The 72,089-nt window shown below is 40.5% G+C and overlaps 1 protein-coding gene, 1 long non-coding RNA gene and 1 other non-coding gene across 3 annotated transcripts; 2 read left to right on the forward strand and 1 right to left on the reverse strand.

The window, feature by feature from the left end:
- The first annotated feature begins 10,463 nt into the window (after positions 1-10,463).
- Positions 10,464-18,760, forward strand: LOC111839473 (uncharacterized). Its single transcript, XM_023803420.2, has one exon. It carries the CDS (start codon positions 11,752-11,754, stop codon positions 17,674-17,676), a length of 5,925 nt encoding a protein of 1,974 aa, XP_023659188.2. The 5' UTR covers positions 10,464-11,751; the 3' UTR covers positions 17,677-18,760.
- A 28,858-nt stretch (positions 18,761-47,618) lies between these two features.
- On the forward strand, positions 47,619-66,265 carry LOC140578703 (uncharacterized). Its single transcript, XR_011982964.1, has 4 exons — positions 47,619-47,820; positions 49,007-52,098; positions 64,893-64,996; positions 66,155-66,265. It is a non-coding gene; the product is annotated as an uncharacterized lncRNA (long non-coding RNA).
- Positions 55,085-55,248, reverse strand: LOC111845450 (U1 spliceosomal RNA). Its single transcript, XR_002838612.2, has one exon. It is a non-coding gene; the product is annotated as a U1 spliceosomal RNA (small nuclear RNA).
- Positions 66,266-72,089: the final 5,824 nt, after the last annotated feature.

Below are 72,089 nucleotides of genomic sequence, written 5' to 3' on the forward strand. Positions count from 1 at the left end.
CTCGTTGAAAGGAGTGACATCAGACACCATTGGGAGGAGCTGATCCACCACAGCAACAGCTACTCTCTGAGTATGGCAGCCATTAGACCAACCAGACCAAAAATAGGTATACCCACCTACAGAGGTCTGACCACTCCCCTGTCTGCGTACCTCAAAGAGTGCTGCCACCGAAATGCGGAGTTTACAAAGCTCCCCTGACAGCAGAGGAAGATGGTCATCTTGCTGGAGAGACAAGACGTTCCACATGCCTACCCGGATGGGCCCCAACAAAATAGGACCCTAGTGCTGCCATGCAATAGGCAACACCTCAGCACCACACCAGCCCCGATGCCCAACAGGCCTGATCCTATTAGCTATTACCTATCCGACGTCTTTTACTCTTCCAGGGATGAAACTCCGGGATACTTTCCCCCACCCCCTTCAAGATGCATGCAGCCTTCCTGTGGGCAGCTGCAGTTACTCCCACAGAGAGCATAATGGTGTCGTGCCTATTTAGATCGAGTTGTTTCGAGTTGTTTTACGGTAGCTGGAGTGCCAATCCCACTACCAACCCCCATTTTTTTTTCTCTGCAAGTTGGAGGACCGCTTACAAGGCCGGATGCAGTTTAATGTCATACCCAGGACAAGTCTGACCTTCCTGCTAGTCTGACCTTCAAATTAATGGTCCACCATCCACTTATGATAGTCTGCTGTCAAAATGCATAAACATGATCAAATTTAGGTTCTTGTAAAAGCATTTCAATTTTGATGCTCATACTCTGACCAGGATTATTGGTTAGAAAATGGATGCATATTCGGTAATTAACATAGCATTTGGAACTTGCATAGATGAATTTGGCTAAAACTGACTACCCTTATTATTTATTTATGTTTTTATAAATTCTACATTTTATCCTGAGATATGAAGCTGTAGCCTTTTTCTTTAACCTTCAGTTTCAGGTGTTCAAGCTCATAATTGGTTTTCTGAAGAATCAGTCCTTAAATTCTTCATAAAATACAGAAAGGTGAGGTGCTGACATCTAAGTTGGCAGTCTGTATTCCCAGATCTGATAATACTCCTGCTATCGAACTGTTTCTGACGCAGTTAATGCAGGTAATGAGGGCGGGGAAAGTGTACCCACACGATGAAAATTATAAGAGCTTTAGAACCAGCATGAAAAGCAACAATACTTTGGCATACCAAAGTAGCCATGTATCAATCACATGCAAATGAACACGTGAAGTCGTATACCGATCCAAAAAAGTCCAGAACCACCACTCAAAATGTGCCGACTTGCATGGAAAAAATTCGAGGTGGGCCGATCCACATCTCTTCACTTCTGATCTGATTCCAATACAAGACTGCCAATACCAATACAGATTCCAGTACAAGAGCTCATATTACTTTAATGTTTATATATATATATATATATATATATATATATATATTAGGGCTGTCAAAATTAACGGGTTAACGCGGATTAATCCATCATCATGATTAATCTGATTAGAATTTTTAACGGAGCAGCACAGAGGATCTCGACTCCGAGTTCAGAATCCAAGATGGCTGCGCCTTTTATCAACAGAAGGGAAAGTTTTATCCTGTTTAAGCAGTACTTCTCATTTGTGGCTCATTAAATCGGTCGCACACACTATACCGTCCAACTTATCTGTGGACATGTCGCTACGGAGTTTTATACGTAAAGCACCACGCGTAATGTGTTATCAACTGATATTGCTAACAATGGCAATTAACCGGGCTAGAATTGGATTTCATGATTAGTCGGATTATTTGTCGGATTTATGGTAATTTAGGCTAAAGCGAACGAAGATAAAGACCATTTAAACTGAGGTACCTTAAATCCGACAAGTTGTCCAGCTGAGCAAAAAATCTTGCTTTTTGATATCGGTCCATGGTATTGCACTACTGTGGCAGATGGAATGCATCCGACTCGTGTTCAAGATGTCCAATAAACATGTTAAGTGCATATATATATTCCCTTTTTTCTTGAGTTTGTTTGCTCATGCAAAATGAAATGTGATTAATATAGATTAAAAAAGAATGATATTTAATCGTGATTAATCAAAATTAATCCACAGCAACCCTGTGATTAATCTGATTTAAAAATTTAATCGTTTGACAGCATTAATATATACATAATATATATATATATATATATACAGTATATATACACATCTTTATATATTATTCATATTTTTAAGCAAGTAAATATAGATGAAAAAATCATGGCAAAAAATCTTTAATTAGACAACTAGAAACATACCTACGTAACATACAGTTCCACCTCGTTTGCACATCTTGGTTAAAGCGTTTTTGAGGCATCTTCAGTTCAATGTGAATACCTTCCCAGCGAGGATACACAAGTGGCGAATGCTTAAAATGCCTCACAATTTTTCTCCCACTAGCAACAGCGGCACTGCATTGCGATAGCAGCCACCCCTGTATAACAAACTATAGCGAGCTTGCTAAACAGCCCAAGCTAGCGACTCCCAAATCATACATTGCTTTTAATTTCTCGCACAATTGTGTGCACTTTGTTTAGTGTAATTTTATACTAAACGCTAGTCCCACCTCTCAAACCTTTGCTTTTACAGAGATTGCATATCGTTGTGCTACAAGTTGCTGTTAAAGTGTAAAATACTCCCAGGTCGTCACCCTCTTATCTGATGTTCCTCATACTGCGAAGGGTATACGCATGACGTCACAGAAGGCGGAAGTCACTGCGCTCACACCCACTGAGTAGCAAAAAACTGAGAGGCGGTGTTCTGTCGATATATGCTGCCTTGTCGAAAAATGCTACTGTAGCCCTAAACCCCTAAAACCCTTACCTTAGCCCTAACCCTAACCCCAACCCCTAAAACCTAACCCTAATCCCAAGACGGTGGAACTGCACATGCGCAGAAAGGCTCGATAGCACGTCTCGATAGGTAGTATTTTATGACAGAACAGCGGCACTAGCGATCAGCTTGAATGCAGCAAAAAAAAAAAAACAAAACATCTAAATTGGGAAAGACCTGTTGTGGGATTTACTGTACGAATTCATTTAACATGAAATAGTGGTTATCTTTTTAGAGACTGCCAAAAACGAAATAAGTATCGGACGTAGAACGGTCACATATGGCCGATACCCGATCTGTCAAATAGGTCTGGATCGGCGCATCTCTAGAAAAAAAATCATATATATGCAGCATTTCAGTCTGAGTAGCTGTTTGGAAAATGTGCATGACGTAGCTGAAGGTCTAAGACACACTTGAGGGATAATTGAAAACAAACCAATTGACTTTAGCTCCAGGGTCATAGATGATAACACAAACTTGAGCTGCCATTTGAAATCTTAATTACTTTTTTCCCCATCACCTATATTTTTGGAGGTGATAAGGGTGTTAGTGGGCAAAACTAATTAAAATACAACTGATACATTTCCAGTATTTTCTATTCTTTAGAAGGACCAGGTCGACTCGTCTCCCCCTGTGTCCCTTGGTCATACTGATGATACGCACATTACAGAATTAAGCATTTTATTCTTTTTAAGTTTTTAGAATGTTGTTGCTGGATTGTTGCAACTCAATGGCAGTTGATACAAAATAAAGCATACCCTCCATTTTAATGCATCATTAATGCACTGAGATGACCCTGGATGCTCTGCCCAACCACAGGGTGGAATTTCATAACATGCTTTTCTCGTCATCTGAATATAACGCCAAAGGGCATTTCGTATTGATCTCAAGAGGCTATGTGTAAATGTCGTGATATAAATGATCTCTGGAAAGTCAGATAACTCCTCAGCCAAAAAAATGAATGATTGAAAGTAGTTCATAAGTCATTATGGTCTACGCAAGTACTACAACTATTGCCATAATATTTATTTAAAAGGCCATTATGAAGGTTTTTTGTTGTTGAATACTTTGTTGGTAAATGTATTTATGTTAGTGATCTATGATGCAATAATGAATATTAATTAGAATTTTCAAAACCTGATACTGAAGGGTTAGTTCATGGCCAGCTTGCAGTATAAACAGCATACAGTATGTAAAATGTGCTTTGGGCTGTTACTATGTTTCTGTTTGACTCGTTTACTTGAAAATGTCACATGTTGGGAAAACCACAGAGCCTCTTTTCAATGTTTTGTCAGAAAAATGACCTTAAGAGAGATCTCCTGGGGCTTGCTGTGATCTATTTGTTTATTGTTGCCTGTTCATTTTTGCCTGTTGTATCTATTTATATATCACTTGTTTATTTCACTATAATAATGATTCATTGATATAGGCCTCTTCCACCACTGAAAATATGACAGGTTATACAAAACATTTCTCAGAGTAATCAATAAAGGAGAAGCTGATTCCCATATTAATCTGTGATCGCTCCATGCAGCCTCTACAGCCAGGCACTGCCAGTATATTTTCCAGGATTTTTCCAGGAAATGACTATTCATATTTTCACACAGAAACACCAAGTGGGATCTGTTTACTTCCTACCTTGACCACTAATGGAAGCATCATTTCAAGGGCTTGGAGCAGTAATGCAATCTTTACCAATATAAATATGGTGATAATTGTTTTGTGTGCTAAAAAAGATCAATAGTTAAAAAAAAGATCACCTGAAATTATGATCTCTGTTCATGTTCCAAGATACAAGACTTTGCTAAATTGAAACTAAAATGTACTGCTCTGATTATTCTGGTGGGGGAAAAAAACCACAGCATATATCACACTGGACTGGATTGTACTGCGGGTGGAGAAGGGATGGGACAGGTAAAATGTATTCACCAGATGTCTTAATTTGCATAATATCATAACATGGCACAAGGTATGCATTAATAAATCACTACCTGCATTTTAATCTAAGGGCTTAATGCCATAGAACAAATGGTACCACTAAAGTATGTCATCATTACAATCCTCAGGTGTATCCTACTGTCAGGTTTACCTTGGGAACATAACTGCTGCTCACTTCAGCGACACGGTGCCAAATGTCGCAAGAGGGAACACTCAGCCAACGCGAGGAAATTCGGCGTCTTATTACTCTGTCATAAGCTCAGTGTACGGTTGAAATAAAAACAAGCTGTTTCTCCTGTTATCTCCTGTGAAGTGCTTTTTAAACCAGTCCCGTTAAAAAATATGAAGTCAATTATTTGGAGCGTGTAATTATTTTCATATACTTATTAGCAGGGACATATAAGCGGGGACATTACTGGTACGCAAGTACGCATTTATCTTTAAAAGCGATACGTCAGGCAATTGATTGTTGTAAGCGTAGGCTACTTATTTTATCTGCATTTGCGCCGATATGACGTACAAGAAATGATCGTGTATTTTAACCTCTATAAGTAAAAATGCACAATATTTTCTTGTCATATCGGCGCAAATGCACATAAAATAAGTACGCATTTACACTGTTACCACAATCGATTGCCGCACGTATCGCTTTTAAAGGTCAATTCGTACTTGCGTACCAGTTATGTCAATCCCTGCTTATAACGATGCTTTTGTTTCCCACATTTCTTATTGGCCAGAATGCAGTCCCAGCTTGTACAGGGGTGTCAAAAATGCTCACAAAAATGCCATGTGAGCTAGGATGAGTCATTCTGTAAACACATGGCATGTTGCTTAAGGCCAGGCAAAAGTATCAACCAAACATCATGACGTTTTGTGATACAAAACATATATCACATTCACACAGATTATTCAATAGGCAAATTTTTGCTCTTGTTTTTATTTTTCTGACCAATTTCATTTTTCCTAAGTCCTGCATTTTGTGATTTTCATCCATGCAGTTTCTGTTATTTGAAAGCACACATGTTGGACTTTAATTAACATTTACACATTCAGCGAGGTATGGCAGGCGACACTCAGCTCAGACCTCAGGGGTTTGCATCTTCTCGCTGTGTTCGGTTGTAAAGTCCCCACAGTGCGTCTATGCATGTCCGTCCTCTAAGAGGCTGGCCTTATGCTTTCAGTGATAGATGCTGGTCCACTGTCGTTCACAGTTACAGTACATGATATCTGAGATGCCAAGTGTGAGTACGCTGTCAATTTAATCTTAATTAATCTTTAAGAAGTATGTATATATATTAAAAAAACTATACGGTAATTGATTGTGATGGCAAGAATATTCTATAAATGAACATTATATAAACCAAAGATACTGGTTATGTGTTGAGATTGGATTTGTCTGTATGCTGCAATGAATAAGGGGAGGTAGGACATATGATTCAAAGCACAGGATACACACAGCAATCTGGGCTCCAGGGGTCCGTTTCATTTGTTATGATATTTATGGAAATGGCTGGATTATGAGGATTCAATGCACAGACATGAAAATCAGTATTTGGAAAAAAAAACACAGACACACATCACATATAAATGTGTACCTTTGCTACAGGCAACATTATATACGCAAGCAAAGGCTTTTCCGTATGATAACATAATAACAAGCTACATTGGAATGAAGTAATATAAAGTACTTGCACATTTATCCCTGGCAGGGACTGCATCTGACACACACAATAAACTGCCACTGTTATGAGTTTGTGGTGCAGCCTTTTCTTTCTTGGAGGTAAATCGAAGAACATCCATTAGCTTGTCCTTCAGGATAATCTGCCTGTTCCATCATTAGCTGACAGTCACCTTTACTTAGCAGATATATCATGAATGAGTAATGAGGTTTCTGCTATGATATAAGCCATCTAGTTCTCCAGAAGAGTACTAAGTGCCCCCAGTATGTAATGGTCTTCCTTTTGGCGGTACAGTCATGTATTGCAGTATCCGGTACACATTTTTTTTTTCCTTGGGGGGGAGGAGGGAGCCAATCCTGGACAGCATAGGGCACAGTGCGGGGGTAAACCCTGGGATGGATGTTAGCCCATCACAGGGAACACGCACGCAAAATCACACATTGCAGGGAGTTTAATGACACCAATTAGCCTCACTGCATGTGTTTGGACTGTGGGAGGAAACTGGAATACCCAGAAGGATACTGTGTGACAACTGAAGAACATGAGCATACACACACACACACGCACACACACAGGCATGTAATTATATTAGTGGGGACTCTCCATTCATTTCTATGGGGAAAACTCATTTTTAGTGTTTTGATTGCATTCACAGATCTTTGTGGGGACGTAAAAAATGGTCCCCACTTCAAAATAACAGGTTTATTATTATTATTATTATTATTATTAGTAGTAGTAGTAGTAGCAGTAGTAGTAGTAGTAGTAATAGTATTAATACTACTACTACCACTGTACAATTTTCTGGTTAGGCACTGTGATGCCCCTCTGATAAGTAAAATATCTGATCTAACACGGTCAAATTCTTACTGACAAGATGAGTTAAGAATTTATCTAGATCAATTACCAAGCGATTGCATTTCACACCTGTGAAAATGCAGATTATGTTACTTTGTACTGAAGCTCTGCAAATGAGTGCTGGGACACACCGAAATGCCCAGACTCCTCTGAGGGACTGACTGACGGGCCTTAGCACTGTGGCTAGCGTTTGTGAGCACTCTATCCATTAAAATGACAAAATTCGCAGATTAGTACTTCACCCAAGGACAATCCCTGTCCCAGTTAATTAAATGACAACAAACTAATTATAGATTCTGTAACAGGCAGTGTCCTTCACAAAAACAGGCTTTATCATCGAACTGTCAAGTCACTTACCCTCCAAAACATTGCAATGATCAATTCAATTAGCATAATTCTAAGAAATACAAAGCGCTCACTTGTATATTTAATTGTGTTCTCCTTATCGTATTTTAGTAGCCATTCAGGATTTTATTACTGCAACATATATCACCTACTTGACCCGAAGATCAAGAGAAGAACTTGACTCCTGATGACCATGAATGTGCCTCTTCATTAAACAGAAAGAAAACTGATAACCTCATTCAAGCATCATTCAAACATGCTGAAATGGACGCAAGTATATACCTGTGTGGCCAAGACTGAGCTTAATGATTGTAAAACAGAATAAGGATTTAAAATTTAAAAATTAAAAAAATTCCAAGTGAGAGGTGGCACGTTGCCACAATAGTTAATACTGTTGCCTCACACCTTCAAGTCTCCAGCCTGGTTTTATGCGTGTGCTGTTACTATGTTCACCCCGTGTTATCGTCAGGTTCCCCCACCATCCAAAAACATGCTAAGGTGAAATGAAGTTGCCAAATTGTCCACATGTGGCTCTGTGATGGGTTGGCAGTCTGTTCTGAACGATCCCCTGCCTTGTTCCCGTTGCTTCTGGGATAGACTCCAGAGCCCCATGACTCTACGTAGGACAAGTGGGTATGGATTGATTTATAAATGATTTACATATTTTCTGTTTTACTAGGGTATTCCTCCCTGCAGATGTAACACCAAGGGCTGTACCTTTACATTAATGTCATTTTATGCTAGGACGACACTTACATAACCATTAACAATTCTTTATTTCCCACACATATATTCCTTTCAGCTCTGTCTTAGATTATCTCCTTTTACAACACTGTCTGTAGGTATAACAGCTTAATGGTGCCTCACTGAGTGCATCGGTTGAGTTGTGATGGTTTTGATATACTTGCCATTGATGTCTCTGGACCGTTTCATTGGTTATTCTAAAAGCTTCATATTAATTCCCAGTGTCATGGCAGATTATACAGTACGTATCTATCACTGTTTTCTTTGTTTAATCACCCCCCCCTTCCTCCATGCACCCACTTATATGGCTCTCCTGGAGCTCTGCATGACAAAAACAACAATTGCTCCCAAACAGACAGAGAAAAAATATATACAAATAAAGTTATTAGTTTGAAATTAGCAAGAGGCCCTGTAATCCATCCAAAATGACCAGATCTGAAAGAAGAAAAATGGGATAAATGAAGCTGTGTGAAGGAATTAACAGGGAAAGAAAAGGATCGTATTGAAGCAAACTTGAGTTCATTCATTCATTCATTTACTGATGCAGATGTTCTTTATGATTCATTCATGCATTTGCTAATGCAGTTCTTATCATTAATTAATTAATTCATTCATTCATTCATTCAAGTTATCATACTTGTGATTAGTGTTTTGGAAAAGAATATCTCCCAAAAAAACGTTATAAAGGTTCTGTTTGGAAAACAGCTCACCAGAAACCAAACAATAAGGTTATTTGACGTCAGCTTCCTGTGAGAGCTTGCTTGTGTTTAGGGAAGGGGGTGGTCATATCAGTCAACTTTTTTCTTTTTTAATAAAATCATTACAAAGTACAGCAGTTGTCTCTACTTTGGTCTCCAGCCCCAGGGCGTTTTCTATGTATTCCACACCTCAGTGAGTACAAATAACACTACAGGGGAAGCTTCAATATACACAAAATAAACAAGCAATAAATCACAGGCAACACATACATATAGGGCTACATGCACATATTTCAGAAGAATGAAGTCATTCAATATGTCCCCACATTGATGTTTGTAGTATATGAGACATGAAAGGGGTTTATAAACAAGTTCATAAAGAGTAAATGCAACATTTGATCATAAAACGGTCTATTTCCTAAAATAAACCAATACCTACAGGACTAGGTGAACAATAATTACGCTAAATAAAAACAAATGGGCAGTCTACTGCACTTAAAATCTGAAAACAATTTTGATGTTTTGGAAATAGTGGACTTTGTAGTCAATAATGACATGAAGACATTTTGTTTTATGTTTTGGAAAAGACTGGGTATGACACTTATATGGATGAATAACACATGGTTCATGAAATTAAATTGATTAGTTATTTTTCTCACCATATCACTGTACCTAAAATGGACACTCTTATGTTCTGCTGTTGCATTGAATAAAACCTCAGACCAGAACCTATTAGACAAGGGGTAGGGAACCTTATCTGCAAAGGGCCAGTGTATATGCAGAGTTCAGATTTTTGGAATAACCTGTAGGTCAGCTGTTCAAACCCAGGGGTGAGGACTCTTCAGCCAATCAGTCCTGTAATTAGTAATCTAATTAAGGAGTAACAGTGAAAACTCGAATACACAGCAGCCCTTTCTGGGTAAGCCTGGCCACCCCTGTGTTAGACCAAAACATCCACACTGCAAGCCTCCTTGGTGTGTGAATTTTTTTGCTCTGCTGAAAGAGAAATTCGCATGTCGTCTTTTCAGACTTTTGTTACTTAATTTCCACTGAGTCCCTATTCACTTATGAATGTGGTTTTTCCCACTGACCTATTTGAATGATACAATTAAATTGTCTGCATGAGTTATTACGATAATAAAATGAATTCAAGATAGTTTTACTATACAAAATACATGTTAAAATTATACTAATTTTTGAAATATGCAGATTTTGTAGGTGTGATTTCCTCAATGCAGGTACTGCTGAGTATGTAAGTGGAATATATGCAGTTCCAGAGTGTCTGCACCATGATCACTCAACCAAAAACTCTGCTTAAGACTGGCTTTCCATTTTCTCAAGTTTATTAAAGACAAGTGTAGCAGGGTTAAAATATTTTGTTTATTTCATGTTTCATTTGTTTTTATGACTAGGTGACAGAGGTGTGTTGCTGTGCACAGTATTGCTGCTGTTCTTTTGTTTTGATGTACATAAGGGTTATATCGGGCCATTCACTGTAATGTATATTGGGTTGAAGGGGACTTAGGGGAAAGTGGTTTACCTGGAGACCGTTAGGTAAGAGGGCAGGGATTGGGCTGGTAATCTTTGATTTATTGTGATTGGACAAAACTTCCGGGAGAGTTGCGCGCTCTTTGGAGGAGGGAAAAAAAAGAAGAAGAGGGAGAGAGAGTCGTGTTTTTGGGGAACACCTAAAAAAGTGAAAGATTGTTCATCTATCTCCAGCCTAAGGGAATAGATAGAGTTTAAGGTGTCGGCTAGACATTTAAACGAGTTAACTCGAGTAAACGTAAATGGGCAGTCAATAGTGGTGAGGTCGTGCTAGACAGAAAGCATTCGGCCGAGCTGAAGACTAATGTCCTGCAGTTAGCCACGGGCTAAGGTGAGGACATTGCTGTGGTACTTTACTCGGCGTAGAAGAACCATCATCCACCTACAGGAGGGGGACGTGGAAATCTCCGTTGGGACCGACGACTCCTGGAACTGAGGGGAAAGAAGCTGTGTGGGCGCAACACGCTGCCGGACACCGCCCGCCCCTCGCTTTCCTTCTAACGCGACGAGGTATTGAAGTTTTATTCTTTTATGGGCTCAACAGAGCGAAGCGGCTGTGTTAATTTGTGGCCTCCACGATCACGAGCAACGAACAGGCCTGCAACGTAGAACTCTGGTTACTGGGTCGAACTCAATATCACATTTATGGTGAATGTGCAATTTTGTGAAATCTATTTTGGTAATTTGGTTTAAATAGGTGTATAAGCTAGGTACTTAATTTTAAGTTAACGGGCAAATGCGAAGAAGTCCAGGGTATTTTGTTTAACTATCTTTTTATTTCCAGTTAGTAACAATTGCTTAAGTAAAGAGTGGTTGAATTTATTATATGCTCATGTGTCGTGGCGGTTTGTTCTGAGTGCCTTCGTTTGTAATATGTGTATGAGTATACATATAACTAATCCCCGACGGCTATAGTTAGTAAATTTAGGTAAAAGAACTCAGGGGGCACCCCTTTCTAGGTTTGTGTGTAACCTAGCCCACACGGTGTGGAAGAGGGGCGCTACATAAAATGGAGGCACCGCTGGGATCAGTCTTGGGGTATTAGTGAAGCGCTTAGTGCTAAAGCCGTGTTTTCTTTTTGAATAGTATATGTCCATTTGTTGAAAATGAGTGTTCGAACCAAGTTAGCTTTAGAGTTGAGGGGTTGGTGTCGGGGTTTGGAAATCAACGAAGCCCACTCGTTATTGGTTGTTATCCCTGATAGTGAGAGCGTCCCTGCGGATGAACAGATTGAAGAAATTGTACAATCAATTAAATGCTTAGGTCGTGTTCGTGTCAGAGGACAGGCATTCAGTTCTGAGCTTAATAGTGCCCTAGTCGTATGTGAGTGTAAGGAGCGTGTACAAAAAGACCGGGTTCCTTCGGAAATCGTTCCTGTTGTTGGGGGTGATCAGTGGCTTATAATATTAGCAGATCTTACTCCATCGCCCGATGCCCCACCTTCGTTGTCTGATTTCGGTGATAAACTGAAGGCTTTGTTACGGACAGAAGGCAGAACTGTGGAGGACATACATTCCTTGTTCCCTCCCGCACGCTCTTCGGCAGGTACCACTGAATCGGTATTGAGTGCCGTGGGAGAATTTTTGGAGAGATCCAGAAAGCCCTTTACAGAGGGGGGCAGCTATAAGCGTTTGAGAGTTTTCTCAGGTGTGTTGCCTACACCGGGTGGCGAAGACTCGTTCGAACAATGGAAGGAGCAGGCACTACTCTTTATCGAAGAGTCTGACTGTTCCGAGAGAGAGAAAAGAAGGCGGTTGGTTGAAAGTCTCAGGGGTCCAGCTTTTGAGATAGTTAAGGCAGCCCGTACTGCAAAGGCGGATATTACTCCCGCAGAGTGCGTTGCGTCCCTGGATGATGCGTTTGGATCTGCAGAATCAGGCGAGGACCTGTATTTTGCATTCAGACTACTTCAGCAGCAAGCAGATGAGAAATTGTCTGGGTTTTTAAGGCGCCTTGAACAGTCCTTGCTAAGAGTAGTGGAAAGAGGAGGCGTGGCCCCGGCTTGGGCCGCTACCGCACGTATAGAGCAGTTACTAAGGGGGGCCAAGTACTCTGAGTTAATGTTAGTTAACCTCCGTTTGAGAGAACGGAAAGGGAACCCACCGACCTTTTTGCAGCTCTTAAAAGAGATACGTACAGAGGAGGAATATGAAGTTTCAAGAACCAAGATTGGGACCTCTGTTAGTTATGGGAGCGTGCAAATGAGTAGGGAGTCACCACAGTCAGCGATCCAGAGTTTAAAGCTAGAGGTTAAAGAGCTGAAAAGCTTGGTTTCGGCCGCAGCGGTTAGGACTGTGCCTAGTCAGACAGAGGGCGCAGGGGCGGGTGTGACCCGAACCGGTGTAGTGGACCTTCGGCAAGAGTCGGAAATAGCGGCGTTAAAGAAACAAGTTAAGCGACTGCAGGACAAGTTGAATAATAAAATGACTGATAACAGGTCGTCAGTCCCAATTTCGGCTGTTGAAGCACCTAAACGAGCCTCTAATTCCTCCCGTAGCCCTACCGATGATGAGCGGTTTTGCTATAGATGTGGAGAAAATGGGCACTTTGCAGCTAAATGTCAGAACTTGGGAGATCAAGCTAAAGTTATAAAGAGACTTGTTCAGGCTTTGAGAATCAGTAAAGGCAAGGAAGGTAAAGGTACCATAGTGAGTGAAGTTAACTGTGATGCAATGAAAGGGGCGGCCACTACACCGAAGGTGGCGCAAGTCCCTGATGGTTTGATTGGTCCGCCTAGCCTTGTGCCTTTAAAAGTTAACGGCATCCCGTGTAAAGCGTTGTTGGACAGTGGCTCACAGGTCACTATCATATTTGAGTCCTGGTACAGGGAGCATCTAACCAGTATTCCCATTCAACCAGTGGCAGGTTTGAACTTGTGGGGTCTGAGTGATTCTCAGGTAAGCTATCCATATAGGGGCTATGTGGTAGTGGATGTTGAGTACCCAGCAGAAATCATTGGATCTTGCAAGACGGTTTCAATTCCTGCCCTCATATGCCCAAATCCTAAAACTTCTGATCAGGTTTCGGTCATTGTTGGGACAAATGCCAGTCATGTTAGGCGGCTGGTGCAGCAGTGTAGGGAAAGAGGAATTGATGTCGCTCATGCGTTTGGCATACAGACCGGTAATGCCGACGTAAAGTGTTCATCGAACACTAGCCAACCTACAGTAGAATTAGATTATGAGGTTGGGTGTGTGAAATGGCAGGGGCCAGGCACATTGATGCTGGGTCCAGGTCAGGAGGCGAATGTAATCTGTAAAGCCGAAGTAAAGCCCGATGTTAGTAGAGAAATATTGATGGTCGATGCTTCACCTATTGCTCCGCTTCCGGCAGGGGTCTTCCTTCAGCCGATGGTGGTGCCAGGCAGTGCAGTGGAGGCCGTCAGTTTTAGAGTCTTGGTGAGAAATGAGTCATCCAGACAGACTGTTATACCAGTGGGTACTGTCATTGGTAGGTTGCAGCTTACTGATTCGGTGACCACAATGGCGTCCGAAAGAACGAAAGTAGATAAGTTGAATGCTGATTTGATTAATTTTGGGGACTCGCCCGTTCCTGAAGAATGGAAAGTCAGGTTGTGCAAAAAGCTGTCTCTGAGATCCCATGTATTCTCCCTACATGAATGGGATGTGGGTGTGGCCAAGGGAGTGGAGCATAAGATCAGATTAGCTGATCCTAGTCCGTTCCGCTTGCGCTCGCGATGTATTCCACCCGCAGACATGGAGGATGTGAGGAAGCACCTCCAGGAGTTGCTTCGGGCAGGCATCATTAGAGAATCTCGCAGTCCTTATGCCTCACCAATAGTAGTGGTTAGGAAGAAAAGTGGTGCAGTGCGAATGTGCATAGACTATAGGCTGCTGAATGGCAGGACAATTCCAGATCAATATACCACACCTTGTATTGATGAAGTATTGAATGTGCTGTGCGGGAGTAAATGGTTCTCGGTCCTGGATCTTAGAAGTGGTTACTATCAAATAGCGATGAATGAAGAAGACAAGGAGAAGACAGCATTTATATGCCCTTTAGGTTTTTATGAGTTTGAAAGAATGCCGCAGGGGATATCGGGGGCCCCAGCAACTTTTCAGCGCTTAATGGAGAGGGCCGTAGGGGATATGAACTTGCTGCAAGTGATTGTGTACTTAGATGATCTCATTGTGTTCGGCAGGTCTCTTGAAGAGCACGAGGAGAGATTGCTGAAGGTTTTGGATCGTCTTGGGGAGGTGGGGCTGAAATTGTCTTTAGATAAGTGCCAGATATGTATGTCAAAGGTTAAGTATCTGGGACACATTGTTTCAGCCCAGGGTGTGTCCCCGGACCCCACAAAGATTGAGGCAGTCACTAGCTGGCCTAAGCCTGTTAATTTGAAAACCTTGCAGTCATTCCTTGGATTCTGCGGTTACTATCGTAGGTTCATTGAGAATTATGCTGCCATTGTGAAACCGTTGACCGATCTGACAAAAGGCTATGAGCCTAAACAGAAGAGATTAAAGCAAGCCATTAAAGCAGTCGATTCTTATCCGAAAGAGTCGAGTCCTTTTGGCTCAAGATGGACTGATGACTGTGATAGAGCTTTCCATGACGTTATAGATTGCCTAACACATGCTCCAGTGTTGGCTTTTGCTGACCCAAAGAAGCCATATGTCTTACATGTAGATGCCAGTTTGAAGGGTCTGGGAGCAGTTCTTTATCAGGAATATCCTGAGGGCCTGAGGCCGGTGGCCTTTGCCAGCCGTAAGCTAAAGCCGTCAGAGAAGAACTACCCTATTCACCAACTAGAGTTTCTATCTTTGAAGTGGGCTGTAGTGGACAAGCTGCACGATTATTTGTATGGCGCAAATTTCACTGTTCGTACAGATAATAATCCCCTTACATATATCCTCACCTCAGCTAAGCTTAGTGCGGTTGGACATAGGTGGTTAGCTGCGCTGTCCACTTACACTTTCGATGTGAAATATCGCCCTGGTCGTCATAACATAGATGCGGACTTGTTGTCACGAAATATGTCAGATGAGAAGGCAGAGGAGTGGGTGACTATACCTCAAACTGGAGTTAAGTCCATCTGTCAGTGTCTCAAGGTTCAAATGTCGGAGAGTGAGCCTGTCCGATGTGTTGATCAGTTAGGTGCTCATCCTAATGGTGTGCCAGCAGCCTATTGTTGTCCCACGCAATTGGGGTTGACCGCGTTGGAACAAGTGTCCAGCAAGGAACTAAGAGATGCGCAAGAAGCAGACGACCTCATAGGACCCGTAATGCAGGCTATGAGGAGTGGAAGGTGGCCTGTGGGTGTGAAACCTAGTCGTGAGCTGTCTAATATGAGACGGGAGCTAGGGAAGATGATTATAAGAGATGGACTCCTCTATCGACGGAGCCAAAGAGGTTCCAGAGACGAGAAGGTTCAGCTAGTTTTGCCAAAGCGGTTCCAGGAGACTGTGTTAAGGTCTCTGCACGATGACCAAGGACATTTAGGGGTTGAAAAGACGTTTGAGCTCGCTCGGAGTCGATTTTTCTGGCCTAAGATGGTCGGAGAGATTGAGCGATACATAAAAAGCTGTGGGCAATGTGTTGCATTTAAGTCGCCATGCCAAAGGTTTGCCCCTTTGCAACAGATCAATAGTAGTGGGCCTATGGACTTGGTCTGTATAGACTTTCTTTCGATGGAGCCTGATTCTAAGGGACTAGGCAATGTTTTAGTGGTAACCGATCACTTCACACGCTATGCGCAGGCTTTCTCTACAAAAAGCCAGAAGGCTAGTGTGGTAGCTAAAGTGCTACTTGAAAAGTATTTTGTGCATTATGGGCTTCCAGCCCGTATTCATTCCGACCAAGGCAGAGACTTTGAAAGTCGCCTAATTCGGGAAATGTTGGCAATCCTGGGGATTCGAAAATCGAGGACTACGCCATATCACCCCCAGGGTGACCCGCAGCCGGAAAGATTTAATAGAACACTCATTTCCATGCTGGGTACTCTGAGTCGGGAAAAGAAGCGAAGCTGGAGCCAATACGTGAGTTGCTTGGTGCACGCTTATAATTGTACCAAGTGTGATAGTACTGGTTATTCGCCGTACTATTTGATGTTTGGTCGTGAAGCAAGGCTCCCTGTGGATCTTTGTTTTGATACTCGGTTGGGGATGGTCGAGGCTGTTTGTCACTCCCGATATGTCGAGAGATTGAAGGAGGATCTAAAAGAGGCCTTCCGATTTGCATCTGAGGCCGCGAATCAAAGGCATTTAAGGAATAAGCGCCTCTATGACAAGAAAGTGGGTTTTCAGTCCTTAAAGGCGGGAGACAAAGTGTTGTTCCGAAATCTAGGTCTCAGAGGAAAGCATAAGCTGGAGAGCAGGTGGAATCCATGTCCGTACCTTGTGGTGGGGAAACTGCCTAATCTGCCTGTGTTTAAAATAGAGCCAGCTGATGGCAAAGGTGGAGTTAAGACTGTCCATAGAGATCATTTACTCCTCATTGATGCTCAGGTTAGAATTCCTAAAGTCGACCTGGAGGATGGGATGCCTAGAAAACCGCGAACTAGAGCAGATGAACACAAAAGGCGAGTAGACAACATTGAGCCTGAGAATGTTACTGAGGTCCAACAGCAGTTGTCGGAATCCTGTTCTGATTCTGAGTATGATGTGCCTGAGAGATATCGCTATTCTGATGATGATTTGTTGACGGGTAGTAGAACTTCATTGGGGATAGTGTCCTCTCAAGGGGAGGAAGAACAGAATTTAGCCGATGACGGTGTGGCATTGGAAGAACTAACTGATTATGAGTCAGGAACAGCAATTAGAGCTGGTAGTGAAAACACGCCGGGGAGAGATGTTGAGGGAACTGATGCATCTGATTTGGTCAAAGTGACAGGGATCAGAGAGCCAGAGGGTACGATTGTGTCTGAGTCTCGGGGTGATAGCTCTAGAAATGATAGGCCTAAAAGAAAGGTAAAACCGGTGGTTAAGTTAACATACGACCAACCAGGGGTTTCTAGAGATCATGCGATTACCATACTGCATGGAGGGATTACAATAAAAATAGAAGCTTAATTCGTGTTGCACTCTTAGTGCTATAGGGGTCTGATGAGGACACAGACACTTTAAGAGGGGGAGGGTGTAGCAGGGTTAAAATATTTTGTTTATTTCATGTTTCATTTGTTTTTATGACTAGGTGACAGAGGTGTGTTGCTGTGCACAGTATTGCTGCTGTTCTTTTGTTTTGATGTACATAAGGGTTATATCGGGCCATTCACTGTAATGTATATTGGGTTGAAGGGGACTTAGGGGAAAGTGGTTTACCTGGAGACCGTTAGGTAAGAGGGCAGGGATTGGGCTGGTAATCTTTGATTTATTGTGATTGGACAAAACTTCCGGGAGAGTTGCGCGCTCTTTGGAGGAGGGAAAAAAAAGAAGAAGAGGGAGAGAGAGTCGTGTTTTTGGGGAACACCTAAAAAAGTGAAAGATTGTTCATCTATCTCCAGCCTAAGGGAATAGATAGAGTTTAAGGTGTCGGCTAGACATTTAAACGAGTTAACTCGAGTAAACGTAAATGGGCAGTCAATAGTGGTGAGGTCGTGCTAGACAGAAAGCATTCGGCCGAGCTGAAGACTAATGTCCTGCAGTTAGCCACGGGCTAAGGTGAGGACATTGCTGTGGTACTTTACTCGGCGTAGAAGAACCATCATCCACCTACAGGAGGGGGACGTGGAAATCTCCGTTGGGACCGACGACTCCTGGAACTGAGGGGAAAGAAGCTGTGTGGGCGCAACACGCTGCCGGACACCGCCCGCCCCTCGCTTTCCTTCTAACGCGACGAGGTATTGAAGTTTTATTCTTTTATGGGCTCAACAGAGCGAAGCGGCTGTGTTAATTTGTGGCCTCCACGATCACGAGCAACGAACAGGCCTGCAACGTAGAACTCTGGTTACTGGGTCGAACTCAATATCACATTTATGGTGAATGTGCAATTTTGTGAAATCTATTTTGGTAATTTGGTTTAAATAGGTGTATAAGCTAGGTACTTAATTTTAAGTTAACGGGCAAATGCGAAGAAGTCCAGGGTATTTTGTTTAACTATCTTTTTATTTCCAGTTAGTAACAATTGCTTAAGTAAAGAGTGGTTGAATTTATTATATGCTCATGTGTCGTGTCGGTTTGTTCTGAGTGCCTTCGTTTGTAATATGTGTATGAGTATACATATAACTAATCCCCGACGGCTATAGTTAGTAAATTTAGGTAAAAGAACTCAGGGGGCACCCCTTTCTAGGTTTGTGTGTAACCTAGCCCACACGGTGTGGAAGAGGGGCGCTACACAAGAAAAATGTTCTTTAGAGAAGCACTATTTTCCATGACTTTACAGGGCTGAAATGAACTTTGACCAAACGACCACTTTGAACTGAGTATATCTTTCCAGTCAAAGATCTGCTAAGATGTGCTAAGACCCTCTGGTCCAGTAAACTCTCAAGACAGTATAAGGTAATTTTTCAAAATATATCTAAAACTGTAAAATTAATTTTAATCAGTCTTCATATTCCCTGTGTATTGATCCTGTCCTGTAATTTTTGCTTCTTATTGACCTTCCCTGACATTGTGATTGTCATTGTTTGTTTCATGGCACCAGGGGATAACAGCCAGCTCTCACTATACAGCCGTGGCCAAAAGTTTTGAGAGTGACACAAATATTAATTTTCACAAAGTTTGCTGCCTCAGTTTTTATGATGCCAATTTGCATATTCTCCAGATGTTATGAAGAGTCCCTCTTTGCCATAAAAATGAACTTAATCCCAAAAAACCCATTTCCACTGCATTTCAGCCCTGCTACAAAAAGGCCTGCTGACATCATTTCAGTGATTCTGTCATTAACGCAGGTGAGAGTGTTGATGAGGACAAGGATGGAGATCACTCTGTCATGCTGATTGAGTTAGAATAGCAGACTGGATGCTCTAAAAGGAGGGTGGTGCTTGAAATCATTGTTCTTCCTCTGTTAACCATGGTTACCTGCAAGGAAACACATGCAGTCATCATTGCTTTGCACAAAAAGGGCGTCACAGGCAAGGATATTGCTGCTAGTAAGATGGCACATAAATCAACCATTGATTGGATCATCAAGAACTTCAAGGAGAGAATTTCAATTGTTGTGAAGAAGGCTTCAGGGCGCCCAAGAGAGTGCACCAGGACCGTCTCCTGAACTTGATTTAGCTGCGCAATTGGGGCACCACCAGTGCAGAGTTTGCTCAGGAATGGCAGCAGGCATGGGTGAGTGCAGACTTTTGGAGGATGGCCTGATGTCAAGAAGAGCAGCAAAGAAGCCACTTCGCTCCAAGAAAAACATCAGGGACAGACTAATATTCTGCAAAAGGTACAGAGATTGGACTGCTGAGGACTGGGGTAAAGCCATATTCTCTGATGAATCTTTTTTGCGATTGTTTGGGGCATCTGGAAGAAAGATTGTCCGGAGAAAAAAAGGTGAGCACTGCCATCAGTCCTGTGTCATGCCAACAGTAAAGCATCCTGAGACCATTCATGTGTGAGGATGCTTCTCAACCAAGGGAGTGGAATCACTCACAATTTTGCCTAAGAGCACAGCCATGAATAAAGAATGGTACCAAAACATCCTCCGAGAGCAACTTCTCCCAACCATCCAAGAACAGTTTGGTGACGAGCAATACCTTTTCCATCATGATGGAGCACCGTGCCATAAGGCAAAAGTGATAACCAAGTGGCTCAGGGAACAAAACCGACATTTTGGGTCCATGTCCAGGAAACTCCACAGACCTTAATCTCATTGAGAACTTGCGGTCAAACCTAAAGAGGCGGGTGGACAAACAAAAACCCACAATTCTGATAAACTCTAAGCATTGATTATGCAAGAATGGGCTGCCATCAGTCAGCATTTGGCCTAGAAGTTGATTGACAGCATACCAGGGCGAACTGCAGAAGGACCAACACTGCAAATACTGACTCTTTTGATAAACTTAATGTAATTGTCAATAAAAGCCTTTGACACTTATGAAATGCTTGTAATTATACCTCAGTATACCATAGAAACATCTGACTAAATGATCTACAAACACTGAAGCAGCAAACTTTGTGAAAACCAATACTTGTGTCATTCTAAAAACTTTTGGCCATGACTGTACATCTTTATACGTCTTTTTTTCAGTCAATAATCTTCGAAAAGCAGCACTTGTGACAGAACAGTCATTTTTAGTTTTTAAAAATACACCAGATCCTAAGCTTCTTTTTACATTAATTCCTTATTGAAATTTTACTGCTACTGTACCTTGTACAAAGTGAGAAGTGGAAGGCAATTATTTTTGATGATGGCATATGCCTTGTGAGCAATTTATCTGTTAGCAAACTGTTCCCTTTGCCGTGTTTTCCTGAGTATACCACGTTTTGTGCAAATTCACTGTTGTTTGTACCCTATTTTCTCAGTTTCGTTCTCATGAACTTTTCTATTTTTTGGTAGATTTTCAATACACTGGAAATGTTCCATCAACTTTGTGACATATGGTGTCTTTACGAGCTGTGCATGCGCTGCAAGATAGCTGAGAAGCCCAAACTCATGTGAAACACCACCCAAAGGCTTCTACTTACAGTACATAAATGATTATATCGCATCCTGCTTTCGTGTGTCCAAGCATCACGCAATCACTATATTTGTGTCATATTGCCTATCATTCTGAATATATTCTGAATTATATATATATATACACACACACACACATATACATACATGGAGTATATGCTGAACACACTATTACAAGCGATGATGGCTTTTACTCAGGCAAAAGTGAACTCGCACTACTTGAGGCAGAAATGGAGGTTCTTCGTGGTTTACGTATATAATTACGTAATTACGTGTTATGTATATAATACAGAACATTAAATTAAATTAGCCACCATTACTTAATGTGGGTGCTTGTTTACTCAGTACCCAGTGAATATAATAGGCTTCTGCTACTACTCATAGCCCAGAATCAGGGGCTCTCTTACGCAGGAACACTTTTAGACTAGTATTAAATAATGTTTCTCAGTTGAAAATTCAAAAGTGAGGTATGCGCAGACCCAGCCTGGGGCTGAATTGCCGCAACTCCAGGTTAACACAGAATTTTTGGAGTCCTTCCGAGATATAAAGTATTGTAAAACACGATACTAAACCTGTGTAAAACTGAGCCAGCGTGAAGTGAGAAATATGTGTGGCCCTTATCATCCAATCAGGTGTCTTTGCTTATTAATGCAGTGATGAAATACTCTTCCTTTAGGTGCACGTATATGTAGTAGTTTTTAAAGTATTACCAATTTTCTTTGATCTTGTTAAAGTTGTGAGAAGAAAATGAGTGAGCAGAAGTGAGAAGGAAATTCTTTTCTTAAACTACTTTTTACAAATTGCTAGGGTGACAATATATTTGACCAAAACTGTACATGTATACAACCACAAAAAACAACACATTAACATCAGTTAAGGTGTGTGCTGTGGCTATACTGCAAACTTTTTATAAATTGCATACAAACGTGAAAAGTAAAAACTAAGAGTATGAGATTCCATCATCATAAGTAGCACACAGTATTTCAGCTAGATGACTAGAATACCGGAAGCTAGATAACATGTTTTAAGAAAGACAATGAATTCAGCATGGTACCCAGATTTCCTAAGGAGGTCCCAGTAAGTTTCACAATGAGCTCCTCTCTGATTATCGGCAGCCAACCCATACACGTATTAATAGTAACACTATTGTCTACTAAAGCAAGAGGGCAATAGGTATGAGACCATTAGCTAGGAAGCTTTAAGTGCCCCTTTAACTTTCATATTAACCACTGCCCTCGCCCACCGGAGCAACTTTTTTCAGCAACCAGGAACTTCTATCACCCTGAGTGTGGGGACATCACACTAACTCCATAGCCAGGTGATAATGCAAGAGCTCAAAAAAGACACCCAGCAAAAAATAAAAGTTACAGAAAAGAATACCTTCAGTTACAGTTCTTTGATTAGCCCAATTATCACCTGCTTAAAATTTCACCCACACATGTATTTTGCCACTAACCAGTGTTGTTTAATCCCCATTGGATGAAGCCCATTTAACACTTGACATTTTAATCAAATGTGCTCATCAGCAAGTGCTCATCAGCCATAGAAGGAAAAAGGTACATAATGATCATGATCATTATCATTATCATCATCAAGATAAAGCAAATAAAACTTTCCTGTGTTAAGAGTCAAACATGCCTAACGAGTGACTAAAGTTGCATCATATAATCCAAAGGGCATTATGTTAAACCGCAAAATGGCCAAATTGGCCGGGGAGGGGGGGGGGGGGTGGTCGCAGAAGCAAGATGTACATCCGTCAGCCTTAACATTAAAACCACTGACAGGTGAAGTGAATAACACTGATTATCTTGTTACAATGGCACTGATCAAGGGTGCCATTATACAGTATATTAGGCAAGTTAACATTCAGTTCTTGAAGTTGATGTTTTGGAAGCAAGAACAATGCATAAGTGTAAGGATCTGAGTGACAAGGACCAAACTGTGATAGCTGGATGACTGTGTCAAGGCATCTCCACAACGGCAGGTCTTGTGGGGTGTTCCCAGTATGCAGTGGTCAGTACCTATCAAAATTGGTCCAAGGAAGGCCAATTGGTAAACCAGCAATGACGTCATGGCTGCCTAAGGCTCAACGAAGCATGTGGTGAGCAAAGGCCAGCTATGGTCCAATCCCACAGGAGAGCCATAGCATTAGTGAAAAAGTTAATGCTGGCTTTGGCAGAAAGGTATCAGAACACACAGGCCTCACGGCTTGCTGTGTGTGGGGCTGTGTAGCTGCAGGCTGGTCAGATTGCCCATGCTGACCCCTGTCTGCCGCCAAAAGCACCTACAATGAGCATGTGAGCAATGGATGAAGGCAGCCTGGTCTGATGAGTCACGTTTTCTGTTACTTCACGTGGACAGCAGGGGGCGTGTGCCTTGTTTACCCAGGGAAGAGATGGCTCCAGGACACATTATAAGAAGGCAAGCCGGCAGAGGCAGTGTGATGCTCTGAACATGGTCTGACTGGACTCGTTGGCTCCTGGCATTCCTGTGGTTGTTACTTTGACATGTACTGCCCACCTAAACATTGTTTCAGATCAAGTACACACCTTAATGAGAACAGTATCTCCCGATGACAATGGCCTCTTTCAACAGGATAATTTATGACCCCCCTCTTAATCAGAAGGGGTTAATTAGCTGAACATTACCTAACAAAGGGAGCTTTGCACAGTGACCCTCATGCTGAAAAACCAGACTTGGTATAACTTTTTAGCATATGCTATAACTTAGATGTCCAAAAGTATAATTACTAGATGGACAGACACCTCTGTATTTCATCTGACAGGTGACTCTGTGTGTTCTGTGTGATTCTGTACAGGCTGTTTGCTAAATGGTATTATGTTGCATTTCCTATTATAAGGTTCTTATTCGAAACAAACAACATTTTCACCAAAAGAAGCGGATGTTCTGCAGAGGGCAGGGTAAATGGTAGCCATTCAGATTTGGAAGCATTATGGACATACTCATTATATTTGCTTACATTATGCTTTCACAAAAACATTAATGCAGCATGCCGTTTTCACAGCAGGATGTTTTGCTAAATTATTTACATTATGATTCTTTCTGAGAAGCAGGTATAAAACCTTTTGTCTTAAATGGACTGAATCAGTTGTTAACTGCCTGTTGCTTTTTTGGCAGACTAGTTATGAAAGACAACAAACAAAGCTATCAAAACTCTGGTTAATCTAGCAATGTTTTTTTCCTGATTTTCAGTTTTCTTCTAGTGTGTAAATTGAATGAATGCAGAATTTTTATGGCTGTAAATAAAGGTGAGATTGGTTACAGGCTATCCTTGCTTTTCAGATAATTGAATCTGGTAAGCAAATGCATATGGAGATGTAAATTAAGTGAGATTAAGCTGACCAAGTATGACTTCAATAAAGTGGGAAAAGGTAATGGAAAAACGATGGATTTTTGAATACCTGTGTAGCTTCTGTAGTTTGATAAGCACAATACCTACTGTATTAACCACTCTAAGATACGCTATACTGCCAAAACACACATGAACATTAATGACATCCCATTCTTAATACATAGGCTTTAATATGGAGTTTGCAGCTATAACAGCTTCAACTATTCTGGAAAGGCTGTCCACAAGGTTTTACGATTGTCTTTATGGGAATTTTTGACCATTCTTCCAGGAGAGCATTTGTGAGGTCGGAAACTGATGTTGGACGAGAAGGCCAACCCCTGAAAAACAACCCCACAGCATAATCCCCCCTCCAGCAAACTTTACACTTGGCACAATGCAGCCAGGCAAGTTCTGTTCTCCTGGCAACCGCCAAACTCGGACTCGTCCATCGGATTATCAGACAGAGATAATAGAGTCCAGTGGCGGCGTGCTTTACACCACTGCATCCGACACTTTGCATTGCACTTGGTGATGTACATAGCCTACCATTTCCTGGTAGTTGCTGTTGTTCCAAATTGCTTCCACTTTGTTTTAATACCACTAACAGTTGACCATGGAATATTTAGTAGTGAGGAAATTTTATGAATGGACTTATTGCAGATAAGCAGTTAGCCATTTTGTTTTAGGTCACTGTTCGCTTTTCCCAATCTTTGTTGATGATTAAGAAGTAACATTTTAAATTGCCCAAAAATGCACAAATTGTGATGGATAAAAACTAAACAAGCTGAGTGAAAAGAGCAGATGTGAAGGACTGAGAATTTCATGATGCCTGAACGGGAAGCGTTTGACAGCATTAGAATCTTCGACATCCCATGTCCCGCTACTAAACTATGTTCTTGACATCTCATCTGGAGCTCCATGGTTTATAATTCAACGCCCTTGCTAATTTGATTAAGTATGACATACATCATCAGAGTAGGACTGTTGTGTCCAGGGTCCCACTGACTAGCTGGCTAGTAAAGTCAAAAGATCATAGCTAGCTAGCTAGTAAACAGAACACGCTGCTTCAGCATCTCCGAAATAAGGAACATGTTAATTGTGTATATAGTGTAGTGACCAAAGCTTGTGGATTATGCCAAATACACAGTGTGAGTGGTGGTAAACACTGTGTATCATCTAGCTTTGAAAAGTAAACCTGCTAATGTTATTCATTTTCAAAGTATCAGTAGCAAAAGCAAGATAACATGCCTTAAATCTATATTGCAATTAATATATATTCCTGCCCCCAAATGTATGGCGTTTGCATGTGTTTCCCATGTTGATTGCAGGGTTTCATTTGGGGACTCTGGCAGGTACTTAACTAAAGCAGGTACGTAGCTAAAGCAGGTACTTAATTAAAGCAGGTACGTAGCTAAAGCAGGTACTTAACTAAAGCAGGTACGTAGCTAAAGCAGGTACGTAGCTAAAGCAGGTACTTAATTAAAGCAGGTACGTAGCTAAAGCAGGTACGTAGCTAAAGCAGGTACTTAACTAAAGCAGGTACGTAGCTAAAGCAGGTACGTAGCTAAAGCAGGTGCCACTGAATGGCCTGTCCAGTGTGAATGTATGTGCCCAGTTATGGACTGACAGTGTGTCCCCTGCTGTGTCCCTGCTTAGGCTCCAGGGTCACAGTGCCTTTGTACTGAAAAAGAAGTTATGAAAAATGGGTTGATTTGTGCATGAATATTTGTATTTTTATAACTTTCTTTATAGCAAAGACACATTGAAACAGAAACTGCTATGGGTATTTGTTATATAAAAAAATCACTAAAACTTTAGCTTTAGATTTGATAGTTTCATGATGATTTATTTGATACTAACCAAAATAAATCCAAGATTTTTGAAATGAAGTTTTTATTTCGAGTTACTGAGCTCCCTGATTAATATCAGTTCTCGTTGGTTAGTGCAGATAATTTACTTTATTTTTGATCTGCAAAGTCATGCCTCAGTCCCAGCATGAAATGCAGGGAGAGGAGAGTGGTATTTTGGGGGGGGGCAGCTTTGCATCTTAGAAAGTCGGTTTGTTAAAGGCAGGGAGGGAAATTTTTGGGTTTTACTCGGTTTGCTGTCCAAGGAATTTCCAGAAGGTCCCCAAGAAAATGAAACCAATTCCATCCCCTATTCACTTATCTGCTGTATCTGAAGAATCAGGTTTTTCATGCCCCTTTTCTGTGGTATTCATAAAATGATACAAAATAGTTGAAGAGAAGCCCATCCTTTTAATACTTAAACATTTTTTTATGTTATTAGGGTAAATTTGATTCTTCAATGATTTCTTTTTATAGGTTTAAGGATTTAAATGATTTTTTTGTAGGACCCCCCAATATGGATTAGGGCAATACTTCTTCCCCAAGCACTTTACACCCAGCTGTGTGATGTGTTTCCACGATTTAATAACATCTGCCTCACAGTTCCATATTCCAGACTCCCCTTGTGTATCGTCCTGACAGTGACAAGCCAGGCTGCTTCCTCCTTGCACAAAAACATACCAGGCAAAGTGGAAACTTGGGAAGGCAACAATTTTTGAGACTTGTATTGTTTTACAAGTCATTTTCACTTGGTTGTTACAGTATATGGCTGTGTAATGCTGAACTTCAATTTAATTAATTTTTATATAGCGCCTCTCCCAATGCATTTCCCCCAAGCCACTTAACAAGAGTGTGGAGCACTTAGTACACAAATACTAAATTGTTCAGGATACAGAATACTTGTGTCTCTATGTATGTAGTCCATCAGTACTATGAAGAGATTGGTAATAGTCACATAATGTCAGGATTGGTGCCCGTTTCACCTTGTCCCATGTGTTTTCTCCCTATTTGGCCAGCAGTTCCCTCAACTAGTTCTTTATTATTTACCATTTATCTTGTGTTTTATTGGGTCACGTGTTTGTGTATTTCAGTTACAGTCCCTTGTCCTTGCCGTTTGGACCTCTCCATGCCTGTTGATTGTAAATGTAGCCCACCTATTCCTTGTTGCCCCGAGTCCTTCGTGATTGGTTAATTGGTTACGGTTCTCACCTGTCATTCACCTAGTAGTACTACCAGTGTATTTAAGTGCCTGCCTTTGTTCTGTTCCCCAGTTGGTTGTTCCAGTTGTCCCTGCATCCTCAGTAACCCTGCGTCCTTGCTCGGTCCCCACTTTCTGCTTGTAATTTTAGTTAGTTCCTGTTTTACCTGCTTGTGTCTTTGACCTATGCTGGTCCCTTTATTTTTCTGGTTGTCCCCGTGTGTTGGGTTTTGTGTAATAAAACCTTGTTTGTTTGAGAGCCGGTACTTGGATCTTCCTTCCCTTCATCCTGCCCCGCCATAACGTAATATATGGAGAGATAACAGGTTCAAAATACAGCATCAGGCAACTGGGCATTCAAGGATTAAACTAGCAATGTTTATTCCTGATCACCAGTGAGGAGCCAGTCTCTGAGGCCTCTGCTACTAAAGAGCTACTCTGAGGCCAAGAGCAGCAATCAAGGAAATCAATTAGAAGGCAGACACTGGTTTCAGTAACTTAAAAAATTGCAGTTCTTTCTTACTGCCAATATCCACCCCTAGATGAAAATACACATTTATCTGCCCGTATTGTTAGTTATCTCCCTTCTCAAAACAATTTAAGCGCAGCTTGCAAATAACAACAATTGAGGGTCAAGTCCTTTACTGGAAATAGCAATGGGGCTGTTATGTTTGTTTACATTTATTTGAAATCTTACTGTAATAGCTTACTTAATGAGTGGTACGGAGCAAGTAATCTCAGCAGGGTGCCACAGCAATGGCGTGTGTTGAAAAGCATAAACAGAAGAATAGAGCGACTAAATGGTACAATTAAGTGTATTTGGTTTTATTTAAGAAATACTAAAAAATAGTTGTCTTCGGGCTGCTGCTGTTGTTGTCAGTGCGTGATTTGGGAAGCTAAACAGGAACAGGTATTTTGATTACCAGGGCCAGGGGGAGGGAGGGGGGCATTGTTAGAACCTTTGACCGTTATTTGAAGAATCTACTTCTTCCGAGGCTAATTTAACTCTTTAAAGAGTCTGTCCATGCACAACCTTGAAGCCTCATTAGTGCAGCAGTTCCACTCCAATTAAAACAGATTGGAAAATGAATGTTAGTTGCTTTGGCAGGAGAATTACCAAAATCTCACCACATTTAGATGAATTAATTTTGACTGGTTTCTGTCCTGGAAAATGTGATGCTGATCATCATTGTTGATTACTGTTGTTTAAATATTTGGACACTATAATACAAAGCAACTGACATAGCACATAATCCAATCTGCGGGACTGCATAACTGGGACCCAGCTGAGCTATCCCCGTAGATAATCTGTCCTCTTTAGCTTCCCAGGGGGTGTGCAGGAGACAACAGAACGTGTTTTGAAAAGAACTGTTGCTAATGCAGCACACTGCTACAACACTCATGATGATAATAATAATATTTATTTTAGATGAATGGTAGTGATGTGGCCATCCATCTTTATCCCCACTGTGACACTGACCAGGATGGATAAATGGATGTTCATATAAAGATGTATGTCCATAGCCAGCGTGGTAGGAGTCCTGCACAGCCATGTTTCCCAACCCGGTCCCTGGGGACCCACAGACGGTCCACGTTTTTGCTCCCTCCCAGCTCCCTGCCAGGCATTCCACATGTTTGCTCCTTTCCAGATCCTGCTTGGTAGCAAAAAGGTGGACTGTCTGTGGGTCCCCGTGAACCAGTTTGAGAAACACTGCTCTACACAAGGGCGTGGTTGTGGTTTCAACATTGGTAGGGACCAGATCCGCCCAAACCCCCACCCCTCTAAATTCACACGGTGCTCTTACAACACTGGTAGGGTACCATCCATACCCAAAACTATGTCTTGGTTCTACAGTGCAATCAGGATACAGTTAGAGGTTCATGGTTAAAGTTTGGAAAAGATGCCTCTTCATTCTGTTGGAAGCTGACAGATTAATATTTAATTGCTGAAGTGAAGAAGATGACATATTTAGAGTACAGCGATATGAAGACATGAGTTGCTAGAATGGAGTTAAACAGAAACAATGCGGCTACTCCAGACAGCAAAAGCCAGGGGTGACTGTGTTCTCCTCATTTATCACTAGAGGGCGATGGAGAATAAATAATCATGTTAATTTTTAAATTCGGAATAATTATTTTGCCTCTCTGCATTTGTGCAATTAATGTTACTACACATTTAAGTAGATATTTCAGTAACAATCCCGACATAAGACTATTATTACACATTTAAAGATTGCAATATGAATTATGACCCACATTTTTACATTGGATGATTGGAATGTAGAAGGGGATTCAAATCAGATTTTCACACAAGGTCATCACTTTCTGATGGGGGGAAATATCCCTCTAAAAATAACATGTGGTTATTGGGGCTGCCATGTGTCAATTATCCTCTCATGAAACACATAATGGAACCAAAGGAAAATGGGTTAAAGCAGTGGCTGAAGAAATCCCACCATGTAATGTATCCAAGCACAGAACTGATGTATAATAAGTGAAAGTGCAGGACAAATGCTCTATTGGGGTACAGGAGTGTATGGAAAATTAAATATAATCATACTTAAACTTAAAAATAAATGAACCATTTCATACAACGCAGGAGTTCACTGCTGGCATAATGTACATGCTTAGTAATTCACACACGTATATTGCGTAACATATTAACATTATACTGTACATGAATAGCATTATCATAATAAGGCAGGAGGTACTAAACATTATCACTCACAGAATAAGGTATGTTTACAGTACCTACATTATTTACCGAAATTATTATTTTTTTTTTGCATTTAAGAATATTGATATAATCCTAAAAATGCAAAAGCAATTTACCTTGGAAAGGAATTGACTCAGGTACAATCAGGAATATTAATAGCAGTAAAGTAAATGAATGGATGAATATGTGATATATATGAAAGGAAAACAAAGAACGTGGAGGTACATTTCTTTTATGTTTCAAACACTCTTCGAAAATAAAAATGGACTTTTATGTAAAACCAGGCAGGCAATGCTGGTTCAGATGGCTTGATTAATTTTGAGAAGGGTCCCACTCAAATGTGGAGATGAGATGCACGTGCACGCAGACTCAACGGGAGACCAAAAATAAGCCTCCCACAGCTTTGTAATCACCTCCCAAGCACTCTATCTGGATTTTGATAAGGTGACTGGAGGACTGGACATGCCTTCAGCATAATGTCATCACTTAACATAATTACTGGCTATCCATAAATAAACGAAGACACAAAATAAAACAGCTAAACAAATTCTTTTTGTATATGCTTTTGTATCTTTTGTATATACTCAACATTGCAGCTCAACCAAACTGCAAGATATGTCTATAACTTTATTAGAATAATACAGCGAACCATGTGGTTTGATGAACATTTTGTCTCATGTAATCTTTGTCTTTTTTTGCCGACATCTCAGTCAGCTAAGAACATTCACAACCAGCTAGCAGCTCTCGGATGCCTGTTGGTCTTGGAATTTCTTTGGTGGAATTTATTCTCTCTGCTCCTCAAATAAAGCACACGTTCTTACACACCAGATCCAGGTCATTTTTATATCTGAACCACAACTTTGCTAATTTACTTTACCGATGTGATTAGACTCCCCATGACAACATCGCTAATGCCCAGCAACTGCTTGAACACAGTAGTAATTGTCTTTAACGTCATTTTAAGATACAGCTCGCTACCCCTGTGTAATGCTACAGTACGTAAGAGTCACTGACAGGGAGCTGCACTTTAATGTGAGAAGGCTTCACTGTATGTTGGTATGTTAAGCCATGGATGGTGAAATGTAGTTACAGACATTGTACAATAAATGTTTTTAAAAAGTATACTACAATTTCAATAACTATAACTCTTTGCATGCTCATTCCTTAAGCAATGCCAAAACTGACTGATATCCATCCATCCATCTATCCTCGGTACCTGCTTGTCATATTCGGGGTCACGGGGGTTCGGAGCCTTTCCCAGAAGCGACGGGTGCAAGGCAGGGAACAGCCCAGGATGGAGCGCCAACCCATCGCAGGGTGCACATACACACATACACACCCCTACGGGCAGTTTGGTAACTCCAATTTACCTCAGTATGTTTTTGGACTGTGGGGGGGGAAAGCACAGTATCTGGAGAAAAACCCTGGACGACACGGGTGGGAACATGCAAACTCCACACACATGGACTAAGAGTGGAGACTCAAACAGCAGCCCTAAAGGTGGGAAGTGACTGCACCCCCACACCACCCCAACAGACACTCCCTGTGTATGTCATAGAAACATTTCTATTTATTAAATGCTTATATATTATCTTAAATCTAAGTCTAATCTTCCTATAACAATTTAAATTGATAATTGACTAACTGCTACAGGAATGTTTGTTTGCTACTTACAGATCATATATAAGGTAAAAGCACCAGGACCAGCTCAACCAAAGCAGACTTGCCTGAGTTTTGTGGCAGATGATGAATCTGTGGAATAGACACCACTTACAGTAAATGATATTAATAAAGTAAATTGATGCTAGCAGGTCTACTGATATAATTAAAACTCTCCTCATAAATTTGGATTTTTGTTCAGCCTACATAAGCACAGACCTGGAGATACAACCTGGTTTATTTGTGACCTAAATTGTGTACACTGTTTATTAATAGGCAGATATATTAAGTGAAGGCATGTCCGTTTAATCCTACCCACTCATTTATGGCAATTTCAAATTCTCACTTCTTTCAGGGGGCACCCAAAATATAGCATGAGGAGTCAAGATTATACAATCCTGTAATGGGTAAGTGGCTGAAAAATGGACGGATGGAGCCAAGATATACATGAATCCTGGAGGGGAAAAAAAGATGCCAGTTCTAACCCACAGAAGGATTTTATTTGCCAAGAACACATAATGCGTACTAATTGCATTTTTATGACTGTGTTCTAGTAGTATTTTTAAATTTTAGTTAATCAGAATTTTGTAAATACTCTTTTTGTTGGATATATAAGAAACTCAGACTTATCAGTTTTCTTTTTACCAATGAAAATGTTTTCGTCCACATCCCTCCTGTGAGGAATGACCCCCCTACGCACACTGTGCACCTTTATTACCCACTTGTGACACTAGGTGTTCATTGTATTACATCTGATGGAGAATGAAGACTGTCTGGGTCATTATGTAGATTAAGTTTTATGCCGCACATTCTTCCCTGAACAACCCCAATTTCACTGGAGTGGTGTAATTGAAACGAAGCTTTATTTGCCGTTTGTACAAGTATGAGAGCATGTGCATCGGAATACCTTTGTTTTCAGATATCCCATCATGCTCTCCTTTTTAAAGGCATACACACATATACAGGTGAGGGCGAACTTGGTGTCAGACTGCAGCTGCAGATTCATCCAGCAGCCTCTGGAGCATATTTCAGAGGTGCTCAAGAACCCAACAAAGATGTGGCTATAGTATGCTATGATACATGGCTATAGCCCAACCATGGGATCACAGGCCCTGAGCCACAAACCACCCCATAGGAAGGGATGTCATTCTCTCTTTTGACACGGCATCAGCATTCGGTGTCAGTGAAGTGCCGGTTTCATACAAACAAGAGGCTCAGATTCTGTCCACATTGAAGAAAATGTGATTAATCTGCCTTTCACATGAAGTACATGTTAACACATGTGATATGGGGAACTGCAAAACATAGCGACAATGGTGATGACAGATAACTAGTTTGCACATCTCCTTTAATGTGACAGATGGCATGAAAAATATACAGGATCCAACAGTCTATCCCAGGGCCATGACTGTCTGAATCAGAGAAGGGTGCACATCACTTTATGGAGCGACACAAAAGAGGCATGATGTCCCTAATGCTGAATAATGTAAATCGTCAGGATGAAGATTAATATTTTAGATATTCCAGCGAAATAATCTCGGATTCCCAGCATTAACCTTCCTTCCCTTTCGAGAAACTTTTCGATTAAGCGCCCCCAGGACTGCCCCTTATATTCTTCATGTTCTTTATTTTGCAATTGTAACCAGCCCCCATTATCAAAATGGAGATAAGCAGAGGGGTTCTGATTTTTAATATTCTTATTCTTTATGTTTTCCCTTACAAGGATTTTGCAGTTTTAAATCGTGTTCTTTTTATCTATAAGCAAATCTTTCTGCCTGTGATCGGCATTTAAATTGACTTTATTGAAGAAATACAATAATGTAAAATTATATATCCTTCTTTTACATTTCCATTATAATTTTAAGGAAAATGCAGAAAGAAAGTTTGCTTAATTTTGGATTATAGACTCTACAATTTGTGTTTTAATTTAACTGTATATTGCAGTTATTGTCCTTGTAAGAGAATTAGACGAGGCTGTTTATAATCATACACTGATCAATTACTGGTCCTCCCCATTTTATCCTATGACAGAAATGTGTCCTTTTCATGCTCCTTGTATGGTAAGTACTTTACAACTTGTGTAATTGTGATTAAGCATGTAAAAGTGCTGTTAAACTAGAGAGTTGCATGGAACTACTTTTTTCAGGCTTTCCCTAATTATCCCTCCTGTGTTAAAGGTTACTGCCTGCAAGAGGGTACAAGCTAAGGAGTAAATTAACTATGGGGGAAATTACCATGATCCAAATTATGCCACCACTGCTTTAGTTCGCAATTTGAGTCAAAGCTTTAATTGCCTTTGTGGTAGTTAATTCGCCATGTTTCTGTAGGTCACTTATTCAAGTCACACTACCTATAATTACCTGCTTCTGAAATATTAACCTGTTGATCTCTGTCAATTAAGCCAATATTGCAGGGAACATAGGTGACATTAAGATTAGGACATTTTGATGCTATGATTGAAGTGAAATTCAGTCTGATATATTTAACATCCGAATTATGTGAGTACTTGTCATTTATTTTACATGTAAGGACTTGATTGATGACTTGATATTTTATTGATCCCTGTAGGGAAATTCTCTTTCCATCTATCCCATCTTGCTTTCCATGAGGCAAAGACATACATGTAGGTGAGAGCTAGCTTGGCAGCGAAGGGCAGTCACCCGCAGCGGCACCCATGGAGCTGGGGGTTAAAGGCCTCGCACAATGGCCCCCAGTCATGACTATATTGCCAAGGTCGGGCTTGAACTGCTGACCTTCCAATCACAGGCAGAGGCTTTTAAACCTTATTTAAAAATGTATATATGTTTTTCCTTTTGACTGTCATGATACTGGGATACATGTTTTACATAATATAAAGTCCATCTATCTTCCGACCCCTTACTCTGATCAGGGTGGTGGGGCCTGGAGCCTATTTCAGGCTGCACAAGGTTCCAAGCCGGGACAGTCACAGGACAGATTATGGATAAAAGAACATCAACAGAATACATGATGCAGTTACTGGAAACCTAGAATTTTTTATCGTATCTTTTAAATACAGCCTCATGGTCAAATAAAGCTAGTCTAATAAAAGTTCGAAATGTCATTCTGTTTTCTATTTATTTAAAAAATACAGCCACAAATTGCTGGAGAGCCAACACATTTGTGCGACTGTGCTTTGCATTCTGTCCTTGGGAGAGCTCGTCTTTACAGAAAACACTGAGGCTAACCCATTCTTCCATTCTTCCATTTCTGCGGGCGACGGTCCCATCATGTGCACGGTCATCAAGTCTGTCTCTTTCAGCTCAGCCAGGCAGGCGGTGATGCAGTCCCAATGTGCGCGTTTTGATTTGTTTCTGATAGCAGCAGTAACAGGCTGCAGCTTCACATGCGCTTTTCTTCATTTACGACTTTATTAGCGACTCTTCTCACACTTGGAGAGATCAGTGCAGGCATTTCTGCTGACAGCCAATCACCACCTCATTACCAGGACTCACTGCCTGTCCCACCACTCAATAAACAAATTTCTAATAGATAAATAATACATTTTAAATACATATTGATGAATAACGCAAGACCACTGAATTGAGAATTTAAAAAATCAGCTGATCTCAATGCAAACAAATGCTAAATATCTTCACAGGTGAAATCATCTCCACCCTTCCATGTTCTAACCGTTTACCCTGGTCAGGGTGATGGGGGAGTGGAAGCCTGAGGTATGAGGCTGTGGGGTTCACCGTGGACAGGACAGCAGTTCATCACATGCATGCATGCACACACACACACACACACACACGCACACACACACACACACAGTCTGTGCAATTTTAGAGGCATCGATTAGCCAAACTGCATTTCTTTGGACTGGAATACCGAGAGGAAACTCACACAATGGCAATGGCAAGTTTATTTATACCGCACTTTACACACAACATGAATTCAAGCCCCTCAACCCAGGTGGAGATGGGTATCTCTGTCATCCACCAGGCCAGTAGTTTCCCCTTTGTAGATTTCAACAACCGGGGAAGGAGGAGACCCAACTAGAGTGCAGAAGTGAATTTTGAGGGGGGTTCAAATTCATGATTTTCGTTACTGACTGCGTGTTTGATCGGTAGCAAACAAATTTAGAAGGGTGGGGGTGTTAAGCCTGTAATTTTACCACGTAGTTATATGCCCTGCTACCCACTGAGCCCCAGTGGTAATAACCTACAATCTTCATTTATTTATTTTGTTGGCATGTACATGGAATTATCTACTGACGCTCAAAGTACAGGCATATCTGTCCACTGAGTTTTTAATTGAGCCACATGTCATTAGAAAGGCAAGTGACAGTGTCATTAAAAAATTACATTTGACACATTTATTTCAGAGCTATCGTGGTGTAATGACAGTGGCTGAATATACACTATGGGTTGAAAAATAAGACAGATATACTATCATCCTGCGACACTTCTGTGCTACTGTAATCCTAAATTATAGCGTGAAATATTTGGCAAGATTTAAAGTGAATCATTCCCATATGCAGGATTTAAGTAATGTAATGATGTGGGTTTGGATTTGAATGTTTTGCTTCAGTCTGCTTGAGTCGGCTCACACAGGGGAGGTCAGTAGCTTTTCTGTATAAAACTAATAACAGTTGCCTGGACAGGTGCTTCAAACACTTGCAGTGTTTAATAAATTTTTAATGAGGCCACACAATGCAAGGCTGTAAGATGATGAAGTTTACCGCAGCTCTCTGGTATGTGTTTTTCAGTCGTCGAGTAAAACGTGAAAAGCTGCGATGAATCCTGCAGTACGAAAGCACTACCAGTTAAAAGTTTTTGTACTGAGATTTTCTATGTTTGCATGCTACTCACTTAAAATTGATCAAAATACACTCAATATTCTTTGCTAACAAATAAATTTACAGTATTTTCACCATTTGAGTACCTTTATTAGCAAGAAAATGTCATACCTTTGTTTCATCAAAGCCTCCTGTAGCAGTTATAACAGCAGAGAAAATTCAAGGCATACTTTCCACAAAGGACATTAAATCCTGCTGTTTCATGGGAGGAAACAGTTAACTAGTGCATTTAAAGATATATTTGACTATGCCATGACCACACAACCCGTTAACAGGATGTCAGACATGCACTGTTACATACTCTTTCCATGTTATAAAGGAAACTTGTTTTATCTGACATATTTTCAGTTCAGTTGTTCACTCAACTGAACGATTGCAATTTTGTCTGCCACAATTCGCAATAAGACAATGGGTGCAGTGATCTTACTCTTAAAACTTACTTTCGAAATAAGGCTCAGTATATATCTGCAATTATTGGTGACTATGTTGTATTTGTATAGAGTGGAAGCCAAAACAATTGAAACACTTTAATAAAGTCACCCAGGCAGCATAAAGTAAAAGCACGCGAGAGCCGGCACCTTCTGAAATTGAAATTGACGGTAGAGTGTCTCGCGCAGCTGCCAGTCGCAGGCATTTACCTGGGAGCCACCTGAGTAGCGCGCGACTCACGCTCAGCAGCGCGCTCCGTTCGTCGGCGCGCCACTTGACTCACTTTCCTGCGGTTACGCGTGCGCGGAACTTCCCGGGAGCGCGAGACCGTGACACCAAGGCAAATAGCTGTCAGTGGTGATGCTGCTTTTTAAGGAAAACAGTCAGAAAGCAAGCAATGCAAACAAACCTGGACTTTTATTTTTAGATGTGCAGAATCCAAGTTAGATGTGGCAAGCTACCAAAATGCACACTTTTAAGCCATGGCTGTGCAGAAATGTTGTGATTGGAGCGTAGAGAGGAAAATGCAGTTGACAGCATAGCAAACAGAATATGCTATAACTTTGTTTAACACCTTCTAGTGAACTTTACTTTTAAATATACCCTGAGACTTATATCTTATTAAATCTGCATCTCTTCATGTTATGGGAGATTCATCCATCTGTGTATGTATGTATGTATGTATGTATGTATGTATGTATGTATGTATCTATCTATCTATCTATCTATCTATCTATTTATCTATCTATCTATCTAGTCTGTATTTCTGTCTGTTTGTTTTTGTTTGTATATCTGTTTGTTTATAAATTTATTTTTATTGGCATACATGTACAATAACATAAGGATGCATATGTGACAAAGTACTTATTCCATGTGTATTTCAGAATTGGATGCAGCTGAAAGATTTGATAAAATGACACCAGACATCATATGATTATACAGTAATGTAGAAGTTGTGAAAAGAGATCCCAGAGATATGGACGCATGTGCTTTGGCTTTCAGTTCAAAACTAATTTATCTCTTACGCTTGTGTAAGCTATAGAGCGAGCTGTCATACATCGAGGTTAGCATCGCAGTCGGGAGTTCTTAAGCTCCACTGGTTCCAGAATCACTAAGTGCACTATTATATCTCCTGTGAAAATAATACATGATTAATCACACGCCGTGTCCGAGCTGAACATTGCAATCATCACCTCACCAGGGCTTCGAGTTGAGTCCTGGATAATATTGGAGAGGGCTTTGTGGAAACAGGGATTCATTCTTGGATTAAGTCACATCTCTTGACTTTTGATGACTCTTGAGTTAATTGTGGATTAAATGTGCATATTTGTACTATGAATACTTCAGTTATTGGGAATATATTATCAATGGGACTCTTGTGGGCATTGGAGGAAATGTTATGGTACTTGTACTTAAGATTAATAGGGATATCGCAGATTGAGTATGTGGGCCATGAGACCAGATGGTTAGGAAATCTGTATTTAATGACTCAAATTTTCACCCTGGTACACCTTCAAATGATGAATGAGTCTTAATGGCTTAGGACATTCTCTTGTAGCAATGACAGGTACCACATGTGTCTCTGCAGATTTCATTTCCAAAGACAGTTCTGTGTCTATTAGTAGTCCTTTTAAATGGTCTGATACTTTCAACATGGGTGGAGCATTCTTTAAAAGAATCTAAAAAGAATCTCATTACTGTCAAGCCAGTGTAACTCTTGCCATTTTCAAAAATGCGATGCTTCCTCAAAACGAACTATTGCAAAGATTAATAATACATTTTCAGCAGGTGTTCCGAAGGTTAGTTTTAAGGCATACAATAGAGTAGCCATCTATTGGTGTGAGTAGTGCCTTTTATTGAATTGTGAACCTTATTCCTTGTACAATGATGTTTGTCAGAGTTTATGTGTTTTTATTGTTTACTTGTTTGTTTTGAAACATTTAAAGCAAAGCATTTATGGCAAGTACTGTAAAGATACATGAATTAAATGATTTTAAAAATAATTATTTCATGATCATTACCAAGAAACCTCAGAAAAGCAAATGAGAACTCATACTGCACTTGGTGCACTTCCTTTTAAGTTCTATCACCTTAGCACAATACTTAAGTGTGACCTGTCAAGTTTTGATGATATGTTTTAATATTTTTAATAAGGAGTGAACAAATTAATTAGGACATTCCAGCCATTTAATTGCATGTCGGACTAATCCAAAGACTCAACTTCGAATAAAATGTTATTTATTTTCATTGGTATAGATATATCTTTGGTATAGTGAAAATATAGTTTAAAGTGTAATCATATACAGTACTTTTGTTTTGTGTATTCTAGTTTTGTTTTTGGGTACATCAAAAACGTGAATATTAAATCTATAAAAGCTGGTCGGTGTTCTGAAAACAATCAGTCAGACACATATATGTGTCTTATACTGCTGGGTCGGGACTAATCCTTTGGTTACTAAATTTCATTATTGCAATAATATGTTATTCTCCCAATCTATAAAATAATTGGCATTTCCTTTCCTTAATGACATATTCACTTTTTTATTGAAAGTTACACCCTTGTCATTGTTGGTTAGCTATGTAGGTACACAGTTTCATTTGGTATCACGAAACACCTGCTTACCTGGAAATAAAATGTTTGATTTTGCTCATCTAATGCAGATAAAATTATTACACTGTGGCTGTAGAATATTCATCTACATGTCGAAGCTACATATTACAGTCCATATCCGCCTATTCCCTGAATGTGGAGGGGGGGGGGGGTGATGTATTTGCCTTTTTAGTCTCAGACAATGGGGCATGTCTGTGAGTGATTATGTTTGATGGAGAAGGCAAAAAATGCTAACATCTCAATGGGATATAAGTGATTTTCACTTAAAACCCCTTTATCACAGTAACATTTCTCTTCTCGACACGCTCCCTCATCAGAACCCCACTGTTTTCACAAATTCAAGCCTCTTGGCAATTGGTCAGATGTATTTCCATTTCTTCCTAAAAGGCTTTCAGTAGTAGAATAGAAGGTTATTGCCATGTGCATTATCGGTCTTCAATGTTATAATTTCAGTGAGGATTGTGTCAGGATAAAAAAAAGAAAATAATTAAGGACATAGAGACACTTACAAAGAGGCAAGCAAAAATAGATTCAAAGTATTTCTTTACTGCTCCTGAGACTATTCTAAACAGGGTCACAAATCCTTTATCCTCATTAACAGGTTCATTGTTTTTGGCAATATTTATGAACTGAAATGCCAAATAAGTTAATGTTCTATATGTAACATTTGTAATGTTAGAAAATTTATGCAAAACACATTCTTATTAGTTCATGTTACGGTACTCATTGACTCATTGGACGTGCAAGTCTAGAAGATGTACAGTATAGAAAGTATGTATTATATTCTGCAGAAGCTCCAGCTTAAATTGCTTCAAATCATTTCATCAGCTGCTAAATGGTTGAGGCTCAGGTACAAAATCTAGGTTAACAACATCTATGTTTACATTGTGTTTTGGGATAGTTACCCTCTACTTTAAATCAGCTTTATTTATTTATAAAAAGCATCATAAGCAGAGGCTAAAGGAAGGTGTTGCCATGTTTATCGTAACATTTCTTACTTTCCTCATGCTAATAGCTAGTTTGCAGGCTAGCAGCATATGTAACAGTGCTGCATTATGTAATAACGCAACAGAATGTCAGAAGTTTATTATTATTATTATTATTATTATTAATAATAATAACAGGGTGATGTTGCAGTATAAAATTACAATATAGTCTATAAATTTCTTACATTTTACAAGTCATTACATAATGTAACATTATTACATAATGCGTTGTTGCCTGTATCAGTACATTTCTATTGTATAACCGTTGGCTGAAGGCTGCTATGAGTCTATCTGTGGTCTCTCTCTCGCCGCTCACCGTAGGAGAAGCCCCCCCCCCCCCCCCCCTTCCCTGGGACGATCCCTTGCTTTCACCTCTCCGCAGTCAAGAGGCCATCTGCTGCAAACCACACGTTCAATTACCGCAGAGGGAGTCTCTCTCCATTACTCACTGGGCCGACTGGAGGGCAGTGGGAGCCTCTATGATGGTTTTAAAAGCAGACGGTGTGATCAATACGCCATCAGACTCTGTGATTTAACAAAAATGCCACCTGCCTACATATTGCAAATTATACACATACAGTAATGTGTTTATTTGGGATTCATTTTAGTTTGACACTTTTCACATCATAGGCTTTAGAAGCCAAGAGCAGTCAGATTCAGTAGCATTCGAGGTCCATCCACGAGTTTGTGAGATCAAGATGATGCTGCCAGTTCTCTTCGTACCTTAGCTGTGCTTGTCTGGTAATATAAGGCAATTTGGAAATATGACTAATGTCAGGTTCTAGCAAACAACCTTGTATCTATCAGGAAAGCCTTGTTCCTATTTTCAGCCATTCATGAGATACATGTAGCCAGTAGCAAAACATAGATTTCATTTCTGAGCTGAATTTGAGTTATATCTCCCTCTTTTTACACACTGAGGGACATTTAGGGTTCCTTTATATGCTATTTATACTCTAAATGTTTGTTCAGTGCAAGACATGGAGTCAATGTAATTGTTAAAATCAAATATATGAGTCTTGTATATGCTGTGCCACTCTATGAAAAGGAGGGGATTTATGTCATTTTGACAATAAAGGGAATGTCCTTTGTGATGAACAGGTAGCATGACGAATAAAACAGAATCAATTAACAGATGCTTTTGACTGAATGGCTTAAAGTTCACAACATTTTTAAAGAAAAGGTTTGAGAGAGGGAAAAAAAAAGTTTAAAAAACAAAATTTCCAGCACTGTAGAATTCGTTTTTTTTTTTCCATTTCGGCAGAAATAAAATGTATTATTTTAATGATTGAAATACTAATGCAATTTTGTTCTGCACAAGTAGGGCAACACATTTACATGAAGATGTCAAAATGAGTTTATACCTTTAATAAGAGTGAAGGTGAACCTGAGAGAGAGAGAGAGAGAGAGACATTCTGCTCATATCTGAAGCATAGAAATTAATTCCAAGGTTTGTGCAGAGAATCCCCAGTCACCTAGTCTCTGACCTGAGAATATGTGATACCTCCAGGCTAAATAACACACCTTTGCAATGATGCGTCCCGCTGCTTTAAATATTCCCAGGGTCACCCTGGTCTGCTCATTGCCCCTGACCAGCCATATGCAGGGGGAGCAGCAGTGATTAAATTTGCGAATGATGCAAATGCACACACCTAAATGTGTATGTGACAAATCTTGTTTTAAAATGTGCTTCTTTTTTTTAGTAGAATTTCCTTAAATTTGCTTACTTTAAAAAAAAAAAAGTGAATATATGTAAATATGTAAGCACTTTCATTTATCAAGTTGCATAACATATGGTCTGTGTTTTTAGTTTTGTTTTGATTCAGGAGCTGCTATGCAGAATGCAGCTACTGAATGCTATGCAGAATGCAGCTACTGAATGCTATGCAGAATGCAGCTACTGAATGCTATGCAGAATGCAGCTACTGAATGCTATGCAGAATGCAGCTACTGAATGCTATGCAGAATGCAGCTACTGAATGCTATGCAGAATGCAGCTACTGAATGCTATGCAGAATACAGCTACTGAATGCTATGCAGAATGCAGCTACTGAATGCTATGCAGAATGCAGCTACTGAATGCTATGCAGAATGCAGCTACTGAATGCTATGCAGAATGCAGCTACTGAATGCTATGCAGAATGCAGCTACTGAATGCTATGCAGAATGACAACACAGCTTTTGATACTGGAATCCTGGAGAGAATGTTTGTTATTATTCATGAGATTTAATACATATACACAAGTGCTATATAAAGAACAGGGTGTGGTACAGTATGTGGCTCAGTGGGTTAGGGTTAGGAAGGTCACTACTTTGGCAGAGTTTTTCCTTAAGTAAGGCCCTTAATGCCCTGAAAAATGCTCCGGGGGGGTGGATGGACTGCTGGCCCTGTGCTCAGACCACAAGCTTCACCATCACCTGTATATGTCTGTCTTTAAAAGGAGAGCATGATGGGATATCTGACATCTAACGTATTTTAATGTACTTGTACCAAATGGAAAATAAAGCTTTGTTTTTTTTCCCCCCGTTTTTTTTTTTTTTTTTTTAAAAGCATGTGCTTTAATGAAGCACCTGCAGGATGGGTGAGCCCCCTCCCCCCCGCTCTGATCTCGGCTTCGGGTGACTCACCCAGAAAGGTTCTGCAGTCTTCACGGACAATTAGGAGGTTCTAATTACACAGAGGAGCTTCAGTCGCTTGGATAGGTGTGATGAAGTCAAAGTGCACTACTCAAGGCAGACCTACTCAGGCGAGACCAGGAACTTTCTCCAACATTTCAATGACTATCGTCACGGTGCCTGGGAATCTTCATGAATATGTATCACTCAAGACATGAACCTCATGTTAAAAGTATATGCTGATACAAACACACACAATATAGCTGTTTAATCCTTATAAAGCATTTCAAATTTAGACTATTCATTTATCAATCAAATGGAACAATGTGAACTATATTTTTAAATCATGGTCAGATTCCTGTTTATTCAGAATTATTTGTTAGTTGCAATTAAAATCAACTCAAGAAGCTCCTGGATTCCAATAGCACACTGCGCTCATGCTATGGAAAAACATCAATGAATTAATTAACTAACTAAATTATTAATACAGTGCATGAGTACGGCGATAGCACTCATGTGATTTTGCATTTCTTTTTTTGCCTTATATTGAGGAACAGGGCAGGAGAACAGCCATCATGCAGCATGTGTAAACACTCACGTCTTCTGCGTAAAGTGGCCGTGGATCGCAGGCTTTCAGACAGCGAGAATCAGGAGCCAGAGCTCGCCTTTAAAATGTCTGGAAAATACACTTGTGAGCACTGAGGTGGGAAAATGAACCTTTAACAGAGAGCACAGGGACCATTATTGCCGAGAAAGCTCACCTAGAGCCATCAGAAAGCGAAGCACCGGTAGCAAACGAGGCGCTGCCTGGCAGCCTAGTGTCACAGCTTTAATGAGCATCCTATACTGACACTGTGGACCGCTATTTATATGTACCTTATGAGTAACATTCCACATTTAGTGCTTCAGTAATATAAAAAATGCCTGTATTGGTATGCAATCCATCAGAATCAAATAGGAAAGGCATTGTCTCCATTACAAAGTCAAATTAATGTGGAGACATTTAAAAAAAAAAACAGCATTAAGGAAAATGTAAGACCTTTTTGTACCGTAATAATGAGTAAATGATGCTCTGGAAGAACTATGCCTTCTACTGTACTAGATAGAGGTATTTTGTAATTTTGAATAAACTTTTGAGTTTTTTTTGTAAAAATTCTCATAATGACTCTGCTTTTGCTCACTCTCACCAGCTTCTTACTTGTCATATCTTTGCAAAATGATGAAATATTTTAACTATAGCATATACTAACTATAAGATGCTGGTTACAAGATGTAATATAGATAGTTTTACTGCAATTTTGCAGTAAGGTTTATTCATGCATTTGCTGGTACATTAAAATGCATATGTACATCTGCATTTTGCTGTCAAAACAGGAATTCTTTTATGGTGTATCTTTTAATACAGACTCCATAAGCAAATGTACATCAACAAGGTTTGTAATACAAAAGCTACAAATACAGCCATTAAGTCCTCTGATGAAAGTCCTCTTATCTACAAAGAAATTTGGAGAAGCCATTAAATGTACTGGTTTGAATCATACTCATAAACACTTTAAACATAATCTAGCAGAACTCATGTTCCGCTTAGAGCAAGATCAGTGTTTCTGACTTGACAGTACTTCAAACAGAATATTAACTATTTATATGAATCAGAGTGAGTCACATATGGAAAAGAACATATGTCACTTTATTATGATTAATTGTATTTATTATAAAAACAATTAGGCAATAGGCAAATTAATTTCATTATTATTTAATTTCTTAGCAAATGCTTGTTTTCCAGCAAAGTTCATTTAAAAAAAAAAAATTCTAAGCATTTTCATTAAGATTGCCAGAAATGGTACCTGAGACTAATTAAAAAATTTGTATAGCTATCTTAGGGTGCTACATAATCAACTTGTGTCAGTGTCCCCAATAGTGTCCCTGTCACAGGGGGTGGTTTGCTAAAAGCACTGGTGTGGTATCGTCTACACAGCGGAGGAGCAGAGCTGTCTTCACTTGGCATGTTTGTCACTGTCAGTATAAGGGCAATGTTCACCTCTAGCTGAGCAACACATGTGTTTTTACACAGCTGCGGCTGCCTTTTTTGGGAGGAAGTGTGAGGAATCGGCTGCCAGCTCCCATTCGATTACAGCAGCTGTTTGTACATGAATGTGTGGCTGAGCTTTTCCTTGGGCTGAGAGATGACCTCTAGTTGTCAAGGCTAATTTCACCCAATTATATTGCTCTCAGCCATAGGTTGGCTTGGGTCACATAGGATCCTCTAGGCCAAACAATGTCACTATCATTTTGTGCTACACTTAACTGTAGGAGGACTATATTGTGGGAATCTCTAGAACTTCTTCTGCACTGAGTTCTCCTGGTATTTTAGGAGATAAGGTAATAGCTAACGTAGTAACAGCTAACGTAGTAATAGCTAACACAGTAATAGCTAACGTATTTGTTAGATACTAAGATTTACTTACACACTTTCTTCATTCTGAAATTGCAGCCAAAGACAAAAGCGTATTTGTTTGTGAAGTCAGCACAGTGAGTAATGTAGCATGTGATAAGGGACAAAGTCATGCCTTTCAAAATTAATTAAAACCACTCAAACATGTTACCTGTTAATGACTTTTTTCTCAAGCTTGCGACTGCGTCAATGTCAATTAACGTGTGTGTTTAGAATAAAATAAAGCCATTAAATAAACTCATCAGAAACTGTATGGGTAAAATGTTTTCTTTTCTGCTGAAATTATAGTTTGGTGTGAATTGAAGTTTTTTTTTTTTTTAAATTGATAGTGTACATGTAGTCTGTACGTGTAGGATTCCAAAATAATATTAATAAATATTGCATAAAAAAGAAATGTGGGTATTATTGGAAAATAATAATAATACAAATTATGAAAGGGCAGTCCTACAGATAATTCACAATTATACATTGTAATAACTTAAAAATGGCATTCTCTTTATATTCATGCAGATTTTCTCTACTTACTCCAGTTTCCTTCCACACTCCAAAACATACGTTTAGGTCAACAGTTACTTGTATATGTGGCCAAGGTGAGTGACAGTATGTGTGACTGTTTGGTCTACAGTCATGTGGCAGCCATTTTGTTTCTTATTCACCATGCTGCTTGACTTGCAGAACTTCATTAGATAGGCCACTCTTGCTTTGGACCTTGATAATGCGAGGGTGGTGTTGGGGGTGCTCAGTTTTTATTTCATCCCAATGACCTTCCTTAATAGCCTCACTTAGCTTACAGCGGTTTGCAGTATGTGCCACTAAGTAGCTTCAATAATCACATATAATTCATACTCTAGCTGGAAAAAAGAGCAAAGGACTGTTTTAATGTTTAAAATTAAGTCAGATTGCTCTTACCTGCCTCATGGTTGAGCATATTCAAACATTCAGACCTAGTCAAGTCAAGTAAAGCTTTATTGTCATCTCAGCCATGTACAGTAACAAAATACAGTAACATTTCTCCTGAGCCCATAGTGCAGCATTCATGACAGGACCGATATTACAGTGCCAAAGACATACTTTCTGGAATATTTTACTAAGTGCAAAAAGATTCTATACAAGTATTAATAATTTAAGGGGAGGGGAGACAGGGGGAAGACAACTGTAGGTCTAGCTAACATAAAATATCATGACATGAGATGACAATACAACATGACATAACATACATTTCACATTAGACAAACAATGAATAGGCACACTACATAACACTGGGGAATTAGTCTTAAGTTTAACAAAAGATGACATTCCAGAGCCTTCTGAGCCAAGAGAAGAGAGGGGGTGACCTGAAAGAGAGATCACTGCATCTGACTTTACTTCTCATTCTGCACTGAATATGGGAGCAGAGCAATATAAAGCAGGTAAATGGCATATTAGACAATCCAGTGCTTGACCTCGGGGGCAGTGCGCAGTCGAGAGGCCCAGGCTATAGGCTGCATTAGACCCAGGAATGTGACTGACAGCGTTTATGTCTGCATGTCCACCCCAGGGCTTGGCTGAGAAGCTGATTGCGTACTAACGTCTGGCATTCCAGAGAAGCCCTCTGCTGATTGGAGGTCACCTCTCATCTCGGCAAAGTAACCAATGTGGTGCCACCGGATCCGTGTGCACCTACCCCCCCCCCTCCCCCCCCACCCCCATGAGCACGGCTTGTTTATGCACACCGCCCTGTGGGTAGAGTACACTCTGGTTGGCACCGTGCTACATTTCTGGACAGTTTCTGCAGTGCCTGTCAGGTGTCGCTGCACAGGTATGACAGTCTCCTATATAGACCCTGGCGGTCCAGAAACAGCTCCACGTGGTCTCCATGATGGCCCAGAGTCTAGCCAAGATTGAGGGAGAAAAAGAGGTTGGTCACTGAAGAACAGAGGTCAGTTCACCTTGGACTGGGGTGTTGGGGGTGGGGGGGAGGTCTGGTGCCTTTGTGCTTCAAAAGCTATTCTTTTGTTTGATATTGAATGTGACAAAGCTTTGTTTTATCTGACCAAAAATCAGCAATGCTATCAGTGGTTAAAGCTTCCCTTATGTTCCTGTATTACACCAGTTTGCTTCAGATTGAGCAAAGATTGGAAGAAAAAGGCATTCTGAAAGGTGTAAGGGCACAATCACCCCGGTGCTGCTTTGCCGAATGAGTTTCCAACAAAGGATCTATTTTGGTGTTTGAAGTTTTGATGTAAGAATTCAACAAAGCTTAGTTTAAAGCTTGAGCAGAAAATTTTACTCAACAATTCTGAATACACACACACAGGTTTGTAATTATATCTTCGTGGGGACTCTCCATTCATTTATATGGGGAAAACTCTAATTCGGTCCCCTACCCAGTCCTAACCTTACCCATAAGGAACGAAACAAAATACTGAGATTTCTGGCATTTTTAGTTTTTTGATTGCATTCACAGATCTTTGTGGGGACCTGAAAAATGGTCCCCACATCAAAATAACAGGTTTTTATTACATTGTGTTACATTGCATACAATACAATGCACTACATTTATTACAATGTAATATAAAAATAATCCGAATACACACACACATATATATATACACACATACACATACATATTGGTTATCTAGGTTGATGTAAAATCTGGATGTAGGTTTAAAGTAGATGTGTGGTTATGTTTTCTACATCACGTACTACAATGCTAATAAATTTAAATGTGTTGTCTGAGTAGTGCTCTGAAATGTTTTTTTTATTTTTTTATCTTATTTTGTATTCTACTTTAATAGTGGTTTCCCATACTTGTATTTTTGGACAGCTTAACAAGAGAGCGGAGCTTGTGATTGCATCATAGTTACTTATTCCATATGCATTTTTAGTTGGTTTTGTGCTTCAGAGGAACGGCAGAGTGATGTGGGCCCTTGTAGCTGTCTGAGCTTTTAAGCGTTTGGAAAGAACACCTGTCTTCTGGGGGAACCACATCCGACACAATGCAGCATTAGTGTCAGAACATATAACTTATCTGTAGTACATTTAGCTGAGTTCTAAGCTTCTAGAAAATTATGTCGTTGTTTATCTTCTGCTAACTCTGTTCGATGCTGATAACGTTTTTGCAGCTTTTATAGGTGCATGTGAGGCTCTTTGGGGGTGTGAAGAGGCATCGACTGTGGATTCACCTGGAATCATCTCCTGACGTCTCATCTCATTCTCACAGTAATACGCTGAGGGCTCCACAAGCTCTCCTCCTGCACGCCGACGTTTCCACACGGCCAGTTCAACAGACCCTCTTTAGCTCTCCAAGCTTATACCTGCAAACACACTTTTCATTCCTAGCACCTTCGGAAGTCATATTCAATATACATTAATGGCAACAAAGAAAATGGAGATTAAGCAAATTTGTTACATTCCCCCAAGGTGATTATGTAAATGTATTTGCAGTGTTCATTGATGCACTGTGGGCCAATCAGCATCACTCACATGAATTACACATGACGGTTGCTAAGGGAACCCCTTTAATGCATCTGGGACTTAATTCAAACACCAAAATGGGGGAACTGTGAAACCCACAGGACTACTATGCCACTTGTGGAATGTGTTGCAATTTATAATGATACTCATACTATCTGTGCCAGAGTAGCTATGGACAGTGCCTGTCCACCCATTAGATGACATAAGCGGCCTCCGAGGGCGCCATCTTGTGTGTGTGTGTGTGTGTGTGTGGGGGGGGGGGGGTGCTGTTTTCGCTTTGCCTCAGACTTGTGGCAGAAGCTTGCCTGTGCTTTGACTGGTTCTGGCTATGGCTGACAAGTACTCCTGATAATGCATTACCAATATAGGATATACGTGAAGAGATTAATATGTTGCATTCAATTTATTTAGCAGGTGCTTTTGTCCATAGCAACATACAGGTGAGGTAAATATCACAAAATTAAATACAGACGCTTGCCGGGATATGTTTGTCCATGTTACGATATTTTGACTTAATGATGGGTATGATTATTTAATAAATTACAGGAAATATTCAACACTTTATTATAAAATAGGCTTTGTGTTAATCGTTTTGCCCAACTGTAGGCTAATGTAAGTGTTCTAAGCATGTTTAAGGTAGACAAGGCTAGGCTATGATGTTTGTTAGGTTAGGTGTACTTATTAAAATGCATTTTCACCTTACGATGGGCATTAGTGCAGCTAGACTGAGCTTCCAACGAACGCCCGGTTACATGTGTAAGTAGTATAGGAGCAAAAGCTACTCATCTTCCCAAACAAATCAAAACAATTCATTGACCAGGAGTACAATATGTTCTATTTGACATTTTGTCACGATGCTATAAGCTGTTTAGCTACTTTACTTATAGCCACGATTTCTATGACAAGGGCAGTTTAAGGAGAATTTCAGGGCTCAGTCTTGGGAACCAGCTGAACAATGCCAAATTTAACATTCACATTTCTTGTCATCCCTCACTCTGACCCGGGGGGCTCACAGAGGTAAACTTTCCCCTTCTCATTCAGGAAGGAACGTCATTTATTTCCCAGGTTGACAAAAACTGGTAAGGGATGCTCACCAGGGCCTCTGGCAAGGGGAAAGCAGGCTTCCAGCATGGAGGAGGTGCGGCAAACTGACACTTAATTTGTCCAAATAGAAAGCGGATGGCTCTTTTGCCCACTCCTACGGGCTCTCTTGGTAAAGAACACTGCAGCTGGCTGTGAGACAGATAATTAAAAACCCCTTACAGTACCATGATCAATGTGCTATTTCTTAGGGGAGAACAATATGCAGAAAGTGGGACCTGAAAGGAACGAGCAGCAATCAGGACCAGCCATTATTTTTACCTGGAGACAAAAGGACAAGGCTGCAACATGAGCTAATGCTGTATGGTGCGATGCCAATACATAGCCAAGTTTTTCTTTTTGCATGTCATGAGCTAAAGCTTGAAAATTTCCAACTTGAAAATTTCCAATTTACATTTTTTTTAAACATTTTTTAAATGGTAATATAGTTCCTCAATTTTGACAAGAAATTTATATGGAGATTTATTGAATTAATCTTAAGGTCCATGGGCTGCAAACATTTCTCAAATATAGCTCTTCTGAAGGGCTCATTATTTATTTATTTTCTGCTGTTGAAAATAAATATGACTGGAAATCTGAAGTGTAAGAATACACACTGTGTTATATAGAGAACAAAAAATTACTTTTTTAAAAAATGAAAAGTAAATTTAAATTATTGCTTGATTTTGCACTCTTTTTTCAGCTCCAAAGTCAAAGCAGTTTTGTGAAATGAAACTTTATTTGCTATAGATATATATATAAGTGCATTGGGGCAAATTCCATCTTGCTCTCGTATTTTGAGACACACACATAGGTGAAAGCGAAGGTTGGGGTTTGACTTCAGGTTCTGCCATTTATTTAGCATTTGGCGGGGTTAAGAACCAGGCTCAAGGGTCCAACAGAGATGTGGCTACTCTATGGAACAGAGGATTCAAACCAGCAACCTTCTGGTTATGGGCAAAAAGACCTAGCATGCTGTGCCACGCACTGTGATACCATAGGACCTTCGCAGCTGCTCTGCAGTCATCACCCCACCAGGCACCATGGACACGGGGCCCCCTTCCCCAGATGAGCCTCTTCTCCTGACCAATGCGAGAGACTTGTGAGGCGTCAAGGCGCCATGCGGACGCCCGGTGTGGCTGCTCCAGTTCGCGTTTACAGCTCCAAATAAAAAGATATACTGACCCGGCAGTTTGCTCACTTTGCACAATTCATCTACGACCATAAATACCCCTGTTCTGGTGGCAGAATGATATCTAAACTCCATAAATCCAACATCCCACGGGACCATTCAGCTCATTTCGCTCCTGTATCCTAAACAAACTGCAGTTTTAGTATTGTTATTATTTATCCAGTTTGTCTATTTTTTTATTTTTTAAATTCTCCTTAATAAAGGCTTGTGCTGTATTTCCAAAAGTTCACTGCACTGCCTGTCTCCTGTTTGCCAACACTTCATTGAAACAGCACTGCGTAAGTCAGCAGAATCATACACCCTAAAAGGCAGTCGTAATTTGACACCGTGTAACATTTTTTTTTTCCCTCCCCCAATCATAAAACCTTTTGCTGCAGTGAAGTGTTATGACGTCCATGTGATTGAGAGGAAGTCTGCCCAGACCGGCGCCATTTGTCTTTCCTGTGCTGGGATAACGCCCAGCTCTCGGTAAATCTGCCGCCCTTAGAGCATACCTTACCCTGTCAGTAATATCCAGTCTGAGCCCCTGTGTGAGGTGCCCCATAAACCCTGTTTTATAGGCATCTAAACCCACTGGAGGTGCATCATGATGCTGATGTAAGTTGGATGTAATGCCTGTTCTTAAATATATCATTTGCCTTTTATGGGCCATGGACATAATCTTAATAGTGCAGAAATTGTAATGACATTTAAATATAATTACACACACACACATGCGCACTTGCACGCATGTCGGGTAAACATTTCTTTATGGGGACCACTCATTCATTTATATGGGAAAAATGCTAATGCTAACTATGACAACCCTAACCCCTACCCAGCCCTAACCATAACCATAAGTAACCAGGCAAAATACAAGAGTTTTTGCATTTTTAGTTTTTTCATTGCCGTCACAGATTTTTATTAAATTGAGTTTTCCCTTATGGGGACCAGTTTCCTGCTCTCTCTCTCTCTCACACACACACACAATTTTATAGTATTATTCGTAAGGTACATATTGTAAATAAAATCCATATTTCCAGAAAAATAGATGTGCACAAATTTTGTATGCAGGGAAATTTGGGATTCTCTTTGCATTACGCTGGCTTGTACATGTATATATATGCTTGGTTGCAGATCTTGCTTATGTAAAGTAAAGTATTTGCTTTGTACAGAAGCACAAATGTTTGACCTTGTGCCCCCCGCCCCAGGCCCCCGAAATATCCCCTCACAGCGTGGTGACTCGGCCTCACAATGCAAAAACCTAACCTGGCCAATAACAGTGTGCTGGAGTGTGAACTGAGTTATGTAAAAAAGCAATTCTCACTCAGCAGCGTGAGTTTCCACCTGGCATCTTGTAGGATTTAGGGCTTGTTTGCTGTGGTCTTGTTCATTTCAAGCCTGAATATAAAGTGCAATATGCAATGCAAAGACAGGAAAGTGCCTCTGTGTGTGTGTGTGTGTGTGTGTGTGTGTGTGTGTGTGTGTGTGTGTGTGTGTGTGTGTGTATATATATATATATATATATATATATACAGTGGTACCTTGGTTCTCAAACTTAATCCGTTCCGGACTCCAGATCGAATCCTACAAAGTTCGAGTTCTGATCGAATTTTTCCCATAAGAAGTAATGGAAAACCAATTAATTGGTTCCCGGCCCCCCAAAATTACACCTAAATATGTTTTTATTTTTATTTTATTTTATTTAGCATTTAAACACAAAATGAACAGGATAAAACAAGAAGAGCATTTTTTTTCTTAAAGGCTTCCAAAACGATAAAGATCTTATCCCTGTCCTGCCCCGATCGCCCGCTCCTTCCGTGTGCCACGCCCCCTCGTTAACCTCGTGTGGGATCCCCATGTGATCAGCTGTTTCTGGTTGTTGTCATTAGTCCTCTGTATTAATTCCGCGTTTCAGTTTGTTTCCCCATTCCGGTCATTGGGTGCATTCGACTTGCTTACAGCGTTGGTTTAAAGCAACGCATTCTGATCCTGACGCAATGATTTACGGTTAGATACATTGCGACCTCTCACCCGGCTGCACAAACTGAAACCGCCTCCGTGACGACACACCTTTGCCCTTATTGGCTGAAGAGTTTAGTTACACGCATGACGTTTGTATCCCAGGCAGTTTCAATGCGTAATGTGCAATTTCTCGCGAATATCACGTAAAGCAGTGAGAACTGGTTTTCAGTTAATTTACCTGGTAAAATAAAGTTTAAATAAATGGCATAAATGCTCTAATAGTACACGTAAGTTAGTGGTTTATTTATTGTTGGTTACTGTAATGTTGCGCTGCTTTATTTGGTTAATTGTCCAGTCTGTGAAGAAGGCATTCAAGTAAGAATTGCATTGTAGTATGACTCATTTCCTGGCGCGTACAATTTATATTAGGTCAGCATTCACGGTTCGACTTCTGATATTCAGATCGAGTTCTAGGTCGAACTGGTTTGTTTATTCGAGTTCTAGTGAGTTCGAGAACCGAGGTACCACTGTATATGTATGCTCACATGCATACACACAAACAATATTTCTCCTTTTGTTATAGACTAGAACAAACACTTTGTTTGTGGTGTTGTGTTTATATGTAAAAGAGAATGATCGTTCCATCCCAGTATTTTTCATTATTATAAAATATCTAGACATAAAGTAATATCACTCTGTTGGCACACAGATTGACAGATGCTGTATATACTGTAGACTGAATAAATAATTATGAGCTTAACTGCAGTAAAATAAATACTAGCACGATTCAAAGATGTGTGGTTAAGCAAATTAGTGTTTCTGAATTGCCCTTAGTGCATGTAACTCATTATTCTCATTCAAATCTTCTTCTTCAAAGAGCAGTTCTATTCACTTCTATATACCCTTCTGACCTTGTCTGTGTCTAGAGGTGTTGACCAGTATAACCAAGGGAGAGGTGACAAACCACAACCTTGGAAAACTATTTTACGCATATGGAAGTAATTAAATCCAAGACCAATGATGCTACTCCACATGTATTCAGGTAATCCCCCAGTAAATGCTGTGGTGCATAGCCATACACCTCCCCAAAGCCCATTAAAAACACATGGCTTACTGTTCCCGTGTACCCATAATTCCATTCACATTTTGCAAAAATGGGAATCTACTATTTTACAATGTTCCACAGAGGAAAGTGAAGCTATAGAAGAAATAATAGTCAGTGATGAGGAACAGATTCCTAATCATACTGAAGTGTTGGGGAAAATGCTCACTGGTGTTGGTAGATACCTCTAGGTACAGAATTTAAAATTGTTATCACAACACAACAACAAAATGAAATGTGTTCTCCGCATTTAACCCATATGTGATGTCATGACATAGCAGGGGGCAGCTAATTCAGCGCCCAGGGAGCAGTGCTTGGGGGTGGTACCTTGCTGGTCAGGGATTTGAACCTGCAATCTTTCAATTACAAGTGTGCTTCCATAACCATTAAGCCACCACTGCCCCAAAAAGAAAGAGAGCGCAAACACAGTCCCCCACTACCAGAAATTATGCAGTGGAGATTCCCACATTTGGGGAATTCGCAGGGGTCAGCACAGCCGCAGGGCAATGGTTGGGCCTCACCCGGGGTGAACCACCTTGGTGATCATGGTATCTCCCCTGCCATGTAAGTATGTACAGTTATGAACCTTCATGGGTCACACATGTGGACCATCAGCGTTGCCACGGTAATAAGAACTCTGGAGCAGAGCCTTGGCTGTAGACTTTGCACTGCCACCATAATGAGGGAGAGACACATCCTCATTGAACTGGTGACCATTATGACAGGCGCAACTCCCTAAACTGTAAGCAGAGTAACTGATCATCTCCCCTCCATATCTGAGATCCATTAGTCTGGCTGCAACTGGCAAATGATGCACAAAAATGACATGCACTTCTTGAAGGTCTGTGTTAAAAGTATAGCAAGTACACAACAAAAAAAATAAAATATGGATTTCTACTCCAGAGAATGTTTCTATGTAATAATTCCATTTCTAATGATGCGGAAATAATAGTCAATTGCTTAAAACCATACATAGCACACAGAAGGTCTACATTAGACAAAAAACATTTCAAAACACATATGTTCAAGCACAAGATGCATAACAGCACAAAGGATGGGGCTTGGTCTGCATCATTGCTCACATTTCTATATCAGTTGTTCTCCAAATCAGTGTAGACAAATGCCTCACACCATGAAAGCCAGATAACCCTGACTGAGCTGATCTTCATGTTCAGATTAAACATATTTAAGAAGTATTTCAGTAATTTGTGCTACACCTTGATGCAGAGATCTGCTTCACAACCTACCACGACATATTCATGAAAACGGTTTCCTGCAATACATAAACGAAACTGAAGCTTCACTAATGTAATTCTACATATGAAGCAGGCTGATATGATTCTTTCCTTTCTTACACTGAAGCCACACAGACACTGGGACTCACCTTGCCGATGTTTCTCACAGTTAGCTAACTTATCATAACCTCACATTAACACTAGCTGGCTATGAAGGTACTGTAATGCCAATCTATTATGGTACATCCCTGACTGAAAGTGCCTACATGGCCAAGTTTTCTGGGGGGATGGGAGGAGACCATAAGGGTTCTGCTGACCATAAGGGACAAAGGTCAGGTGGATAAGCAGGACCTCAGAGTTCAGAACTAGACAAGACCAATCAAATTAAGAAAGCAGGCTAAACAAATCTAAACTGGCCCAGATTAGCCATGTGGGCACTTGGTCACCTGCTTATGTAATACTTTCCCTGTGTTAGATGTATTTCTAAATTCCATGAGCCACCAATCAGCTACATTTCTTTCTGATGTGACGCCATGTGTAGGGTAAATGAGTGTGTTGCTAGTTAGTTTTAATGTTAGCTAGCTTGAATCAAGATGGACAAAGGTCATCAACTTAGCACAAAACGAAAACATAAAAACAGGTGGGTCAGGGTCCTTCTAGGTGCTGTTGTCCAGGGGTAATTAATACTCTTAATACTCAGGCAGAACCAACAGATTAGAAATTGAATCACAAAGTTTTTTTGTTTACTATAACTTGCTGGATTTTTAGTACCCTAGTTTACTTACATTTAGAAAAGGATATTCTTAAATACAAGAAGTTATCTTTGCTAACCCAAGAATCCAGCTTTGTGAAACAAGCCCCAGCTGCCAAGCCTGAGCAGGAAAACCCAAAACATAAGACTCAGAAACAAACATTGACCAGGATAAGGTTAAAGAGCCTGACGAGGTGCAGCTGATCACAGATTGAGACCATCTGGAGGGGGGCAGGAACGTGGAGGATGACCATGTCTGCAGCTGGTAACCTATGAAATGGATTCTGGACCGAATGTGACATTACCATTCTTGTGATGCTGGTGAGCATCAGGTGGGAGAATGTGATTGTTGCTTTGTCTTTGAATGTTAAAAAAGCCTGCTCCTGCTTCACTGACTCAATTATCACACATTGTAATACATATTTTACACATTTAAAAGACAGTTTTTTTCCTGTGCAAATTGCTTTAATATTGCAATTTCATGTCATAATGCAAATACAATTTTGCAATGTCACTTATAGACTCCTTGATTGTCTTTTGTGTACATTGTCGAGTCCTTATTTTAGTGCCCCTAACCTTGCCTTGCTTTGACTTCCTGCGGTGATTCAGACTTGCCTTCATAGCCACCCTACCCTGTAGAAAACAGGGACAATGGAATCTAAAGCAAATACTACCAGCAGGTGGTGAATTTAACATAATTATAAAGAAACATTAATCAATGATGTAGGTGGAATGGGACGGGAGTGCAGTATGCATTATATCTATATAATTTCTGTTTTTAATTTTGCCAGTAATGCTCGCTCTACTCAAGGGCACTGATGTCTGTGGGCTTAGGGTGCAGTTATTTGAGAAGAACCAATGAGACTTTGGAGATAGGAGAGGTTTTGTGTGTCACAGTGAGAGAAAAAATAGCTGACCCTGCATCGGACCCAATGCATCGCTCTCAATTGTCTGTATGTGTATGTCTCAAAGAAGAGCAAGATGAGATATGAAGAAAAAAAAACATTCCAGTCTACCTGCACTTGTGCAAAAGGCAAACAAAGGATCATTTGATTCCATAGCTAGTGAGAAAGGAGTTGTTACCTCTTATTCCAGCTGAATGAACTCTTTGTTCTCTTTCACATTACTGCCAACACTGCACTGATCCGCCTGTTGATCTCACACTCCCTTCTTCCCACATTCGTTAACAAGACCCCAAAATGCTCAATCTCCTCTGTTTGAGGCAGTAACTCATCCTTCACCAGGAGAGGGCAATCTACCCTTCTCCATTACCATGGCCTTTCCATTCCATGGCCTCAGACTTGGAGGTGCTGATCCTTATTCCGGCCACCTCACACTCAGCTGCAAGCCGCCCCATTGTATGCTGCAGGTCACAGCCCAATGAAGCCAGCACGACCACATCATCTGCAAAAAGCAAAGTCATCGATACAGACCCCCTCCACCCCTTGGCTACGTCTAGAAATTCTCATAAAAAAAACTATAAAAATTATAAAATAACATATATGGAAATATGCACTGACCAAAAAAGTATTAAACAAGACAAAACAAAAAAGTTGTTGGGTGGATCCGGTGGGGGGGCTCTGTGGATTGTTGATTGTTCAAATCATGTGGATGGACAACTGATCCATCCATTGGGCCCTTGAGCAAGGCCCAGAACCCCAACTGCTCCAGGGATTGGCTGACCCTACTGTCTCCTCTATGCCAGTTCCATGAGGCGGCCTCCTAGGGTGCTTTTCCAGCCGTCCTGAAGGAGGTCCCATATATATATTGACCTCCCATTGGCTGCTTCTCCTTGACTAGTTGGGTCAAACTCCTCCAAAACTATCTCTACTGAGTTTAGGTCAGGTGGCCAGGTCATGTGATGCACTTGTCTTTGTAGGTGGCTTGCCGTGTCCAGACTTTTTACTGATACAGTATGTCGCCTGATGGGTTAGCCGACATTGCTTACAACACCAGTGACAATAAAAGCAAGTATATGTACTGTTTTTAGCAAAAATATTTATCTGCTCCACATATACATGTTAGTCTGCTTAGGTTAATCCATTCTGGTTTGTCCTAGCATGTCCTAGCTACTCTCATTATCCTGCTTATGTTAATTAATCTTGGCTTGTCCTAGCATGCCCTAGCCATGCACGTTAGCCTGTTTATGCTAATCAATTTTGGCTTGTGCTAGCATGGTACACAAGCCATTTCATCAGCATGACTCCAAGCTGGAAGACACCAATGTGAAAAGGGAGTCGCCCATCACTCGATCTCAGCGTGACTCATTTGAGTCTGTCGAAGTAGCTTCAGGCTGCCACCTGCATGTAGGAAAGAGACACAGGGGAATGCTAACGGTAGTAAGTGTCATCAGACTGTCATCCAGGCTCATACTCTCCACTGCTCAAACTTAATTGCAGATTGAAATGACCCATCTCCTGATAGGTAATAACTGCTTTCATGTCTACGGTGAGGCATCCCTCAATCCTCAAGCATGATCCGGAATTATTTATAGGTGTAATCTCCTGTTTACAAAGAAATGTTGTTTGCGCAAGCACAATTTTCTTTTTGTAAACCAATGTCCTTAACTGGCAGTGTCTGTGGTGGGTCACCGTGACGGTTTTTGGTTGATTATTCTTGAGAAATCCATCTGAAATCTCATTAAAGCTCAAGAACACAGAACAGCTCATTTGTAAAGGTTTGTGGCGATAGAGCATCTGAACGAGATGCTTAAATGAGCAGAACAAGGATAAATAATCTGTATGTCAATAGAATCCATTTTGATGTGAAGTCCAGGGAATATGCAGGACAAACCCATGTACAGAAGAGAGGCCTTCAAGACCACCAAAGGTGATTCTGTGAGAGCACCGATGATGAAATGTATGCCAAAATTGCCATAGTACATCTCCTCCCTTATCTCCTTTATGCAAAATCTTCCCTAGGATTGACACAAAATGATCTGGAGCACAAAAATCTAAGAGCTGATGCGAATAATAGCTATAGCTTTTAAAATATGGAATGCTGAGCACAGCTGAAGGAATGATTCATTTATCTAATGAACCCAACTGAACACGGTATCCGATGTGGAATCTGAAGGTCAGGAAACAGGACAATTTAATGTCCCTGTCAGTTGATTTGTTTGCAGAAAGTTCCATAGGAGATGCTATCATTAACATACATAAGTCAATTAAAGGAGAGCTGGATATTATTAAAATATGTTTAGACAAAGTGTAAAAGAACATTTATTAATTATTTACCATTTAAATGGCCACTTTGAAACCTTAGACCTGCCTCTGCACATCTATTAGTTATCTATGGCTTAAGTGCAACCACACAATTAAGCTTTCTCAGGAGATCTTCTTTCTAATTAGAGAGTAATTGCTGAAGGCAATGTTCTGTATCGATTTAAGTCCCTCACTTCACATTTAAATATCAAGCAGGAAGCTTAAGATATGCACACTCTGTAGCTTGCCGGTCGAACAATTTCAAATGTTCATTTTGCTAAATTATTTCTCTTTAATTTTATGCTTGTAAATAGTCCTTTCACGGTCACACTTTAGAATCCTATCATGTAAAATCATACAAATGAGGATTATAAGAATAATAAGGAAGGTGCGGCTGTCTCAGATGTAATATCTATTAGTTTCTGTCACAATATACAGGACGAAGGACTCAAGGGCAGGGATTGTGGTGAAACATAAAGGGTTTTATTGAACTCAATGAACAGAGACTGGAAATAAAAAGGATTGTGAGGGATCAAAATGGGAGGACTGGAACAAGGGAGGGCACAGGCAACAAGAAGGTTTGATGTCAATGACCAGACTGGGGATGATGAGACAAACAGCTTCATAAGTACAGATACTAACAAGGGGCGAACAAGAGGCAGCTGGAAGTGATTTCCAAATGGGTGTTAGGAACGAGATGCAAGACAAGAGGGATAAATTTGTAGCAGCTGTGGCTCCAAGCAGCATTGGCTTACTGATCGAAGGGGACGAGATGGGATGTAGGTCTTAAGGAGCCTCGTGAAGATGGTTGCCTATTCATTGATGGACCAATAAGCCAGCACCATGTAGCTGAACTTGAAGCGAGTGCCTATAGGGAGCCATTGGAAAGAGACAGGGAGGGATGTAACATGACAGCATTTAGGCTGACTGAATACTATACTCTGGCAGTATAAGCTGGTAAATTTGCAAGTAGAGAGTTGAGTAGAAAAGACACTAGGTATAAAAAGTGCCTGAACTAGAAGTGGAGCTGCATAGTAAGAAAGAAAAAGCCTAATCTTCCTGATGTTATACAAGGTGAACCTACAAGATCAGGAGAGCACTGATATATGCTCAGCAAATGACAGCTGGTCATATATCATTACCCCTAGCAGTTCCTAGCAGACCTTGATGGTGACAGCATGGATGATCCAAGCTGAACAATGATGTCAAGATGGATGGTAGGGCTGGCAGGGAAGACAAGAAGCTTGGGGAGCTTAAGCTGGAGGTGATGGTCTCTTATCCAGGTTGCTATGTCAAGCAAGTATGCAGTGATTCAAGTACAGACATCGGGGGAGGAATTAGATATATCTGGATTTTCAGTGCAATAACAGAGAAGCACCCCTGATATTCCATACCTGAGATTACTTATTTGATGACTAGAGTGGAAATGAGTCTAAAAAAAAGCAATGGTTGGAACCAAAACAAATGACGACAAACTTGGCATCAACAGAAGTAGCTGTGGAAGGGCCAGAAATGCATAACCTCACAGGTTCATCACTATATGATGAAGCATACCAGATTTTTAGACATGACATTGAACCAAATTTCTACTTAATTTTAAAGTAGAACATTTTAAAGCAAGTTGTTAAAGTGAATTAATTACATAGAACTGGTTCCTGTTGAGCGTAGCTAACCTCTGCCCTATTGTGACTGATTTTTCCAGGTGTGCCCAGCTTATGCAAGACGAAGAAATATTGCAGAGACTATTCAATTAACACCAGCCAAACAGTCTTCAAATATTATTTGTCAGAAATACACACCATCTTATGAAAAACACATTATTGACTTCAGTAGAGCGATGTCTTACATGCATGTTCCACCATCCCTCATCCAGCCACTTTTCCATAATGGAGTTGTGTGGTAAATGATTGCGCACCTACTAATTTACATAAAACACACAGGCTCATTTATTATACATATTCAGACAATAAACCAAATGATATATATTCTGTTGCAACCTTTGCCTCACTTTTCTATCAGATTCATTTGAATAAAAATTTAAACTCTTTAGTATTTTATTTTCCCTCCAGGCACACAGGGCTATGGACTTTGCAGAAGAGTTATACATTTAATGGCTGGAATGGGTGGCAGAAGAGATTCAAAGCCATCATTAACTTATACTCCCAGGACAAAGAAAAAGTTTCAGAACACCATGACATTCCATAGGAAGCTATGCATTTCTCAGATAGGATTGTTTAGCTGTCCCCACAATGTGATAAAAACCAGTTATTTTGACATTGTGGGGACCATTGTTTCGGTCCCCAGAAGGGGAAACTCAATTTTATAAAAATCTGTCACTGCAATCAAGAAACTAAATGTCTAAAGTCTTGTATTTTGTTTGGTTACTTATGGTTAAGGTTAGGGTTGGGTATGGCTTAAGGTTGTCATTGTTCGGATTAAGGTTTTTTGCATAGAAATGAATGGATGGTCCCCACAATGATATGAATAAGATTTAAGGTTATAGTCCCCCTCTGGATACCATAGCATATATATTTTTAATTTCACTGTATATTAATTCTCTGCTGAGGTAGTTTGTTGGAAATATGCATCACTCCCTGTGCAATGATGTAAAAACTGTGTGAGGATAATCATATCTGTGTGAGGACAATCAACCTATCTCTGCCTATGAAGGACTTGTTCCCATCCCCCTGGCAGGTATCTCACAATTAGTACCAGATTAAACTCCAAGTGATCTCTAACTTAATATCCAAATAAGTACTACACAATTAAGAATTGAAACAGAGAAATAAAGCACACCTTTCTTTACCAGGGGAACACCAGGGTTCAGCACACCTGAAGTGAAAGGGCATTTAGAGGCTGAAGTGAACAGTAAACTGAATATCGGGAACCTTGTTATGCATTATTCAATGTTATTCTGTGGCACAGGGTATTGAGTCGGCTGATAAACCTTGGCTAGATGCACTCTGTTGTACATAGTGTAGTTAATACAAACTATTCAAACACCCTCATAAGCTATTTAAACTTACGTCAGCATGAGTAATGCAGCACTATTTTAAACTAGATATTTAAGCAGTTTCAACAAGTAAACCAGTTCATAACTAATGCTCCAAAAATAGTGTTCGGCTGCACAGCAAAAAAGTATTTATACTTTCGATCGAAAAATGAATGTATGTCACATTATGTAAGACGTTTATTGCAGCTGTTTTCTTGAAATTGAATGTATCTACACTCTACATAACATTGGAATTTAACAGACACAAGTTTACACAGTTTGAATGGATCTTTGCATGGTTATAGCTTAATGTAGGTTGTTTTTCAATACCAAGAGCACAAAGACCGTACTTGTGGTTTGGCAAGACCAGTCTAACTTGCATCTCAAGAACGAAATGCATCAGGGGTATTGGTCTCGTTTGGCGAGGATGCAAGCGATGTTTGGTGTGGGACAAGATTGACATCTAGGGATTTTTACGATCCTCTGTACTTCTGTTCTTGAGTATTGGAACTGGTCTTTGGCAATGGAAAATGACGTAAAACAGGTACAGTACAGTACATAACAGAGTTGTAGCTCAACCTGATCTAAGCCTTGTCTTATTATTATTATTGCTCACTTGACAGAAGACCCCATTTTGTCTTGATCTTGTCTTGGTCTTAGCCATAAATCTCCATGTATTACAAAACATATTATCTGAATCAATATGCAAATATACTTCTTTCCCCTTACTAAGCGGCAGTTAATTTTCCTCTTGTAGCAGCACTATTGAAAGTGTAGTACATCTCCCTGTTGCCTCAGTAGTATAATGTTACTGGACAGTTTCAGAGGGTACAGGGGCTGCTGGGAAGAGATATTGACCAAGTGGGCCCTTCAAAAATGAATGTGAAAGATGCTGGGAAAATCGCAATCGTCCATCTGTTTGTTCATAGGTCTCTTACACTCAGTTGGATTACAACTCAACCAACTTCGGTTACAGTTTCCATCTAGATGTATGTGCTGTCCTGCACCTCCTTGTCCGTGTGAGTTCATCACGTGAATACGTGAGTGGATACGTCCTCATCTGGGGAGCGCTCTCAATCAGGGCCGTAGCCAGATATGAGGTCACAGAGGTCCGGACCTTGGTTGATTTTTTAATAGCTAACAATAAAATTTGGAGCTAAATATTCACCCGAAAAAAAAAATAGCAGTTGAAAATGTCATTCTTAATTCAGTTCAAATGTGATATTAATAGTATCTCCTGTGTCTTTGTGTGTGTGTGTGTGTGTGTGTGTGTGTGTGTGTGTGTGTGTGAGAGAGAGAGAGAGAGAGAGAGAGAGAGCAAGCATTCAGTATCAGCACGATAGAAGATGTGTGACTTGGGAACCGCACGCTCACAGTTCACTGAAAAGCAGTTCGAAGTCACGTTGTGTGCGTGTGATTATGCAGCATTGAGAGGGAGGGTGCGCAGGCTGCATATCCTTCAGAAAAGACAAAATGATCATTGTCTGTAAAAAACATTCCAAAACTGCAACCTGCTATAAAGATAATTGTATGAAACATGTTAAATATAAGTGTAGATTAGGCTATTCTGGCCATGTTAAAGGCTGGATTTCTTTCGTATTACACCTAATGGGCTAGATCAGCCTAACTAACGTTTCACATAACATCATTAATAAAAATAATAATAAACAGCCTTTGAAGGGGATGGTATCAGGAGTAGTGTCCGTAGAAGCACTTCAAAGTCAAATTTGGATATTGAAACAAGTGTTTGATGTTGGCTTGTAATGGTGTGTTAATATAAAGCATTTTTCTTTCATTTTATCCTTATATACTTAAATTACATGCTTAATACCCATAATATTTTACTGCTCTGTAATGTTCTTATGACATAGACCTAAATTGATTCAGTAAGGCACAGTCATATAATAGCTACGTTACTGTAACCTAAACTATAAACTAATTGATATGAACTCTTATTTAACACTGTTTATCCCCCAGAAGACAAGCCTCCTGTATGTAATGTGTGATTGACGAGACCCAACCCTCTCTTCCCCAGGTCCCGGACCTCACTATTTTTCACACCCTGGCTACGGCTCTGCTCCCAGTCACCTCACGTCGCATCAGGAACTGGTGCGTTCTTTTCGGAGAGCTGTTCACCAGGTATTTCCTTCACTCATCCATCATCAGCTGCCCCTGTTATACTGGACTGTTTTGGACATTGTTGGTATTGTTTATTGTTTAGTGTTGATTGTAAATTACTATCGCTATCAGGGAGATGAGGGGGGGCTTTGTGTACATGACTTTGTTATATTGTGTTTTTTATACATCTGCATTATTGTTTAGAATATGTAAACATTAAATGTTTTCAATAATAATATCTTTTGGAATTAGATAAATGAAAATATAGCCCCAATATGGGGGCTTTATCTTTCAGAAAATGCATCACTCATTCCAAATTGTGGTAAAGTAATATTCTTATGCTGAAGTGAAAAACACAAATCTGTTTGGTATGAATACTCACTTTTCTCTTCAGTTTACTCTAATGCCAGTAGAAATAAAAGCAAGTATGACAGTATTTTCTTTTTTCTTGAAAAATATCTTGATTTTGATACTTTCATATTGGCTTGTTTACTACTGTGATTTATTTCATGAAAATGTAGAATCCATGAACCTAAAGTAACTTAGAAGATGCATATATATCCAATGACAAAAAGACAGGAGAGAAATGGATATGTCGCTACAATGTGGGAGTGAGATTGTTAAGGTCAGCACTTCGTCATAATTTAGTCAGAGAAAAGGCTTCCTTTCACTACATGGTGGAAAATTCTCATCCAACTTCTACCACAATTCTGCTATGATGAATGTGCAAAGACAAAATGGGAGTGATAAGCAAAATTATAGTCTGAAAATGTACTGAAGAATCATAAATACATCAAATGTTTTACAAATATTACTCATATTAAATTATAATAAACTTCTATAATATAGTCATTGTGACCATGTGTGAATGTTTTTAAAGATGAATATACCCAAAGCAGAGCACCACAGGGGTATGTGTTGGGCTAAACTCAGCTTTGACCAGCATATTAAGGACATTCAAAAGAAGGAGTCATTAAGACTTTCAGTTATCTGGAAACTTAAAGGACTCCATGTCGCCCCCTATCTTATCCTACTGTTGTACCAGAGTATTCTCCAACCAATCCTGCTCTACTATTTCAAACCGTGCCAACCAATCCTGCTCTACTACTGCCTTTACAATGCAGAGCAAAACACACGTCCATTTGACTGCCATTTCACTATACTGCCCTCTGTGTGCAGGTACAGGCCCGTGGGGGGCAGAAGGGCTCACTTTGGCAGAAGGCTGGTATCCGCAGGTGCAGCAGCCCTAAGCAGGAGGGCTCACTGACAGAACTAGGAGACTTGCTTCATCTCAAGGTTTTTTCTTGCCTTCCGTCTCCTGCCGTCTATATTATATCCTGTACTGTCATTGTATGGTAATGGAGTTTGTGCTATATTCTCTCTTGTGTAATGACTGGAGTTAAATGTGATGTTGATTATTTTAGAATGCACATTGCTGTAGAAAATAATTTCCCCAATGGGAACAGTAAAGTCTATCCAACTGAAAGCCATGTAGCTGCATTTATTTAAGCTGAATATTATCATGATGTTGTTGATACTGTGAAAATCATTCTCAAAGGCAACAAGTATAGTAATGGCATATTATGTTCCTATGTAATTAAATAATTATAATTTGAAGTACATTAAATTCAAAATAAGACAACTAATATTGCATACATACAGTGAATAGCAGTGAAATCCATCTGCTCATAGCTCAATTGATAGATAGATAAATCGATAGAAAGAAAGAAAGAAAGAAAGAAAGAAAGAAAGAAAAATCAACATGTGGTGTACATGGATGTTCTTAGCCATATAATCATAAGATACAGGGCTAACTTCCCTTTCCCAAATTACTGGATGCGTATGTGTTTTGCATATGTCAGAATGTCTGGCGATGCCTGACTCACTGCATTATTAAAAAGGGAATTTAGTCAAATCAGGATTATCTCTTGTCTGTGATTGCCTATTACACTCAATTTCCCCCTGCACTTCTGAATTCCACGTCTGCCTCTCTCCCACTCATGTTTTCATCAAACTTCCCTAAAAATATCCCTTTGCCGGTTTCATAAAGGGTCAGATATGTGTGTATAATGGTCCCGCAGCCGAGGCCTAATCTGCTATGAAAATATTGCAAGCAATTGGGAAACTAAGAATTTAAGAAACCACTGAGGAATGATGACCATGATGACATCTTTCTTGGTTCACAAAATAGAAATAGGGGTACGATTCAAAATATCAACTGCTCTGAATGACGCACAGGCACACACAGACTCATTCTGCCATCCCAGATTGCCTGAATGGAGAACTGGCATACCAGCTGTACTGTGTCCTAATTGGCTATTCTTATCTCTATGCCCCTGAAAACAAACAAACAGGCAGACAGACTGAAAAGTGAGTAAAATGGACTTATTTAACCATTTAAAATGGGCCTGGTGTCCATGTGCATGCATCTTCCTCCAGCTAACATTTATAAAATCAGCGGAGATCCATCCCTGTGCAATTTTGATTCTCTGAAAAACTGCACAAGATGTCTATGATCTATGAAACTTCATATTTAAATTATAAATAAATGCCCGGCTAACCAGTCCAATTCCTCGGAACAAAAATCAGGATGTTATCAACAGATAACAAGGGTAGAGAATATCTGGGGTGCTTCTCTGTTATTGCACTGGGTAACCTTTTATACCTCCACATAGTCTGTGTCTTTTGGGGCATAAAGTCAATGAGGCATTGAACACGTTCCAGTGGAATACTGGCCCAGGATGATGCCAAAGCATCCCAAAGTTGTATTGAGCTGGCTGGCAGTGAAGCTCTATTCTGAACACTTTCCATCTCACCCCGCAGATGTGCAATTGAATTAAGATTTGGTGAGTGAGCAGACAACTGCATTAAGCTAAATTCATTGTCACTTCAGGGAACTATTCCCTGCTAATTTTAGGCCTGTGACACAGGTGTTTATCTTGCTGAAAAAAAGTCAATTTTCAGATGGATAAACTGCCGTCATGAGCAGATGCACCTGATTGGAAATGATGTTCACATATCCTGTGACATTCACATATTATTCAGCCTGCAGTGTTGACACTCGACATGATGGATGCATGGACTCGTGTGGTTTTATCCACACTGAGTGCCCACATCAGCATGCAAGAGGAGGAACTGGAATGCAGTGGATGTTTTCCCAGCCCTCCAGTGTCCATTGTTTTTATTTCTGAAACCGACTGCTTTGGAATTCCAGGCAGAAATATGAACTTCATCATCTATGTCCATTTAACAAGGAATATAACTAAGTATGAAAAATGTACGAAAACAATATATGAATAACATATTATTTCCATATTATTAAAAATGGTACATATATGCACACAGAAATCAGCATAATGCTATCCATATAGTAAATAGTAAATATGTGACCTTTTCAAAAACAGAATTCAAGAAATGGGTCCAGATAACTGATCATGACTGTGCAAGGACACATATTCGCAGTAATATAATTTCAAGAGACTTCAGTGAGTGGGCTTGTGAAATCTGTATGATTTATGCCACATTGTTTGCAGTAGGTGGAATGGCCCTGGCAGTGAGGTACTGCTTGCTCTCTCAAAACGAGTTCCAGTTTCTAATCCCACTGCAAAATGCATTCAAAACACTCCAATTCTTTAAGAAAAAAAATGATTCCAGATTTACATAATAATGAACATACCATATCATTCATGTTTTTTTTTAAATGTTCTTGTAGAATGCCAGACATGTACCTACTGGTGCTGACGCAAGCAACCCCTTGGTCAATGTGGCCTAAACGTTGATTATGGTTTACCTTACGGTTACGTGTAACTGTGCATTTCACATCTTTTGAATTCTGTGCGGTGAACCTCCAGGACAAAGATTGAACTGGACAGAAAGTTCTCACTTTATAATGTACATTTCTGTCATTGCACAACGTAGATAGCATTTAAGGCATCTTATACCTTCATGTAATTAGCCCTCCTCATACTTTTGTAATTTGTTTCATCATTTCAAAATGTCGTGCCTTCACATAGGTCATAGCTGTCAAAACAGATATGACAGGTGAAAATAATTAGGCAGCTTCAGTTTTATGAGCACAAGGCATTATTTTAACATTTGATTTTGCACAGTGACAGTTGACAGCTGAATTCATAAAGGTTATCAAGACATTAGAAAGATGATGTGTGTAATTAATATGTTCCTAAACACCTTTACATTTTAAGGATACTTGTCATAAGTAAACCGAGGAATGAAATTTAAGCAATCAAGATACTGTATAGTTTAATGCTATAAGTCTTATCTTTTGAACTCTTTGATGATTATAGTCATACCCTTGACAACTTGTCTGATGTGGATTTCTCCAGGCAGAAAATCTGTTCAATGATGTATGTTATGCATGCAATAACTACCCTATATCTCACAACACATTGTCCATGTAATTATTTGGAAAAGACTGGAGCTTATATCAAGCTTGACCACCCTTTAGTGTCCTGGGCACCATCTTCAACAATCTCAATAGGCTAAACCCTGGTGAGCTAATTATAGAAGATATCATAATAAATGCTGAATTAACATTAACTAACACAAAGTAAACTACAGCTATAAATACATCCACTACACACTTAAACTAAAATATGACTGCTTACAAATAAAACTTGAAGTCTGAATGTGTAGTACATGTTTTGTTCTTCTTATGGAATATCCATTTTTAATGCTTTGATGAACCAGGATCAGTCTGCACTGCTCTGAAAAGAGCAAATCAGAGGTAGGCACATTTACGGAGTCACATAGGCAGGACTGGAGATAGACAAACAGATATTGACAAGCAGGCAAAAAAAGCCAGAGGGAACACAAATATTTTAGGAAGTAGCCTGGCTTTGACTGGGTATTTGGAATGCAGCTTCGACACAGAGCTCAAAATAATGCAGAACTGCCCTTCTGACCAGGTGGGAGGGGCTGTCTATGGTCACAATGTCTCGGTTGTGGAGTTGTCACCATCTACCGGATGGAAGAGAATTTAACTGTCCTGACTTGAACTCGAGGGCAGGTCTCAGGAGAACAAAAGGGGCTTTATTAAAGAAAACAGGAGCAGGGTAAGAAACGGGACCATAAGGGCTCAAAATGGGAAGGTTCGGACTGGGAAGGGCACAAGCCACAGGGGGACTGACCTTAATGACCGGTGAGGGAGGAGACAAGAAGGTCAGGTGAACATGACGTGCCGGATGTAACAGAACCCCTCCAAAGTGCGCCCTCTGGACGTGAAGGATGAACAAGGGAGGGGACCTAGTGGATCGAAGGAGAAGGAGGACACAGGGCTAGGGACAGATGGGATACCAGACAGGACCGGACACACAGCACCATAATGGACACGGAACAGGTAGGGCTGAACCAGGGACCAAAAGAACAACAGGAGAGACCAATGAACAAAACCAAACTGACAAAACAAAACAAATACAGGACCAGACCTAGGACATCTGACCCAGGACCAGAGGGACAAACACCAGACATCAATGAGGACCACGGAGCAAGCGGGTCAGGGACATTGACAGACAGAACATGGTACACCAGAACGACGGACGTGTAGAGGGGCAACAGAAACAGGGGCAGAAACATAGGAGTGTTATGGCGCAGCACGGCACAGATGGGGAAAAGAGAGTGACAATCCATTTAGCGTCTCCAAGACAACAGGGATTTATTGAATAAACCGAACACAAGGGGAAAACAAACTGGAAAACATACAGTACTAAACTTAAGACCATTAACTAATCACATGAAGGATCTAAGAGATGGGAAAAGGGTGAGACAACAAGCAAAGTAATAACAGGCAAGGTAACAGCAGGCAGAGACATATGCAGAGACAATACAATGACTAGCCAGAGAACAGAGCAACAGCAAGCACTTAAGTACATACTGACAAGTGGGGTAATGAAGAAGGGCAGGTGGGGAACATCAGACAATTAACCAAACAGCACAACACAGGGAAACAGGCAACAGGTGGAGGAGAGGCACAGAGAGGTCCATTAACAGATAGGGAAAAAGGACCGAGCACTAAGGGAAACCAAAATTATAACAACCAAATGAACAGGAAACAAGAACCTAAACAAGGAAATGTAACTGAAATACCTATACAGACAATAAACCAGGAGAAATCAAGAAACATCAAACATAAACTAATAATTAGTTGAGACTGGGCTCTGGCCGGCCTGAAACATACAATCATAAAAGTGGACATTGGAATGGTGGCCAACCACTTCGCCCGTTAGGCCACATGACAGCCCAGGGAGAAGGCACACACTCCAGGGGCTAAGGGCAATACAATAGAGGAGGGGAAAGGATGGCTAGCAACCCCTGCTGGCAAACAGGGATAAGACACATAGGATTGGGATGGATGAGCGCTGACCCTGACAAGCCAAGGGGAACATAGACCAAGGTAAAACAAAAGCAGGATAGTGCACTGGGACAGGGACTGAGGCACGATAAATGGAAATGAGGGATGTCCTGCAAGCAAGGCAGGAGCCAATAGGATGGCTGGAGGTGAGGCAGGAGTTGACAGCTGGGGCACCTGGAGGCAAGCATGGGTGTTTGCTGCAGGACAGCAAATGAAGAAGAGCTGGCCAAGCTGCCTGACTAGAGGGGTGGTCTCACCTCGGTAAGGTTTGGGTAGTATGGCTGCCACAGGGCCATCAATGAGGCCAGGAGCCTGGCACTTGGGCAAAGTAGCCCTGTCTGGACTGGGGGTCTGGAGCATAGGTACTGGAGGTCCAGCAGAGGTGGAAACGGGCTCTGAGGGCTCAGGACAAGTGGCACCTCCTTCCAGGCCAGACTCTAGAGCCTTGGAATGAGCAGTTGCCCCTGCTGGGCTCAACTCTGGGGGCATAGCAGTTACCAGACCTGGGACAGGCTCTGGAGGCACAGTGGCTGCATCCCCAGGCAGGACACTGGTGGCACCAGGTCAGGCAGGGTGGCAGCAAACGGCACAGCTAACTTCCTCCTCCTGTGACTGAAAATGGCAGGTTTGGCTGCAATGAGCTGTGGGGAGCCGCCGGGGGAAATCTGCATCAAGCTGTGAAAAATTGGTGGGCTGAGCTGTGGCGGACTGCAGAGAGCCTGCAGGCGGAGCTGCAGCAAATTGCAG

The sequence above is a fragment of the Paramormyrops kingsleyae genome, chromosome 16 (genome assembly GCF_048594095.1).
Source record: "Paramormyrops kingsleyae isolate MSU_618 chromosome 16, PKINGS_0.4, whole genome shotgun sequence".
Lineage (NCBI taxonomy): Eukaryota > Metazoa > Chordata > Actinopteri > Osteoglossiformes > Mormyridae > Paramormyrops > Paramormyrops kingsleyae.

Coding starts and splice junctions, on each gene's coding strand:
- LOC111839473 (XM_023803420.2), top strand. CDS start 11,752: ATGAGTGTTCGAACCAAGTTAGCTTTAGAGTTGAGGGGTTGGTGTCGG.